The sequence below is a fragment of the Lissotriton vulgaris genome, chromosome 4_1 (assembly GCF_964263255.1).
Source record: "Lissotriton vulgaris chromosome 4_1, aLisVul1.2, whole genome shotgun sequence".
NCBI classification, from domain to species: domain Eukaryota; kingdom Metazoa; phylum Chordata; class Amphibia; order Caudata; family Salamandridae; genus Lissotriton; species Lissotriton vulgaris.
In genome coordinates, this window is record NC_141691.1 from 1,552,849,230 (window position 1) to 1,552,921,318 (window position 72,089).

Sequence of the window (72,089 nt, forward strand, 5' to 3'; positions counted from 1 at the left end):
AAGTATGCCTCCATTGCCCCTTTTAAGGAGAGCCCCTATTACGGCCTGAAATGCTTTGCTTCACATGTCCAGACCCACTTGATGTATTTCTTTGTGAGTCCCCGCAGTGGCTCTGCAAGGGTCGCCAGATGCAGGATGTATCAGCCGCAACAGTTCGCCATTCCAAGGAAGCTTAATATTTCTGTTGGGTTTTGAGGAATGGCCGCTGCCCTGATTGCCTCTACTTTAGTGAGGTCCACCTGAACTCCATCTTTCGAGAATATATAACCTAACAGCTCTACCTCCGTTGAGTAGAACTTACACTTATCTTTGTGCAGGGTTAGGCCTTTTTCCACCAACCTCGTCAACATCGCTCGCAATCTCTTGTGGTGTTCTTCCAGCGTTTGCAAGTCTCCAATCAACCCCGAGAGGGCCTCACAAATCGCATCCTGGAAGACTTTGGCTGCTGAGGTCACTCCCAAGCTCAGCCGTTTGAACCTGCGTAGCCCCACGTGGGTAGAAAACATTGTGATGTACCGGTTGGCCTCGTCTAACTGGTGGTAGCCGGAGTTAAGATCCACTTTCAAGAACCATCTCGCACCGTTGATGTCTGCTACGATCTCATCGATAGTTGGTATTATGTGTCTCTCCCTCTTGATGGTCTTGTTGGGGAGATGCATCTCCACGCACAACCTGATCATTCCTGGCTGTTTTGCTTTGGGAGCGATGACCAACGGGGACACCAATGGCATCAGCTTGACACCTTTTCGATGACTCCTGCGTTCTTGAGTTTGTTCAATTCCGCTTTTACCAATGGTCGCAAATGGAACGGTACCCTCCAGTGGCGCAGGGCCAATGGTCTGACTGTCCTGTCGATGTGCAACTTCACCTTGACTCCTTTTAAGCCCCCCAATCCTTCAAATAATGTCAGGAACTCCGCCATGATGTCTGCTGTGTGCAACTGATGAATTTGGCGCGCAAACATGACCGGCCCTAGGTCCTCAGCCGAATGGCAGCCAAGCAATGTTCCCACACTGTCTTTTATCACATGTCATGGCAATCTCGCCATGTTTGACCTCTACCTCTATCACCCCTTGTAGTGGAATCGGGGTGTCACCTCCGTATATGAAAATTCTTGCCTTTGTGGGCATTAGTTGTGGCAGAAGGTTGAATAGGTTGTAATGTGTCGCATCCAGTATGTTCACCGACCGAATGTGATTTGGCACAACAGTGGTGGTCATTTCTTCTTGTTCTTCCTGCCTGTGAAGGAAACCACCCTTACCTCATCATCTCCGTCATCTTGCATTACCTGGAATCGTTGGCATAGGGCGTCTAGTCCGTCCTCCTCTTCAGCTGCCCCTTTAACATGTTTGACTTTTTCGGGCCGTCTTCCTCGGCTTCCTGCTCCTGCTGTCGACCTCGTGCTCATGCACACTTTGGCGTAGTGGCCCATTTTCCTGCACTTTAGGCATGCTTTCCCATATGCCGGACAGCCTCATGGAGGGTGGACCTTCATCCCACAGTTGTTGCAGCCACGTTTTCCTTGGTGTGCGCTTGGTTGGCCTCGGCCTCGTCTTCCTCCTTTCTGTATGGTGTCCACACGTTACTCCTTGATCGTCACCGGGTGTACTTGGCTGATTTCAGCCGATCTTCGTGCTAGCGCGGACTCCATCGCCCCTGCTCTGACGTCCGCCAGCTCATGTGATCGCCCCAGGATTAGTATCTCATCCAGGGAGATGCCAGGTTGTCATAAAATCACTTTCCTCAGGTCAGATGACCTGCACCCCTGTATAATTTGTGCTCTTATTTCTAGTTGCTTATCTATTCCAGTGCAGGAACTCGCGAGTCTTCTCAGCTTGGCAGAGAATGAGTCCACTGTCTCCCCATTCTGCTACCTAGCCTGACGCAGCTTGAAGTGCTCGAAGTCGGGGTTAAGTTGTGGGTTGAAGTTTCGGTTGAGCGCGGCTAGGGCCGCCTCATAATATGTCCGGTCCCTCGTGTTGGGCAGGTCTTGAAACAATTTGTAAAGTTGATCACCTCGCATGTGGAGCATTGTTAACCTCTTGACCACTCCGTCCGTTTCCCTTGCTGCTTGAAAGTAGTTTTCTAAGCGACCAATACATTTCCTCCACGTGGTGCCGCTGTAGCCAGGTCTGCCAGTTGACTGAATGGGGGTAATGCTGCCAAGGTGGGGTGCTAGTGATGTTCTGCTCCTCCCCCACCTGCAGTGCCTGCTCCATCTCCTGCCTGCACTGACATTTTCTTTCTTTTGCACTGCCCTGTTCCTTGTGCTCCCTCCGATTCCTGGCTTCACCACTGGCTGTTGGGTGTAGCTGTCTCACCCAGTCCACCTTAGTCTGTGGCGTACCATGTTGTTTCTTTCCGTCCTTTTCCACTCTTTAGTTTAAAATAAAAGTAATTAATTAATATATTTATTTTTTACCACCCCTTTCACTTTCCTTTCAGGGTGCCTGTGTGTGTGTGTACACTCAACCATCTTCTCCCGTTAGCAGCGCCTTGTCTGCTCAGGGGATTTCCTCAGTGCCTCTATGCTCCAGTATGCTGTTACTTTAGCCCTCCGTTTCTTCTCTGTGCGCGTTTGCGTGCACCTCTTCACCACTCTGCTGGCCCTTGTATTGTTCCCCAGGCCTGCTAGGCCTCGCACGCTCCTCGGGGGGTGTAGCGCGGCTTCCACCTCTCAGCCCCTCCTCTAGGCCACCTGCTGCCTCTGCCGAAGCATGGAGCAATCCGGAGCCCTTCCTTCACGCTCCCTTCTTTTTTTGTGTTATAATTTTTATTAGCATTTCATAAATACGGTACAAGAAATATGTGATAACATTACATATCTTAAAATACGTACCTCCTTCACGATGAGCCGGTGGGCCGCGGCTCAGTTTTGCAGCTGCCTTGATCTTTCTTTGGCCGCATGGGTAAAGTATCCCTCCGTTACTTCTCCTTCTGCAGTCTTCTTCGCCATGGCAGCAGCTAGGCACGTCGCGGGTATGATCCCACCTCATCGCCAATGTGGTGGGGGCCAATGGGAGCTATGGGGATATATAGGTATGGTAACGGGGACCTACCTATAAAGGCATACATGACACACACCACACGCAGTTTACTCTGTGGTGACAACAAAAACCATGAGCGGTTGTCGGCTCCTTTATTTATGGCCTCCGGTCTGCGCCCGGGCCAGGAGGCTGAGGTGGATACAGTGTATTGCAGTGGCTGGATGGCTCACTACACTGCTCACATTACAAACGTTATGCACACTGTGGATGCAGACAGTTGTTTGAGGGACACAATGATGCTAATCTTACCAGGACAAAGATTTGGGAATGGGCTGCAAAACATTAGTACAGTGCCAGCCCGAGGAATGAAATTTGGAAACACCAAGTCACTGTTACTCTAAAGTGCTTAGAGGCTGGTGGCTTTTCTCTCTAATAATACCTTATAAATTCTAGAAAATCTTGATTGTTCGGGGGCAGGGTGAAAGCCTCAGGATGGGTTGTGGTACTGTGCAAAAGCTGTTTGCAGGGAGGTAGATGAGTGTGTTTAGAGCACAGTGGTTTGTATGGGATATGCCCCTGCTATATGGAGAGGGTACAATGGACACAACACTCAAATGCTGAGAACAAGAAATCTACTCCGCATCAGCGGGATTGTGACAAACTCCAGGAATGACGCAGATCAATATTTTTGCCCTAAATGCTATATCAACATTTTTCTTGCACAATCTTAAATAGATAATTGTAACAAGTGTTATGCAGTGCAGCAGGCAGCTCTCAAAGCACTGTTAGTAACAAGTATTTCTATTATCCTCTATTACTTACTGACATTGGAAGAATGAAAGACTCCATTAACCTAGCTGGGATTCAAACCTCAAATTAGCACAAAAATAGACATCAGGAAACATTAAGTATGCGTGTAGTTTGTATCTTAATAAAGCAGACTATATAAAGAGATTTTACCTTATTACGCACAAATGTGTTCTTGTTTTCTCACAAATGTGAAATAAACACTGGGTGTAAAAAAGATGTAATAATTCCTATATGTCAGACATACCAGTAAAATTCCTTCAACAAGCCTCGGCTATTTTTATGGCATTCCTTTCTTTCATCGGTGTTATAGGCCTACACATATAGTGAGAAAACTAAAACTACAAGTCCCAGAATACAGAGTGCCATTGCTTAAAGTATCAGAACTGGCTAAAGAAGTTACATGCATTTGAGTATTGTCGGTGGTGTATGACTAATAATCTGTGAGGGTTAAAAAAGTCAAGTCTATGTTGTTACAGGTTTTCTGTGTTCATTTTGAAAGTGATGTTAATAGTGTAAGAATGCTCATGAGAGGGATTTTTTAGTGCTTCCAGTGAGAGGTGACTGCTGCTCTGTGGAGGACGAAGAGTGCCGTCAGTAGTTTGAAACTACTAACCTGTGAAAAGTGTGAAGCTCACTCAGTAATATGTGAGTGGAAATAGAACATTTACAAAAGCTTATTATAAAAGTTCAAAAGGGTGCACTACAGAAATTTTAAAGTGCAGATGCATAAAGTCATTTCCCTGAAGGCACTCAGCAATAGGACAATACAGAACAATGGGCTAATTCAAAAATATTCTAAATCCCAAATGATCAGCAAAATCAGTAAGAAAAATACGGCAGTATCCCTAATAACTTCAGAAAGGTCTCATGGCTTACTCCCAAATCTGAAGGTTTTAATACTAAATCTTCTAATAGAACAGAATTAAAAGTACAGATTCATCATGGTGTAAGCAAAAGAATTACAATTTCAACAAATCAGAGCATTGAAATGAAGAGTGCCATGTAGCGGTAAAGCTGTTAGCACTAACCCACTACTGAATATTAGTTCAGCGTCCGCTGTGCTAATGTCTTCTGAATATGTCTGAATATACTAGTTGCAAAACGACAGTGAACTATTGTGAATGAATGCTAAAGCACGAGCAGGTGGAAGAACCTTGAAGGAAAGTTACGTTACTGAGCCCATTCTAGGGAGTCCTATTTGAGAACAATGTCATTCTGAAATAAAGAAACATGACTTGCTTGAAAATCTAAAGAAGAATTAATAAAGAGTGACTGTGCAGGGTGAGACATCTATTTTGAACAAGATCCATTGAGGCCTAGCTAGCATAAGCCAGGAAATTGCACTTTGAAAGTTCATATCAAAATTGTTTCAACGTCAATTGCATCTTATATGTATAAACATGTAGACTGAGGTCTAGGTCACTCATCTGCATTTTGTTAATAATGTACAATTCCATTAATGCTCAAAACCTCTAAAAACTGTAGCCTCTGTTTATTTTTTATGATCTTTAAAAAAACACCAGTTACTTTTATTTTGCACCTACAATTAAGAAATATTAATTTAGAAAATTGGAACAAGAGAAACAGGACAATTTCACAATTCAACGCTATATATAAAGGGGTTAGTATATTTCTTAACATACTTCCACCCAACCTATCAATCCACTCACAATCTTTACTAAAACCCTTTCCAGTTTCACTAACCTAATAATCTTCAGATACCCACAAGCCAAGCTGCCAAAAAGCTTTGACTTCACAAGAAATATGAGTAATGTTGGAGACATAAGCCTTAATAACCCTACTGTTATCTGGGGTGAAGGCGCAACACTCCCTCGCCTTCAAAACCCAGAAAACACTGCTTCCTTTGCAAGGATGTCTAGTGCTAGGTGGTTTTGCACAATCATCAAGCACATAGCAATTAACTCAGTGTTTATTTGTGTTAGTGCACCAGCACCAGCAGTATAGAAGCAAGCCAATACACAAGCGTAGACTATCTTCAAATTTTCACATCATTCTTAGTCACTCCAATAGATTGAATCGCAGCCCCTAATACTCCTAATACACCTGAGGATTCATGACACACTATACACAATTCACACTTCCTTTCATGCTCCATTTTCAACTTTGGATGCAAATTTGAAGATCTAAATTCCTCGTCAGTTTTAATCTGTTCTCTGATCTCCAGCTCATCTTTCCAGCCTCTCAAAATCTTCACACTCCTCTCATATTCTCTAAAAAACTCTTGCTCTTCTTCACTCAACCTATGCCATATTCTTTTTTAATGTTACAATTAGTTTGTGCAATTGTATTTAAATATTTAGTATAGGTTACCAATTTCCTACTATCTTCACAATCATAAAGGTCCTCAGTCAAAGCGCTGAAATCTGATAAGTATGGCAATAGAAACTCTTGCTTATTAAATATACTAATAAAAATGTTACATGAAAGATATATGAAATTGTCAGTTGGTAATAGGTAGTGCTTTCACCTGCAGAAAAAGGAAGGAAAGTACACACCAGGAAGTTCTTGATCCCCATAATTTCAACATATTGGTTCAACAAATGTGCATGGATGTCATCCTTAAAACTACTAACTAAATGTTCCCTATGCGTCAGCATGATATGTTAAATGTTATTGTGTACTGTGGTCAATTCAACAGTGTGGAGACATAACACACTGGAAAATAGTTGATGGATTATATAAGAAATGTACTCATGGAACAGAATGAAAACTGCAGATTCATCATGGTGTGAGCAAAGGCATTATAATTTCAACAAATCAGAGAATTGAAATGAAATGATTTATACAGTGGTAAAGCTGTAAGCACTAACCCACTATGGAATATTAGTTCACCCCCTCTATGATATTGTCATCCAGAGTGTCAGATCAAACTAGTTACAAAACAACAGTGAACTATTGTGAATTAAAGCAACAACACAAGCAGGCGGAAAAACCTTGAAGGAAAGTGACATTACTGAGCCCATCCGAGAGTCTTCCTTAAAAACAATTTAATTCAGAAATAAACAAACATGACTTGCCTAAATATGTACAGTAGAAATGATAAATAGTGAAGGTGCAGGGTGAGACATCCATTTGAGCAAGATGGCGTTAAAGCCTAGTTGAAGCCTAGTTATCATAAGCCAGGAAAATGCACTTTACCAAGTCATATCAAAATCTGTTTCAAAGGAAATAGTATCATATATGTATGCACATCTATTCAGGTGTAAATCACTATTCTGCAAATTGTTAATAATGCATAATTCCATTAATGCAAAGGAAGTCTACAGAGGCAGGACTAAGAGTCAAGGGACAGCAGTGGCAGCTCCCAGAGGTAACGCTGTGGGGCGGTCAGGCGGGGTGGGGCTGGGTGGGGGGATAGTGGAGTCCGACATACGACGATTAATTTTTTTATTTACGTTCCACTTTGCCGTCGTATCTTGGACTCCACTATTATCCCACCCAGCCCCACCCACCTCACTGCCCCACAGGGTTACCTTTGGAGCCGCCACTGTTGGACAGACAACACAAATGTGGCAGTACATTCAGCAGATGCAGCTTCCTCTAAGTTCACCACCCATGCCACCTGAATCAGCATAATAAAATGCTGGGTTTTGGAGTAACCTAGGTTTATGTGTTGACAGCTTATCAGCTCCAGACCATTTTTGGAAATTGCTGGAATTGTAGGGGAATTAGGTCTGTAAATCTCAGAATGAAAAAAAACACACAGGATGGATCAGACTTTCACTCATGAATGAAGGAAACCTGAGAGCTCTCATGGAAAATGGCTGGGGAAGCTAGGGCTACCTTGTCATGTGGCTAGTATGGACTGTGATGCTGAGAAGCCTGTGAGACATGTACCGCTACGGGGAGGAATTAGGCTAAAACAGATTACAGAGACACAACACTGCAAGAGCTCAGTCTTGCACAGTTTTTGTACGTTCTAGACTCAAGCTAGGACCATCTCATTTTCAGTCTGTACGGGGCAGTAAGTCCTATTGTCCATGGCACTCGAGGCAACACACTAAATTTCTACAGGTCTGAACTCACCAAAAACATAATTTTGAGATGAGGAGTTGGGCACATAACTTTTCAACAGGAAAAATCAAATTGGTGCAGCGGGAACCTTTCTCTGGCACATCAAGTGCACTGGGAAGAGTGGTTTAAAACACATATATGTCACTCTTATCATGCCCTACACCCACTCTAAAGGGTAGAGCTCTCAACCTGGCCCCAATTAATATATTTGAAAGCCACTGTACCTGCACTCATCCCCTCAACTGCGTTTTAAGGCTCTGTCTCACAGAAAAACATTATGCTCACAGGCCTTTAAATCAGCAGCGTCCTTTATCTGAGGAGGTAGCGGAGGTGGCCGGCTTCTAATGAGCGGGGCAGCCACTGGTTAGTGTATTCCCGCGCTGCCAAGAATGATAGACGTCCAGCTAAAGGTTGGCCAGCCAAAAAACTAATAGGCAGAGCAGATCCAGAGCCCATAAACAAGTCGAGCCCTGAAAATATTTGGCATATAAATCATGCAACAAACATAATGTAAAATTTGATAAAATCTCTTCAAAAATAAAAAAAAAATATTTCTATAACTGCTTAGGACATCAGGTTATAGCACTGCATTGAGCGGTGTTTATTTAACGTGATAGTTTTTAACATTAGCTTGAACACACGCATGCCCCCTCACCACTGTCAGGCTGACAATGCCTTTAGTAAACTAAGAGGTAAGTTGGCGATCATGTGTACTTTATATGTGGTGTAGACTTCCATTACAGACGGAGCAACATTATAGTTTATTAAATCAAACAAAATAGGTTTTGATACAGAGCACATCCTGAACGCTGCTCTGATATATGGTATTGAAGAAAAAGGATGTTCAGTAAAAAAAAAAATGCCTAGGATCACAAAATGTGGTCAAACAAGGAAGATAGGATTTATCTCGGATTTTGTGTTTTACATTGTGCAATTCAGCAAGTGGATGGGGAAGAAGGGTCACAGGAGCAGGTCCGCATCACGGATCATGTCTCTTTCTTTGCTCATTTTACATCAAAGGTTCATGCTTTGACATTCATTTTTGGGGCATGAGGTTACAGCCTGGGTGCAGCTAGAAGTCACATAAAAGCTTGGCTCGCTTTGGTCTGTGGATCTAAGAGGACCTCGAGGTGAGCAAGATCCAGGTATATGACTTGAGTCTTGCTCGAGCTTTTAGTGACTCGCTCACCTCTGCCACAGCCACAAGGCCCCTCAAGCTAACTAGCATATCGTGTGCAAGCACAAATCGCCAATGCTGTTGTGTGGCAAAATAGTGGAGGAACGAAGTACCTTTCTCTAGAGTTTAAAATAAGTTAATACATACCACAGGCACACAAACTAAATAAAAACTAGAACATGTGTTTCAGCCCAACAATTGTTGGTGCTCAGGCAGCTGTTTTTTGCTCTCGCTTAAATGGGACAAATGTCCCCCATTTATGTGAGAATAAGTCAATCTGATAATATTACTGAACACTCCCAACTTAAGGTCACAGCTAAGGTGTCTCCTTTCTGTCCTCCCCATTCTTCCTTTTCCTTTCTCTCATTCTCTCCATCTTTCTTCCTTCTTTGACCTATTTAATCCTTAGTCTTCTCTCCCCTTCTCCCGTGTTGTTCTCTCTTTTTCTACTTTTTCTGATCTTTTCCTTCTTTGACTCCACTCTTTTTTTCTCTCATTTTTTCCTTACTTCTTCCTATTTCTTTCCTTTTCTTGCTTTGTTCATTCTTTCTTTTCTTCTTTCTCCTTTTCTTTTTATCCTCTACTCCTGCTTTCCTTCATTCTGTTTTTCCTTCTTTTTTCCCCTTGTTCCTGCTTTTTTTTCTTGTTTAGTTACTACTTTGTCTTACTCCTTCTTTACTTTATTTCACCCCTCCTTCCTTTCTTCTTTTCTTTTTCTAGCCACTTTTTAAAAACTTTTTTATGTTGTTCCTTTTTACATTATTTTTTCTTCTTTCCTTCAAGAGTTCAAGCTTCTAAAACAAAGACAATACGACATAAATAGGCTTTCCTGTTTTCAGTTTATATTTTTGGTAAATTCTGGTGGTTTTTTTTCAGTTTTTCAATACCTTAAAAAAACAGTGGTTATCAGTGGTTACAAATTTTCGCGCTATTAAAAACAACAGAAACAGTGTTTTTCCAGTGTTTATGGAATTTTATTTCATTTTAATTATTGCTTGCTTTCTGCACAGGGTATATGCTTGCTTTCTGCATAGGGTATATGAGGTCCAAATCCATTTTTACTGCACCAGAATAGACTACAACGTCAAACGCATTCTTCATTAACTATGAAGAATGTAAGATGCTTTCAGCATACCATCTAGCAAGTGAAAAGGATCTCTTATAGGGAAGCACTTCCACACAGGTATCGATTTTGACAGGCCATCATATAACTTTTTCAAATACGTAGCTGATTTACTGCAAATACAAACAATATCACTCCAATCTTTATTGAACTTGGTTGGAACTTTTTTCAGCAGCATTCCAAGTGACACTGCGTTCCATATTTACCAAATGCCTGGTGTCATGTATCCACCCCTATCTTAGATGTTTGGTGACAACGTTATTTTCACAAATACCTGTCGCTACATCTTGCATTGAATGTTTAAAGCTTAGGGTGTTTGGCAATTCACTTACAATCAATACTAACTCACTAGAAAAGGGCGCTGATGGGTAAATGTGATGGTACATATTAGGAAAGAATCTTATGAAACCAGCCATTTTACCTATCAGTGAAATCAAATGTAGCCAAATATTAAATATGATTCTAATATTTCCAGATTCTCTACATTTTATAAAATAACTGAATAAGACCTAAAGCAGGCTTCTAAACACTGCATCTTTAGACGAAGCGCCACAAAACTGAGAAAAGCAGAAGGAAGAAGAGAAAATGTTCCAGTGACATCCTAAACAGTAAAACTCAAGCAGAATAATGTTAGCCCAGACTTTCTTGATGCTACCATGTAGAACAAAGTTACATTGTATTGGTCCCTTCAGGAAGAAATAAAAATGTCTCTTTCACTCATCTTGTCCTTTCTTTGAATGGCACCTAGTTTGTGGTTACATAGGTGTTTTTTCAGTGTATATATGTTTACACCAGTGATGGCTATTTTCCTTTTGGTGGGGTTTTATCAGTTATTATAGGTTTAAACCTAAAACCAAGTAGCCAAGACATAAATATCATCTGAATTTTATTACAGTTTCATCCTCTACTGCTCTTCATCTAATTTTGTGTACAATTAACTAGCTTGATATGCCCACACAATATAGCTCAGAATACAGACGTCTGCTATGTAGATGTGGTCAATCAATTATTGGGCCGTTTATGCGGAAAGTTGTCCATGCACTGGGTAACCCCCTTACATTTGAAATTGTTATCTTGTTTTTTACTAGCATCCCATTCTAGAGTATGGACTGAGGTCTAGGTCTGTTTATTATGACTCCAAAGTCCAGAACCCATTCTGTGACCTAGAGGGGCTGCAACACACATGCCCTCTTATCTGACATAAGACTACTGCCCATTATCTGGGTTTTTGACATGAAGCAGAAGCAGCCAGGGCAGCATACCGATTTCTGGGAACTGAAACAACTGGACAGACCATTTTCTCAATTTCAGAGAGAGTGTGGCCTATTGGACCATTCTTATACAGTTCAGCTTTAATGTGCCACCAGACTCTTGTGCTGACATTTGTGTGTGTGCGCTACATTTTTACAAAACAGTGAAAATTCATTGCCTGCATTGCTGAAGCTGAAGGGAGGAGAACCAGACACTGAAATGACAGAGGATGTGGACAGGGCTACCCTATAGATTCCATTATCAAGAGATCACGGATTAAAGCTGCCATTTGGTGGTTTGTAGGAGCTAGGGGGTGAGTGAGCAGATTCTGTTGCTCAGCATGAGATAGTGTTCGGGCAGAGCCTGCCCTTTTATTTTTGCATGATTGTTATGTTATTATGACCTCTGGCAGGATACTCACCTCCAAAATAATATCCTAGAGAGGAACTACAGGCTACTTCTAGAAAACTAATAACAGCCGGGCGTAGTGTTAAAATCAATTATGCACATGTTTTATGCATTCTCCTTCTTGAAGCCACCATTATCACTTACCTGTGAACATCATCACCTTACACAAATGCTGTGTCTGAAAGAGAACCATCTCAAACCAGTTCCAGAATTTGAGACAGTGGATCCATATCCCTTGTCTAGAAAATGTGTATAAAGGTGAGATCTAGGCCATCCCACTGGGCTCCAGGTCCAAGTTCTTCTTGACCAATGAAAGGAGTGCTCTTGAGGTTACTCCATGAGCTGCTACAATCCAGCACCGATCTGGATCAGTCTGACAGTCAGTCTCCCAGATGCAAGGGGGAATCACATCAAGTCTGCACAACTTATTGAAGATGTTGAGTGTCAGCCAAAAAGTCTCCTTGCCTGTTCTGAGAGAAAGGGAGAGAGCCTCCTGGAGAAGAGACTTTACATAAAGAGAAGCACAGATGTGGTCCCTGTGAGTGAAACACCCAGAAGAAGCTAATTTGTGTTCAGGACTGTGTCCAGCACCCACCTACACTGAGAGGACCTATCAAGCCTTTCGACATGGTTCATATGGTGAACTGTGTGATGCGATAACTGTTCCAAATTATTTCGTGCCACCTGGCATCAGGGCCGGACTGGCTACCGGGCGTTATGGAATGCTGCTGACCTGAGGGCAGATTTCGTTGATGGGGACCTGCATGTACTGAACGAAATTTGTTTTGCTTTAATTATTTCGAAGTACATGCAGGTCTCCATGAACAAAATCAGCCCCCACTGCAGTGAACTCTGCCCCCAGCTCGGCAGAATTCCAAAACGCCCGGTAGTCAGTCCGGCCCTGCCTGGCATCGCTGCTTTGACCCAAGCAGTCTGCCGCCACTGCTGATGAGATGCATTTCCCCTACTGTAGCCAGAGGATGCCCCAACTGAGTCAACTGCTAAAGAATGTTGGCTGTAGACTCAAGCTGCCATACCGCATCTAAAGAGACATGATCCGTGATGCGGGCCTGATCCAGTGACCCATCTTTGCATGCCAGAGATACTTCTGTGTGGCTGCCAAGGGCACATCACCATTACAGTTGTACAGTGCTGGGCCTCACATGCACAGGTAAACACACAACCATATTTGAGAAAACTGTTAAGCTAGAACTGTGTGTTGAATGGTGGACTAAGTGTCAATACGCATTCTATCACAAGATACAAATTGAACAGATTTTTGGGTGCCCCCGTCGGGCACACATCCACAAAAAGTAGTGCACTCACAGGTGGGCTCTCACTCTAAGTTCCCCTGCATTATTAAGTCCCTGTACAGGGCCAACTGGACATACCAAGCATCAGGCTTTTCCGGGGAGGAGGGTGTTGGGGGGTCGGTTTTGCCGTGGTGTGGCCAGTTTTGTTACTGGGTGCAGGTTTTGCAGTGGTGCTGTAATATCGGTCCCCAGTAACAAAAGCAGCACTGCTTCACACTTGCTTCCCCCCCACCATGTGGGCTGGTCTGACAAAATTGCCAGGGCTGCTTTGGGTTCCCAGTCCGACCCTGCCCCTGTAGATGGGTGGGATCTACAGGCGCAGTGCTAGACTGCTGTGGAATGGCAGGAACTACACCTCCCACATTAGGCACAGGAACAAAACAGATTGGATCTAGATCCTAGTATTGGAGAACCCTGTAACTGTGTCCCATTTCGTGTGTAGTATTAAGTTTGGATGTGCTATTAAAGTACTCCTTTCTTTCAAATAGGCACAGGGCAGGACAATACATTATTGGGTGTGTTAGTTGACTGTTGAGTTCAAAGCTCTTGGCCTACAGCACTACCCTCTGGAGAAGCCTTCAGCTGCTTGTCCTCGCTGCCATGAGGGCAAAAGAGGTACAGAATAGACACCATGACTCCAGGTGCAAATAGCCGAAACCCAGTGCCTCTACTGTTCACTTGGCGCTTTTTTCTAAGGCTCATCTTGGGAGTCCAACTTTCTTACTTCAAGCCAGTTCATTAGAAACGCTCTGCCCCATTTGTTCTAACCTATATTGTTATATCCTGATCATCTCTTTCCCTGCTGCTCAGCCTGTGTGTGTGTGATGTCATTGGAATGTTCCTGTGTGCATGGTTTGAATGTGTGGTCAGTTTGATTGAGTGGGCTGAGCAGCTGGATGCTGCTCCCGGTGGGGCCTCCTTCATGCCTTCTCCCTTACTCCTTCTTCCTTCCTTCCACCTATTTTAACTAATAAATACCATCTTAAGTATACCAACGTCTACAGGATTAATTTACCTAAAGAAGTACTTTTTTTATGATTGCAACAATGGCGACGAGACGGAAAGAACTGCGTGTGCAGGAACTGGATTTGAAAAATGAACCTACAAAGATAGAAAGTAAACCTTTTAAAAGAAGACCATCAACGCTTTTGATGCCCCACCGGTGTCATGTCACATCTGACAGCCTACAGGAAACATCTATAAAGGTATGTTTCAAGCGTTGGTCTGTATGGAGTGTATTGAATTTTAAATTGGCAGAGTCATTGGCAAGAGCGTCAAAATTTCAGTTTATGACTGTGGTCAGAGAGAAACGATGGAAAACGTAAATATATTTCCTCAAGATATTCAGAGCCCAATTCAAGAGGATTGTGACTGTTGAACAGATGAGCGGTGTTCGTATAAACTGTCTGCAAGCATGGTGTGCAGAGTACGATGTTTTTTTTTCCACTCTAAGACTTCATTATAAAAATTCCGTTTTCATTAAAATTAGTAGTTATTTGGAGCAGCGTTTAGGAGGAAACTGTGTGCCAATGAGATCAACTTGACAGGTGTCAGCGCGCCCAACTTGCGGAGCTGGGGCAATCCTTTTCACATAAATCTCTGACACTCACCGTCCTGTTTGGAGATGGCGGTTGAGCTGTCAGTTGGTCTGCAGCGATCCTTTCTCTTCCTCTGCTTCACGCTGTGTGATGACGTCTACAGAAGGTTCTGAGGAGTTGGCGATGTGAAGCTCTCCTCGCGCTCTGCTTCTGACGTCACCCGATGAGTCACCGCTGATGAGTCACTGCCTTTGTTGAAGCGCATTTTCGCCATAAGCCATCGGGCGAAGACGTGACTGATGTTTGTTGCGTGCTGTCGTTCTTAATCAAGCGCTTCCTGATGTGAAGGACACTGATGAGTTCTTAATGCGCTGAAGTGATCCTGGATAAAACGTTTCCATTTCTACAGCGTTTCTGCCTTAATGCTTGGCTTTTGTGGGTTTCTGCCATCGTTTTCTTCATCGTGTCACAGCGACTGGCACGCTATGTTGTTTTTAAACCCTGCAGTCCCTGAGATGTTTTCTTTTATATTTCAAGAGACAAGGTACTGTTTTTCTATTCAGGTCTCGCAAATTCACAACATCTGATATGACAACGGTGACTACTTTTATTATTTTAGTTTCTTATTTTCAATCAGTCTCTACTTATATATAAATTGATATACATGTTTTGTTTTAAGTGATTTATAGAATTGTTATGCACTGAAATTGAGGTATTGGTTTACATGTGTTCTGAGTGATTTACTTATTTGCTCATACTACTTGGAATTGCTATGTGTTGAAATAGATGAATTAATTTATTTATACTGTTTTCTCTAAAGGTTGATTGTAAGGGTCAGGTTTACTATGCTGAATTCTGCCAAGGTTTGAATTTATTGATGTTAATGAACCACATTTGTGCTCATTTAATTTGAGGTGTTCATTAAGTGTTGAGATTTATTGTACTGATTTTTGATGAACCACTTATTTAACAGTGCTCTATTTTAGATAGAGGAGTTCACGTTTTACTGCGTCTACATTTATTGCTTGAACTTTGAGGAGTTCAATGTTAGTGTGTATTTTCTTGAACTTTGAGGAGTTCAATGTTGGTGTGTATTTACTTAAACTCTGAGGAGTTCAATGCCAGTGGGTATTTTGTTGATCTTTGAGGAGTTCAATGCTAGTTTGTATTTTTGAATTTGTTGCGGAGCCACATTAGTGCTCATAGTTTGAGGTGCTCCATTTGTTTACCAAATCATATGAGGATGAGTCCTCAGTTCTGTTTATTCTTGTTTTATTTATCTGAACCACGCAAGTGCTCTATTCTACTAGAGGTGTTCAGTTATTGAGAGTCGTTAGGTAGCCATGTACCCTTGCACTAGGTGTTATGCGTTCTGTTCTTTATACTTTATTTAAGTGGTTTTGGACAGCGTGGTAACTCCTACGTCCTAAATTTGTTATTCTATTGGGACGCTATTTTGTTTAGTTTGATTCCCTTGCATGGCTTTTGGTAATATTTTGTCTTTTTCTTTGAGATGGGGGATGGTTGTATGTGATTTCTCTCTCCGTTTGGTGCCAGAAGATATTATTCCTGGTTTGGTGCGAAAAGATATGTGATTTCTCTCTCCGTTTGGTGCCAGAAGATATTATTCCTGGTTTGGTGCGAAAAGATATTTTTCCTCTCTATGTATCTTTCATGATGATTCATTGCTATTTCATGATATTATTTACAGTTATTCATTTTCTATGTTGACTGTTTATTTCATGATATTATTTACAGTTATTCATTTCCTATGTTGACTGTTTATTTGTAATCCTGATTTTGTCATCATCAGGACTTACTGTATTTAGTTTCATCCTCTCTCTTTTGTTTTCATTGTTTTAAAAGAGGGAGATGTGTTATATCCTGATCATCTCTTTCCCTGCTGCTCAGCCTGTGTGTGTGTGATGTCATTGGAATGTTCCTGTGTGCATGGTTTGAATGTGTGGTCAGTTTGATTGAGTGGGCTGAGCAGCTGGATGCTGCTCCCGGTGGGGCCTCCTTCATGCCTTCTCCCTTACTCCTTCTTCCTTCCTTCCACCTATTTTAACTAATAAATACCATCTTAAGTATACCAACGTCTACAGGATTAATTTACCTAAAGAAGTACTTTTTTTATGATTGCAACATATATCTAATCACCTTTCCTTCAGTAAAGCCTTGAAAAGATTGCTCATTTTGAAATCTGCATCGCTCATGCTAATTTTCTTCAGAAGGCTATCAGTGCCAAAACACCTTCATGTAGTAGTGTGCTCAAGGAATCCTATAAACTAAGGGGCATATTTAACTAACTTCTCAAGCAGCACAGTGCAGGACGGCAAGCCATCTTGATGAGCTGTGCTGCGACGCATGAAAGGGTAGGAATGCTGCATATTTAACATGATATGATGCATTAAAGTCCTTTCCTTGCACTGGCACCCTTTTTACTGCATAGTGCCAACGCAGGCACCATTGCGCCATGGTGCAAGGGTGCCTGAGTTGTAGGCAGGAGTGTTTTGTGCAGGAAGGAGCACCTTCTTGGAGAAAAACAATCCTCAGAGTCATTTTCCTCTTTCTATGTCTACTTGGAAAGAGGAAAGAACAAGGAGAAATAAAGATATTTCTCCTCGCTGCGCCTACCCCGGGAAGGTGTTGCATTTTGACGCATTCCCAGGTTTAAGAGCATTGGTAAATCTGGGGTGCACCAAAATCCATTGGTGGATGTGTGGAAACACCCACTCTCCACCCATTGAACACCTTCCTGGGGCAGAGTAATGCAATGCAGAGATTTTCACTGCACTGTGCTGCGTTGCATTACTCCAGCTTTATCAAGCCATGCAGGGCCACATGTGCCCTTGTGCTCCTCTTGCATGGTGCAAGGGAGCTGCAACACATTGATAAATAGGCCCCTAAATATAATAGTGCCCATTGATAAATTCTGTTATGGTGTATGGGGTAATTTGAGCTGTGTAAAGGGATGGAATATATGGTATTCAATATGGCATGACTGCGTCATACAAACAATAAATATAAAGTGTGCCTGTGTAAACACTGCAGCAGCTTTAGTGCGAACTTTCCTCACACACAGAACAGTCACAGCATAGTTAGGACCAGTGAAAATGTGCAAGTCATACAAAGAATAGCTGCCACATGTTAGCAACAGCGAAAGGGTGTTTTACACACAAAGAGCAGGTACAACATTGACAGGATTAGTGCAAACATTTCCTCAAAAGCAAACTAGGTATAGCAAAGGCAACAGCAGTGCCAGATTTCCTCACATACGGCACAGTTACGTCATAGTGTGCAGCAAGGCAAGCTTCCAATACAACGCAGCAATTATAATTCTGGTCAAAAAAAGCAACCATGGCAGCTGGGGTCTCTGTGGCTGCCTATTGAATCCAACAGTGTATGAAGATAGGTGTGGTTTGCATCAGTCTGCTACACAATGGGGCTAGATCAATTTTCAGAGTGGGGGTTTCTGGCCTTTCACGCCATGAGAGTAATCAATACTAGTGTCTCTGTGCAGTTGACAGGACAGCAACTATTTCTGCCTCTACAGGAGGTTTCGATGAAGAAGTGGTTGAAAAATGGGGTCAACAAGTTCAGATCATAGAACATTTTCTTAATATATTGCTTCAGAAAATCTTTCAGTGAATGCACTGCTTAGAACCTGTGTGTAATAGAATTGAGGGGATGCTGTAGCACCTGCTGCACCTCCAACGTCCAACACCGATACTGTTACATGGCCCTTCTGTAAGGATAGCATGTGTCAAAGAAAGAGAGGGAGCAGTGGCTTAGGTTTGAATTCTTACTGTCTACAGTGAATAAAATGTTGTTGAAATACCTTATAATGCTCAATCTCCAACTCTATAAAAGTTAGGTCTATTTAAACCCATACAAAATCATACAAACTCCTACTTATGGATTGTAAGAATATTCAGTTAAGCACAGATTAAATGTTTGCCAACTGGGTCGTTAAATTGATTCCCAGACGAATCTCGGTGGCCTCCTGGTTGAGGCAAGAGGCAGCATATGCATCCTCCATCTGGTTGCCCCTTAGAAACGGGTCCTGCAAAATCTAGCAGAGCCCTGGCATGTCTTCAGCTCTTTACCCATGGCCTATTGAAAGCTACGTCCACCTTGGGGGTGGATCACATTTTGAATGCGGATGAATGATAGGAGCATTTAGCGTGTATTCACAAGTGGGATTCTTTAAAGATAATATCCAAGACAGGAAATATTCCTTTATATGGTGGTAAAAAACAGTATAGAAATAAAGGATGTAATATGGCTAGATGTTAAATAAAGGAAGGCACCTTGGGTCTTTGAGAGAGGTTGTCTAGGTTCCTCAGGTACAGCTCAATATGGAAGCTGTAATCATATGAGTCAAAACCTAAGAATCAGAAGAGGCTTATGTCTGCACTACCTGTTAACTTATGACAAGCAATCACAGCTTGAGGAGGGGCTCTCACCAGGTGAAACTTGAAAGTGGAACAACTCAAGGGCCATCAAGGTCTGGTACAGATGAGTTCACTCTTTTATGGGAAGTATCCAGATATTGCGATTTTTGGGGGCTCTCTCCTTGAGACGTCCTCCTCTAAAAATAATTTATGGCATGCTAGGACACGTCAGAGGCGAAGATGGCAGACCCATTTAAACCTGCAGGAAGGGGGTCAGTAGGGTAGTGGGCAAGACTTCCCTGGCTGCCTTCTCATCCCTAGGGTTGCCAGAGGCAGAAACAGGCAAATGAACGGCAGTGATTCAAAATAAGGGTTTCTGTTGAAGATCATGAAAGCAAGCGTCTGCTGACAGATCAGAACACTGATTGCCCAAACAGATGTTAGTGACAATAGGACAGAGGTATGGTCTCCTACCAAAGCACCCCAGGAGCATCACCTCAACAAGTGAAATTGGATTCATCCCCCCTCTATAAGGAATCGGATCTTTCCCTCTTCTTGGCCTCTTCACGTTCCTGTTTTTCTGAACCCTAACGGGAGTAAAATACTTATTAGGACTATTATGATATTGTGGCTTAGCTAGAAGGAACAAAACATCAAAACGAAACTACTACAAGTCACCAAAAGAGGCCATCTGGTTGTGGTAGGTCCATGAGAGTTTCTATGCTGAAGCCTTTTGCCTGCTAGATTTTCTTTTTTATGAAATGTGAGTCATGTCCTGCTATATGTGAGTCAAAAAGATGTAATGCATATTCATGCATGTAATATTTGATTTACTGTGGTGTTGGTTTAGGAATTCTCTTCTGCCACTGTGGTTAACATCCTGAAACATAGAAGTGATGGAAATCCACCAGTGTAGTTCCACAAAAAGGTGCTTATTTAACTTGATAAAATGACCAGACCACCTCCTTCACAGGAAGGGCCAGCATTTTAGGGGCAGCATCAATGCTACCCCAGGCTAGTAGGCAAACCTATTGACCAATGACAGCTATCGAATATCCATAGATCACATCCAGACGAATGGGTTCCAAGTTCTGTACTGGATCATTCAAGAGAAGTCCAATGAATATCTCTGCATTGCCAAATTCACAGAAACAGTTGCAATAACCTGCTGACCTATGATTTGTAATCCTTACATAAATGAAAAGTGAGCTTGCCTCTGAACCATAAAATTGTATCTTTCTCCTTTAAATAATACTGTCCTAAAATTATTCAGCAACTTGCTGACACGACGTCCACTGCTGATGTCTGGCTGCATAATCTCAACGTTTTATCCAGTTCCCCACATGAAGTTCCCCTGTTTTCGAACTGTTTGCTGTGTCTGAGAAACCCTTAGTTTAAGTGACCTTCTGAATAGCAGTCCCCACCGACCGTCCCCCCCTTCTAGCACCATCACAGCTGGCTCTGATTGGCCCTGGTTGGTGTGAGAAGATGTTTTAGGGGGTGTAGTCTGGCTGCAGCCTAAGGGGAGATGCCTGCCAGCTCCAAAGTAGCATCAATAGATGCTTGCACTTGGAGTATCATATTCTTTGAGACGTGACCATGAACACTGGAGCAAGTGTGAACAGGAAAGTGATTGCAAACACCCGAGCGAATGCAGAGAAGGATTGATTGTGAACACTTTTGGGATCTTTTTCCATTTCCCAGTAAGTGATCTCAAACACCCCTTTGTGTGAAAGAGTTGTGATAATGAAAGATGGATGCAGCCCACAGAAAAACAGAAAGTTAGTCTGCCCCTCTGTTCTTTTACTGAGAGATCCATGAGTGGGTAACACAAAGATACACAAAGATTCTCACCGCAGTAGCCTCCTCTGAAGAGAATGGTGACAGTGATAGCCCGGAAAGGCCCCTCATTCCTCAGGGTAGGGAAGTGTCAGTGAAACCTGCCCGACTTGAATGGTCGGTGCTTAGGCATTAAACATTGTCTTTGTAGTGATGAGCCGTGGACCTCTGTCCAACTATGAGTGACTCTGATTATATCCACTGCATGTGGAATTTTATGACCATCACTGGTGGACAGGAAGTTCAGGTGCCTCAGGTTTGAGTCTGTGTCATTGTTAAAAGGTTTACACATTTGTATTTACAATGTTGTTGGTTAGGTACAATTCCACGTATATCATCTAGATTTAAAGAACTAGTTTAGTGTGAAAGCCCAACTTAAACCATACAGGACCATGCTGTCCACGTTCGTGGAAAAAATATTTTCAGGAGAACTAATTTGAAATGTCAGCAATGTTACATTTAAAGTACTGTGGGTCTAAGAAAGCAAACACCTAGCCAGATCAAGGCATTATATAATGCCTGAAATGTTATTATCATCACATTGAGCAAATTTAAAAAGAATTGAGGATAAAAAAAATTGTGTTTGCAGAGCAAAATAATAAACCAGCTCTTATACAATAAGGAAGTTACATTATAATGAAACTATGAAGGAACCAAACTGCTATCACTCTAATGGACTGCGGCTGGATAGAAGTGAAGGCTTGTACAGTGTACAATGTTTTAGAATATCATGAACTTGCAATGATAGATAAAGTATTCTGTCCACGATAACATGAGTATTCAGAAATAACTGCAAATATGAATTTCCGCATGATTGAAAAATGGGATAATGAAGGAAAGTAGTGATTTATCTTTTAATGCACTGATAATTCGAAAATTAGTGTTATTTACAAGTGTTATGTGTAAGTGCTTGAATGATAAATTAGCTCGTTCCTGTGAGAAGAGTTACTTTTTCAATTGATGATTGTGTGATGCTTTTATGTAAACGCAAGAGAATCAGCTCAGTGAGGGCTGCATTCATCTTATTACAGTTCATTAATAAGGTTCAAAGACAATTCTGACCAAGTAGGCTAAATCTACAGCCACCAAGAGAAATGCCCCAAACCATCTCTCCTGAGATTCTTATGTTTTACTAGCAGGCACCTTCTGAATTGCATTGGTCTTACCCACCCTGGCAGTGTCTGTAAAAACCATTGTTACAAACACACCAACTTAAATTCGGCAGCTACAACTACAAAGTTGACGTTTTTTTACCTCATTCTAAAAATCCAGAAAAATGAAAGCAATCCCCCTGGCAGGCCCATCATTGCAGCTATAGATGGGTTATTTGAAACCTTATTAATGAACTATAATAAGATGAATGCATGCACTCTCTGAGATATTATGAGTTTTGAGGAGATTTGTTTTGAACCTTATTAAAGAACAGTAATAAGATGAATACATGCCTACTCTGAGCCATTATGAATTTGAAGATGTTTCGACTACGAATCTAATGAAAATAGTAATGAATTTGGATAGATTGTTGGTTATTATTATGATTGATTTGATTATATTATATGATGTTTATTTATGTGAGATATGGCTAGAATGGTGCTTTCAATTGCTAGAGAGGTTGCGTTTTGTCCAGTGGGGCGAATTGATTTTAAGGAATGAAACATAATGCGATTGAAGAGTGTCTCCCCTGAGTTAATTTTGGAATTGTAAATAGGCTACATTTAATGTGTAATGATGAACTTTAATACAAATGATACTATGTACTTGCATATGATGTCCCTTCAAAATGGTGGCTAGAATGACGAGAACAGACAATGCTTTTTCTATGTTTGTTTTCTATACAAATGGGAGAAGAGTGGCCCAGCTTCGTGAAAAAGGATTGAACGCCAAAATGTGTTGACCCTTTGGGCCTCATTAAAATGTTTGGCGGACGTATGTCGCCCGACACCGTTGTGGTCTCGGGACCAACCGACGTCCGATCGGTGGTCCTGACACCTCTATTACAATGCGACCACACATGTGCAGTTGCATACTCCCATTTCTCTGTGGGAGCTTGGGCTGCAGCCTTAAACCAGCCGTAGCACAAGCTCCCATAGAGAAATGGGAGTATCTGTTAATCCCTGCACTGTGTGGCAGGCACCTCGCGATGCATGCCACATGGTGCAGGGATTAACAGGGGGCACTATTGGTGTCCCCTCGGCCCCCAACCAGAGTAGGGTCCCCTGCTAAAGGCCCCAAAGTAACTTTTCGACAGGATTTCCATGTTTGAAAGTCCAACATGGAAAGCCTGTTGGAAACCGACATCGTAATCCAGACGGTGGACACGCGCCTTAGGGATGACGGTGAGGCCTCCGACTGACTGATGGGCTTCTTGAGCCCATCGGAATCCAGCCAGAATGACCGGCCGATTTCAGTTTCAACAGTCTGCATTGTAATGTTGTATATACAACAGGAGTATGAACCCTTCAACCACGTTGGGATTGGGGTGGAAAGTAGCAAAATATATATAGTATCCCAACAGGTATAAGTAATAGAACAATTAAACATGATGTTCAAAGAGCATTATCTACAGGGAAAAAGGAAACTCAATACATCCGTAGAAGGTGCTTGGGGCTTTATGTTTATCACATATAAAAGAAATAGGGTTTAGTACAGTTATATCAGCACTGTAGGTAAACAAATGATACAACCCAAATTGTACTTGGTGCGTGAAAAGTGCATGGTGTCAAAAATATATATACAGTGGTTTATATACAACAATATGGCTTTAATTGGTTTCCACGTAACTTGTTCAAGATGTAACTTAGTTGATGATAAATTGTGCCATATCATGGGTTGCGCCTGTTATTAGACTGAGAGGTTGATGGCGTTTCGATTCGCGTGACTAGGGATCATCATCAGGACTGGGTTGTATGAGGAAGGACAGTGCTGGACAGGAATGGGCGAACTGGGGGACGGAGTGTCTCTACCAGTTGGAGGAGGCGGCAAAAGTATGGCACACCTGAAGTCATCTTGATTGGAATAAAGTGTTAACACTTAAAACATTTAATTTGCAAAGGAACAAAATGAGGGGGTTCATTTTGCCATAGAAATTATGATTAGTGCTGAAGAAAGAAAAATTAGGGCACATTTTGAGTGACTTCTCAAATCCTCTTATATTTCATTAAAAAAATTCTGATATGCAGTCTCCCAAGATGGCCACCAGAGACAAAAGAGCCCAAATGTAGCCCAAATATCAGCCAGATGTAGCCCAACTATAGCCCAATGACAGAATGTCCCAGAGTGTTCTAAAGAACAACTAGAACGCTAAGAGTCTTACTTATGACAAAAGTATGGCAAGCCTGAAGTCATCTTGATTGGAATAAAGTGGTAACACTTAATACATTTAATTTGTAAAGGAACAAAATGAGGGGTTTAATTTTGCCATAGAAATATAGAAATTTTTTATATATATATATATATATATATATATATATTACACACAAACCTTCTTGGCAGAAGGATTAACGGGACGAACTCTCGTATTCAAGAAGTTTTACTCTTTTTTATTCAATTTTTAGCGTTCAGATAGCAAAATGCAGCAAAGACAAACACTGATCTATATATATTCACTGAAAAAAACCATAGGTTTCACACCAGTTATAGTTAGGAATTAGCATTTAAAAAACCTATTAAATTCACTGAAAAAACCATAGGTTTCACACCAGTTATAGTTAGGTGGAAATTTTACTCGCATAAAACCATTGAAATTCCCACGTTATAGTCAGTTGGACTCACTATAACTTGCGCGTGCAATGCACTGCTGATGACGTCACATATTACATCACTCATGACATGGTCAGTGGCATCACTCATGACATCACTGATGACATCTCAAACTATATATATATATATATTGAGTATATATATATATATATATATATATACTCAATCTCAATTTCGTCTGAAAAGAAAGAACAATACCCACACTCCGAAAGTATTTGTTCTAAGTTTAATAAATTGTAGAGTTCAAAATATTAGATATTTCTCTGTGAAAATACCCTCAGTGACCTCATGTCCATATAATTTAATTTTATTTAAATGTACGCAATCATAAAAAATACATACATGCAATTCAATTAACCACGTCATAATAATAAAATCTAAAATTATAACCATTATGTCACGTGCTGTGAAACGTGAAATGAAAGTGCAGGCATTCCTCACAACAAAAGCTCATATTTATATTTATGAAAAGTTATACAGTGATACGTCACAAACTCCACGATCAGATCAAAGAGTCATTAATATATAGTAAAACTGTCAAGATGCACGCTAACGGTTATTAAAAATTCAACATTCACGTTGCTTTATAAATATCACCGGTCTACCTTGTAAGAACTGTTACTGATAAAAAATGGTTGACAGTAAAACAAATAGGTATGGCATTCAACATCAACACATTTAAAATGTTGACCTACTTATTTTGTGCCCTAGGGAGATTAACAATGGTTTTAGGAATAGCGCCATTGGAACACTATGGAAGACAGCTGGTAGATTATATTTCTGACAACATTCTTTTTTTTTTAAACATAGGAGGCCAGTAACAAGACCATTTTTAAATCTTACCAGGAAGTACCTATTATAAGAACTTGGTACCAAGCTATGGTTCCTTAAAGGATTAAAGTCACTTACAGACAGCTTTTACTTGCATTCTATTTATCGTTAAATATACCGCCCCTAATTCAAATAATATGCTTTTACCTATGTAGTAAATCATTAAGTCATAGCTCTCCTGTCATATGGAAATATCATGATAATTCATGTCTCCTTCATCCCATTATTTTACAAATCGTTGTCTTGTTAGTGTTATTCAGAAATGTAAAAAAAAAGTTGTTAACCTTTATTCTTGTTTAACTGGTTATTTTAAGGTGATAAAATCTCACAGGAAAACACGGAGAGAAAGGGATTGGGAGACAAAGATATGTGGTGGAGGAGGGGTTTGGATTTTTGGAATGGAGATTTACAAATACTAGGAAGAAGACATTGACACTGGTTGACGTACTGCATGCCACTCATTTGTGTTTTCTTCTTCACATTTATCTGCATAATCCAATGGTCCTTTATGTGGGAAGGTCTAGGGCATGTCATGTGCAAAGTTTCAAAACCTGATGACTGTCAACTTTGTACACTCTTTCCAAAGGAGTGGCCGATTTGCAAATAATAAGCACTAAAAGGGACCCTGAATTGTAGTGAGACATTTCCTGTTGAAAATAGATGGAATAATGAAACTAAGGGGAGAGAATGGCTTGCATACCATGACTGAAACATAAAATAAAATGCACACAACTGTAAGGGCTATTTGATGGCCCAGGTAATTTCACAAACTGCGAAAATTAGACACTGATACACACAAAAACATAACGAATATGTAAAATCTACCTGTTTTCAATGCCCCTTAGGCATCTTGATTTTGTGGACATGAATAGCAGCAATTAAGGCCCCATGGATAGTGAGTGTTTGCCAAATGGTACCTCACTGGAAATGTATTTTCCCATTTTAACCAGTTGGCTTTGTTAATGCCACTTTTGTGTAAGTCACCCACAGGCATGCCATAGCATATAGGGTGCTTCGAAATCAAATACCCAGTGTTAGCCTTTGCAAGGCTTTCAGCACCGCATGAGAGGGACTCCATTTGGAATGAGAAACATCCATTTCACACTTTAGGCCAGACCCAAGCGTTGAAATGATAAGTAAACATGTTTTTAGCAACATTTGCCACTAGATGAGTCAACTAGTACCTTGTTAAAAAGTAAGGCGTAGCTGCTTAGGGGTTGATTAGGAAGGCGGGCGGATAGCCATCGCCGGCCCGGCAGTGGCAATTCACCCACCAACGCAACCTGATTTACCCCAGCCATATTATAAGGGTGGGGGTAATTCGGCGCACGCAAAGTGCGTCTGCCGCTTTTCCGTCGGTCGGCAATCGTTCCGATTGCAGGCCGGGCAGACCTGGGCCACAATATGTATATCCATATTAGGATGTTAAGCTTTTAAGGCCTTTCCATGGCGGTGATGTCGCAGTGGAAAGGCTGGCGAGGATTTACATTGGGGGCCCGTTGGGGACCCCCGGGGTCTTGGGGGGTGGGAGGCAACACTTGGGGGGTACCACTGGTACCGCCCTACATTGCCATGCACAAGGTGGCAGGCACCACGCGGGCAATGCACAACATGGCATCTTCACCATTGCGGCAAGTGCTGCAGCTAGCAGCACCCACCGCAATGTTGAAGATGCCTGGTGCAATCACCGCGCTGGCGGTCGCAGCCGCATCATGATTGGGGTGGCAGAATCGCCACATGGCTGGCGGGCGGTCCCGTTACCGCAACCGCCTGCCATCCTAATCACCCCCATAGTGTTTAATTTTTAAAAACATATAAGCTGTACCCACTAGTATGTTTGAAGAGGATGCATTGGCTATTGTGATGTATGATTACCAGTGAGGATGGAGTGGTTGACAATTTGGTGCAACCATGCCGTACTGTAAACCCATGAATTACTAATTTTGTCTCAGAAAAAGAATGGACTGAGTTATATCTGCAGACAGAACTCATTTAGCAGTCTTGTGTCCACAGAGGTGGTAGCATGGCTCTCTAGTTCTGTATCAGCAGATGGGAAGGCTCTGAGCTTGGGGTGCTCACAGCCGCTGAAGCCCTGCAGGGTATCTGCTGGCTCATGGATGCATTGCATGCAATCCAGGTGCCGGACTGAGAATTTGGAGGAGAGAGTACTATTGAATAAAAGATCAGAGACCCCAGATGGACCAAGGGCAGGATAATGGGCATGTGATCTCCCTTTTAGCACCTGCCGTACAAAAACAATGCCATTTCCCTGTCTCAGTGGACGTATGTAAGATCATATTAATTCGTAACCTCCCCCGGGGGCCCCAGGCAATTTCCCCAACTCCTTAGTTGAAGCCATCTCTCAACTAGCCTCCTCCACTTCCAACTTCCTGTTATTAGGTGATCTCAATTTCCACTTCCTTGACCCAACGGATCGTGTGGCCGCGGACATTAGACATGACCTCACAGCCTTAGAGGTAGGTCTGATGAACAACGAGCCCACCCACGAGAAGGGCCATTTATTGGATCCTATCTTCTCCAATATTCCAACGATGACCACCGAGCCTCCGGTGACCCTTCCATGGACTGACCATTTCCTCGTCCCCTTTTTCTGGGAAACCCCCAGGTCTAATTACTCTATGCCTAAAACCCAGGTTACTGATCGCCAATGGCATAAATTGCCACTGGATATTTGGGCCCGTTCTCTGACCGAGTCCACTCCTAAGCTTTCCTCGGACCCAAATTTGGCAGATAAACAATTCAGTGACTGGATTACGTCGTCTCTGGACACTCTGCTTCCAAAAATCACCACTTTCAAGCAACCAAAAAAGATATCCCCTGCTCCGTGGTACACTCCGGAACTTAAAATCTTACGGCAAGAATGTAAAAAGACCGAACGTTCATGGAGACGTGAGAAAACAGGAGCGAATAAAAAAATCTACTCCATTTCTCTTCTCAATTATAAAACCGCTATCCGGATTACCAAAAGCGTGTTCTTCCGGGAGAGAATAGAGAGAGCAGGTGGCTCCGGGAAGGAATCATTCGCTATCCTGAAAGAACTTTCAAAACCACCAGTACAAGATCATGGACCCCCCTCTGACCCTATAGCCGATCAAGAGAGATGCCAACAACTGGCTAACTTTTTTCAGGACAAAATACAATTAATCCTGGATTCAATTCCCCCCTTGCACCCGAGGGAAGAAACCGTTTCTCCTCATTCGACTTCTCTCACCGGCCTATCCACATGGGGCCAGGTCACCTCAGATGAAGTGCAAACAACGCTTAACTCTATGAAAAGTGGCTCCCCTAGAGACCCTGCTCCTCTTCGGATGCTTAAAGAGGTAGCCCCTTCCATCATCCCCGCCCTCACCCAGTTGATTAATACGTCACTTCAACAGGGAGTTGTGCCCCAGAGTTGGAAGAAGGCAGTGGTAAAGGCCTTATTAAAGAAACCCACTCTGGACCCTGATAACCTGGCAAATTATCGGCCCATTTCCTTACTCCCAGGAGTAAGCAAAATTGCGGAAAAACTCATCAATAAGAAACTCTCAGAGTATTTAGAAGCCAACAACAAGCTAAAAAACTCCCAGACGGGCTTTCGACCAGGACAGGGCACGGACATCGCCCTCCTGGCGGCGGTAGAGGAAGCCAGAACGCTGCTAGATGGTGGAGGATCAGTGGCAGTGATCCTCCTCGACCTTAGTGCAGCGTTCGACACCGTGGACCACCAGCTCCTCATCGAAAGGCTGGCAAAAGTTGGTCTAGAAGGCACAGCCATATCCTGGCTCTCATCCTTCTTGACACAACGATCCTATCAGATCTGGGAGAAAGACGCCCGCTCCTCCGAAATGCCCCTCCAATGTGGTGTGCCTCAGGGCTCCTCCCTGAGCCCTACATTATTTAACATATATATGTCCACATTGGAGGAAGTCATTACCCCTTTCGGAGTGAGTGTCATCAACTACGCTGATGACACCCAATTAGTGGTGTCGTTGTCCCACCCTCAACAACAGAAAGCCGATCTCCTTAACTGCCTCACGCAGGTCCATCACTGGATGAATACATCAGCGCTAAAATTAAACGGGGCAAAAACCGAGGTCCTTGTACTCGGCCCAAAAGGAACCTCATTTCCGTTGGACATGTGGCCAACATGTCTAGGTCCCCCCCCAGACCCAAAGACAGAGGTAAAAAGCTTGGGTGTCTGGATCGACTCGGAGCTCTCTTTCGCCCCACAAGCAAAAAAGGTCGTAGGGACCTGTTTCGGTCTGCTTAAATCCTTGAGGAAAGTCCTGCCCCTTCTTCCTCCGAAATCGCAAAAACTTTTAGTCCAGGGTCTTATTATATCTAGACTGGACTATAGTAATGCGATCTATTTGGGTGCACCGGAAGCAACATTGACTAAATTGCAGAGGATCCAGAACACCGCTGCTCGGATCATTACCAACACCCCGGCCAGATCTTCGGCCAAGCCTGCCCTCAAACTCCTGCATTGGCTCCCCATAAGGGAGAGAATTAAATTTAAAGCCCTGTGTTTGGTGCACAAAACCCTGAATAACCAAGGCCCTCCAATTCTCCGAAACTTCATTACCCCTTACATAGCCACAAGAACCCTTCGCTCTAATGTAGAAAACCTTATCAATGCCCCAAGGTTTAGGAAAGCACGATCAGGAGGAAGACGGTTCGCGGTTCATGCGGCCCGTCTTTGGAACTCCCTCCCACGAGATCTTCGTCTGGAACCCCACTACCTCCGTTTCAGGAAACGATTAAAAACACATCTTTTCCCCTAGCCCTTATGCTCCTCCCGTTAACTCAGTCCTCAGTCATGTCTCTTAGGTTCCTCAGCGCTGGGATACTTCCGGGTGACTATGCGCTTTATAAAAATAAATAATAATAATAATAATAATAATAATAAGATGGTCGTACTCCCAGTTTGTACTGCCAGAGCTTCCCTGTAAAGGATGTGTTGCGAAGTTTTTGATTTCTGTTTTGCTCAGCAATTATCTCCCGCTTTAGACATAATCTCAGGATGATTATGCCTCTTTTGCTACCCGGCCTCAAGGTAGTTTTGGTCCATTGCTTTGCACCTCTTGTAAAGATCTTCCTCTTCCATCAGAAACTATCCATATTGTCAAGGGTGCTTTTTGCCCTTTTTGACTTTACCTCTTAAGAGGGTCCCTCTTAATAGAGCCCTGACATGCTTTATATGTATGTTATGTGCAGGATAACCCTGCCTCTTGGTAGAAGCCACCCTTTCTTCTAATAACTGCGAAAGAGACTGAAGAGAACGGTAATGGATTTTCTTTTTTTGATATGCCACATACATAACTTTTGAGCAAGTTACAACTTTCCTGCTTTTTATCAAAGCAGTTTAATCCTCGTAGCTATAATCCCTTACCCTGCCTGAATCCCTACAAGTAATCAGTAATTAGTTTCTATCGCTCCTTCGCTCAACCCTGGAAATGTGAAAATCTGTGATAGAACTGAGGTATCCTGAGAACAAAAATCTTTTTGAGGTCAAGCCTGACTGTTTGACAGATGGCAGATGGCCACTGATCAAAGCTAAGTTTAGTCAGAGTCCTCGCCACTTGTCAACATCTTCTATCCCAGAATCCCACACTGATGAAAGGACAGATCCCACAAATAGGTATCAAAATGGAACCAACTCCAATAAATTCCTTTGAAGTACTTAGATCCCACAGTCCACCAGGAGATGTACTCTCTTGGAGGGAGATGAATGGGGTATGTGTGTTGGTTTGATTATGAAGGAATGTGGTTATTGCATTGCCAAACAAAAGGTAGAAATGTGAACATGGATTTACAAGGTTTTACTCTGCCATCTTGGTGAGATAGGCAACAAGATGTGGGATTCATTTTACAGTAAGTCAAAGTAAGGGAGGAGAATGTGTGGGAATTCACTGATTAATCCTTTAGGGAATTCAGCTAATCACTCGTTTATATATGTATGCATTTGGTATTTCTATAGCATGATATAGCCAAAAGGCAGATGAAAGCTGGTCAAGGCAAGAATAAAGTCAGCGAGTAATTGGAGGAGGAGCAGGGTTTTATACACTACTCCCACCAATTTCAAGTCAGAGTCCGGGTTGAATTCCTTTTTCCTTTGTCTGTCTGAATGGAGCGTTATTCCTACTCCTCCCTGAAGCTCTGTTTTTGAAAATGAGAGAGCGCAAAATTTGTGTTAGAAATTGTAGGGGTGCATCATATTCACAAGTAATCCGCACCCGCATATATAGAGGTCTATAATCATGTTTGAAAATGCACGGAGCTATGAAACCATGTATCAGAATTTGCATAGCTGTAACATAAATCGTTTTCCTTTTAAATACAGTCATGTTATTTTAGAAAATGTATTGCAGTGTAATACTAATTCAGTTAAAGGATGCTCAAATGGGCATTGATGTATTTGAAGCTTGTTTAGAAATTTACTATTGTATTCCATGTAACGACATAGAAGTGTTAGTTAGAAATGTATTCTTTGTTTCTGCTATAATGATGTAGGCTTACTGAACGAAAATGTTTTGCCAATGTTAGGGGGTGACATCTCGAAACGTGCAGAGGCCCAGGTGGGGAGGAAGGCCGTGCAGGCCAAACTAGGAATGTTTCTCATCACATTAAATCATTTAAATACTTTTCCTAGAAGGTTGTTTTAGAGAAATTATTTGCAAGTAGCATGGGGTTGCGAATCGATTTATGTGCTTTCTTTTGCAGGTGCAAGGTTAACTAGAGATAGGAGAGAAGGGCCCATTGTATATGAGCGTTAGGATGTTAGTTCTAGACATGGAGGAGTGGCTGCGGAATATTAGGGAACAAACTTCAAGAGGAGACGACACTGGGACCTAAGGCCGTTTTTCAACGAACAAGGATGAAGATGTCGTAACGAAGATACTTTGAAAATTGATGCTTAGAGGGGGGCGTCCCTCATGGCGTGTCACCCTCATTGTGGATTTTGTATTAGGGACAGCACCCCGGTAGGAGAGCAGAGCAGAAGCGCACGAGGGCGAAGAAAGATGCTGGGTAGGCAGAGAGCTTTTGCCATGCGAGAGAGAGAGGGGTTCATAGACTAAGTCTGAACTGAGTGAGCGAACTTCTTTGGAAGTCACCACGGCTGACACCTTTGTTAGGAGGGAACCTGCGTGTAGGGATGTCACTTAGTATAGAGTAGGGACAGATTATTTGGATGTATTTCTTCTTTTCTTCCATGTCTACCAAGACCCAGATTATAGCAATTCTTGCAAGCCTAGTGGTCTTGGAAATCATACTGGTGTTGATTCTTAGTAGACTGAGACTTTTCCGTGGGATTATGTTTGTATTAGTACCTGTATATCTCCTGAATCTTTTACTGAGGTGTTTATATACACAACTGCTTTTGGCTTTATAATAAATCTTTAAACGTGACTTTTTGTCAGTGGTTCTTTGGGGAAAGCAATGAAGATGGTTTGATCTGAAATTATGATGACAAGATAGATTGCCTTCTACACTCTATGACAGGTAAAAAGGTCTAGTCGACCTGTGGCGGGATTCTAGAAATCTTATTCCGATTCTAGAGAAAATTCCCACCTTTCCAGTTGGTAGCAGAGGATGGTTTATCTTCTGGAGTGAAGGTAATCCAGATAGGCTAAGATTTCCCCAAGGCCCATAGAGATCTGGAGATGTTGTTGTTGTTGTTAAAGCTTTATTCGACATTTTTGTCATGAAGCCAATACAAAATAAAACACATGTGTTACACACATTAAAAATTAATTACAATACATAAAACTTTACAGTTATTCATAGTGTGCAAATATGCGGGTAGGTACAAGGTACAATTGTGCAATAGTACATCGATCATATGTTTGAGTAAGGAGGGAGATGTACATGCCGGGGTTTTTTTGTTAGACCAAGACAATTATTAAGAACAATTATATACAGTTGTAGATAAATAATTAAAAAGCCAGAAGATAAAATCAAAGTTTTTTCCTAAGTTAACATTCCAAATTTCTTTCTTATTATACTAACACCGTGGAGGTACCTACTCAAACCAAATACTATTAACCTACTATTCGAGGATCTAAGTATGCGCTCTGCCTCTTTGTATGAACGTGTCCCCAGGTTTTTACAAAGGGGTATAATCCATTTTTTTCGAGGTGATACATATAACGGGCAAAAGAAGAGGATGTGAGCCTCGTCTTCTTTCAAATGCAAGTCACAAGAGGTGCAGTATCGATCTGTATTTGCACCTCCCCACCTACCAGTGTTTGCATTAATTTGTAGGACCTCTGGAGATGTGCGTCCATAGAGCAGCGGACGAAGGATGGCGATCCACGGAAGATGATGGAGAGTGACGGTGCGGCAGAAAGCAGCAGGTCGTAAGAGTGTGAGTATAAAGAGGGTCATGCGTGTTAGATTGCGGTGTGTACTATGTTGTTGAATTGTGTTGTCTTGCGGAGTTGAGTGCCTGTAGTGTGAAAGGAGAACAGGTTGTGAGCACGCGCAACCGGTGAAAATCTTAGACTCAAGGAGACTTTAAGTGGTTCGGGTGTATCGAACACATACAGTAATTGTCGACCATTGAAAGGGGATCATGAGGTACCATTGATCGCCCGCAGGACCGAGATAGGGGGAATGAATGTGTGAATGCGTGGGTAACGGACGCTGGTCGGAAGTTACCGTGTGTATGAAACCTATCAGAGAGGTGATTGTTTGGTCATAAAGCGGACAGACATTTGCCAGTCGCTGACAATTACAGTCAGACTGTGGACGTACAGTCAGAGAAGTGGTTGCTTGGTCGGAAGTGATCATTTCAAATTGTATGATTGGGACGCATGCATGACCGAGGGACGAGCGGAGAAAGGAGGGGAACTGCTGCGAAACGGAGGCGAGTGACGTCAGAAAGAGCCGCGCTGGGATAGGACGGTTAGTGTGGAGCCGCGCTGAGATAGGGCGGTTAGCGAGTAGCGAGTGACATCAGAAAAGAGCCGCGCTGGGATAGGACGGTTGGAGTGAAGCCGCGCTGGGATTGGTGGTTTGTCATTGTACAGTAAAACAAGCGTAGTAAACAAGGAATTGTTGTGGATTTCATCATGAAATGTCTAAAAAGTTTGCGAAGTTGTTTTTCGGGAGAAAAGAGGTTAGAACCTCGGGGTGGGGAAGAGGCTCCACCCGAGGATACGCCAGCACATTACATGTCTACGAATGTTGGGTTACATACTATATTGTGGCTTGAGAACTGGTGTAAGATGACTGAAGGGAACGAGGAATTGACTTTCCCTAGGTACGGGACATTCAGGTTAGAGGTGTTGTACCAACTAAAAGCAATCATGTCTTCTTTGCGACCCTTGCCTAGGCCAACACAGTTCGAAGCATTGAACGCATGGATCAGGGCAGCCCACGAAAAAAAACAGGGATAGGAGACAGGAAAGAGTGAATAGATCAGTTAGGGCAGTGCAGGACGCGAGGTGGGATGCACTGGCCAAGAGGTGGAGAGTGCAGACCATAGAGGGAGACAGGTTGTACCCACTGCTGGTCAATGAAAGGGAGGTGCAGAAAAAGAGTACAGAGGATGATGACAGTGAAACAGAAGACAGTCTGATAGAAAGGCTGTTGTCGGACAGACCACCCCCATATAATCCAGAAATAAAAGGGACCTCACCACCACCAACAGGAAGAGAGACATCGACAGTGGAGGGTGGAGTCCTAAGAGAGAGTGATTTGGGCCCGGTAAGAAACAGGGCTAGCTCAATGGAAGGCGAGGGGGTACCTCAACGGACCCCAGAAGCGAGAGTAGTGGGAAGATTCACTGTACAGCAGGTACACTGTGAAGAGGGGGCAAGCGCTCAGAGACTACCAGACGCTCTTACAGTACCTGTTACCATAGGTCCCATAGTATCATTATACAATCCAAAACAGACTCAAGGTGAGAGTCTGCCACAATTAGATAGAGAAAGGAACGTTAGCGGAAATAGAAGTAATGTGCCGCACGACTGGAACCAATGGTCTAGACCTGTAGAAAGGAGCACTCCTCTGGCAGCATCGGCAGATTCCTCTAGGGAACACGGGGGTTTAAGAGGACCGATAGATTTGAGAGGACCACGGCCCCGGTCGATTAGAGAACTGAGGCCATATTTGAGGACTTGGGAGACAATCGCGGATACCCAGAGTGACAGGACAAGAGACGATGGGAGACATTGGGGTTCAGAGAATAGAGAGATATCCCATTGCAGGTCTAATGAAAGCAGACAGGAAGGGGACCGCGGGAGTGAGGAAAATAGGGGTACGTTTACCCCTGGAGCTGCAGAAAGAAGACAAGAGTGGAATTGTGAAAGATGGGAGAGAGGAAGTGTTCCCCATAACACCCCTGAGGAAGACAGACGAGTGAGTCAGGAATGTAAAGGGAAGAACCCGAGCGAAACCTCTAGTCAAGGCACATTGAGAGCGGTGATAAAGGCAAGGAGAATAGATGTGCTAAGACTGAAGTCAGAGGTAAAAGAGATACTGGAAGGTACAATTCCCTTGGAGAGAATAGAACTTTACGAACCATATGAATTGCTGTTCGTAGCGAAGGATGTTACTCGTCGAGCTAGAGCAGCGCACGAGAAACTAACGGAATTAGCGAACAAATATTCAGTGGATTTGACCAGGACAAAGGCGTTACAGGGTGGCCATAGGCTGCAGTATACAGATCAGGATCTAGACGAGAAGAGAGTGATCGGATTGAAAACCAAAATCAGAGAACTAGTAGTTGGTATCCGAACATGGATACAATTGGATAAGTGGGAGGAAAGGTGGTCCAAAAAGAAGAGTGTTAGGCGGAGCACTATAGAGACTTCTCCAGGAACAGGACTGATGCATGCGGAAGCTTACCCTTTGAGGGAAGTAGCTCATGGAGGATATGTGCATGTACCTTGGAGTAGGGGAGATTTGGCTACCTTTACGAACACTTTTCCAAAATTGAGAGAAAGCCCAGTAGAATGGTACAAGCAAGTAGAGAGGTTTGTCAAAATTTCAAAGGTACTGTGGGTTGATCTGAACACATTGTTTGACATTGTGGTTCCGGGAGATCTGTGGGTAGCATGCAAGGTTAGTGTCGAGTGGCCCACAGAGGAGCCAGAAAGAGAGGCACTCACGAATGGACCTTCACCAAGAGTAATGGTAAAGTACGAGCAAGTGATTACGTGGTTGAAAACCAAGGTGCCAATACAAGACATAGATTGGGTGAAAATAGACCGAACTAGACAGGAACCAAAAGAGACAGTTCATGAATACTATGAGAGACTGTTACAGATATTCAAGCAGTGCAGTGGCCTGGATGTGATGGATCCAAAGGACATGGGACAGTTTGTGTCCAATTTTGTTTTGGGACTGAGGCCAGAGATCTGTCTAATGATACAGCAACATTTGATCTGTTGGCAGAACAAACCTCTAGACGAGATCCTGAGGTACGCCAGATACTGCAGTGATGAGATAGACTCTACGACTAAGAAGCTCAAGGATAAGCTGATGCTAGTCCAAATGCAACCGGGAGGACAGGGTCAGTCTGGAAATAGGACATTGGGGAGAAGATCGAGTAGTCAGAAAAGGGACAGCGAGGATGGCCAGAGGCCAAGGGTAGATCTGGCAACTCTGAAAAAGACAACAAGGTGCCATCAGTGACACGAGATCGGGCACTGGAGGCGTGAGTGTCCCCATAATCCAGAAAATCAGGGACAAGAGGAAGAAGAGGAGAGTCAGGCTCCCCAAGCTCCGAGATCAACAGTGGTCAAGCTCAAGGTGGCAAAAGGGGGGACTTCCGCTCCTAGAGCTCCCGTTCCCCAGCCACCGAAGATCGGAGCAGGGAACAAGATATATCAACAGATGCCTCTTCTGATAGACGGAGACGAGTATTATGCCTTTAACCCAGTGACAGGAAGGTGTCTGTATGGAGAGGAAGAGTGTACCTTAGGGGCAGCATTGGAGGTAGATCAGAGAGGACCCTTTGTAGAGGCGGATGTAGCTGGACACCCCACTACCTTTATGGTGGACACGGGTGCGACTCGTTCTACTGTATGGTCCGCAGTGGTCCCTAACTTGCCTCTTTCCGGACCGACCATCCAAGTAGTGGGAGTAGCAAATAGGAAAATGACAAACCCACTGACTGAGCCAGTTCCAGTAAAAATAGGAAACTTCAGGGACAATCATCAATTTGTGGTATGTGATTCTAGTCCCGTGTGTCTGTTAGGAAGAGACCTGTTGTGTAAGCTTAATTGTACCATCTATTGCACACCCAAGGGAGTGGAGTTAGAGACGAATGATGATGATGCTACCTTTAAGGTGGCAAACACCCGTCTGTGCATAGAATTGTATCCTGCACTAACCGTGGAGGAACTCCCCTGGGATCTGAGAGAGACGGTTAGACAGGAGGTTTGGGACTTTACAGGAGAGGGATTGGACTGATCAAAGGTGTAGAGCCAGTCAGGATACAAGTGAGGCCTAATGCAGAATTTCCTAGAACACCCCAGTACAAGCTGACTCCAGAAACGATTGCGGGAATAAAACCTGTGATTGAATCCATGATTAGACAAGGAATCCTAAAAGAGATAATAGGCAGTCCGTGTAACTCTCCGATCATGGGCTTGCAGAAGCCTAGCGGGAAGTTCAGGATTGTACAGGATTTACGAAAAGTGAACGACATCGTCGTTCCATGCTGTCCAGTGGTACCGAATCCATCAGTAATATTGTTTCAAATTCCAGCACAGGCTGAATGGTTCACAGTGTTTGACCTATGTCAGGCATTTTTCTCAATACCGTTGCATGAGGAGAGCCAATTTCTCTTCGCTTTTAAGCTGGAAAACTGTGTGTTAACATGGTGTCGTATCCCACAGGGGTATACAGAAAGTCCATCGATCTTTAATCAGATCTTGAAAAGAAATCTTGAAAGTCTAGTACTGTCCCAAGAACTCAGTTCTCGTACAGTACATAGACGACCTCCTTGTTGCGTCAGAGACAGAAGATGCCTGTAGAATAGACACCATTGCTTTGTTGAACCATCTGGCAGAGAATGGTCACAAGGTATCTCCCAGCAAGCTACAATACTGTCTTCCAGAAGTACAGTATTTGGGACACAGAATAGAGAAGGGAATAAGGAAAGTGTCCCCAGACAGAATAGAGGCAATAATGAAAATGATGGTGCCTACCACACAAAGAGAGGTTAGAATGTTCCTGGGAATGGTTGGCTACTGTCGCCAGTGGATTGCAAATTTCTCACTAAAAGCGAAACCCTTACAGAAACTGACGCTCAAGGACGTGAGTGATCCGGTACCATGGGACACAGACTGCATGATGGCTTTCCTATCGTTGAGAGAGGACTTATGTCGTGCTCCAGCTCTGGGAATGCCTGATTACACCAAATTGTTTTCATTGTTCTGCTGCGAGCGAGAGGGTTGCGCGTTAGCAGTTTTGACCCAAGATCACGGAGAGGCCCTTAGACCAGTTGCATATTTCTCGGCTACTTTAGACCCAGTAGCCGCAGCGTTGCCCGGATGTCTCAAATCCGTAGCTGCAACAGGTGTCAGCATTGAGCGATGTGAGAGCATTGTGATGGGGCATCCATTGGTGGTACACGTTCCACATTCAGTAGAATTGTTAATGACAAGGACCAAAACGCAGCACCTGACTAACAACAGGCTCACACGATACGAACAGGTTATACTCGCTGCAGAGAATGTGATCCTAAAGAGGTGCTCAGTTTTGAACCCTGCTACATTGATGCCATTGCCAAATGTTTTAGATGATGATTGTGAAGACCATGACTGCCTTGAAGTGACTGAACTGTGCATCAAACCGAGACCAGATATTGTCGATGAGCATTTGGAAGATCCAGATGAAATTCTCTTTGTAGATGGCTCATGTATAAGGGACAATGCTGGACAGCTAAGAGCGGCTTTTGCCGTTTGCACGATTCATGGAATAATCGAAGCTGCCTGTTTAGAAGGAGTACACTCCGCTCAGGTGGCTGAGATAGTTGCGTTGACGCGTGCCTGTTTGGCAGCCAACAAGATTCGAGTCACCATATACACCGACAGCAGATATGGGTTCGGTGCGGTTCATGACTTCGGTCAGTTGTGGTCTCAAAGGGGTTACATGACATCATCAGGTTCCCCTATCAGGAATGGGGAATTTGTCAGGTTACTACTGGAGGCTCTGCAGGGGCCAGCAGAAATCGCTGTAGTGAAATGCACGCCACATAGCAAAGGTGCTGATTTTGTGTCACTAGGAAACAGATATGCAGACGAGGTGGCACGTTATTGTGCCGAGCAATCTTACTCCTTCACTGATCAGGTTATCGAGGGAATGCATAGAGGGACCGAGCTAAACATGGTACTTGAAGTGGCAGACACTTGGGATGAATTGAGAAAAATGCAAGAGCAGGCGTCAGATTTCGAGAAAAGAGTGTGGGTGACTTCTGGCTGTACCAAAGGGGATCTGGACTTGTGGATTTCGGCAGATGGGAGAGATGTGTTGCCAAATGAATTAGTGAGCCCGATGGCTCGACAGATACATGGCTCTGTGCATTTGGGAAGAGATGCAATGATACAAGTGTTCAGGCAGACTTGGTATAATCCTAAATTCAGAACGGCTGCAGAAGCGGTGTGTCAGAGGTGTGTTACATGTCAACAGATGAATGTTGGAAAAAGGACACCAGTTACGTTAAGTCATGTGGGGAGGTCCGGAGGACCTTTCAACAGAATGCAACTGGTTTTCATTGAGATGCCAAAGTGTAACAGCCTTAGATATGTCTTGGTAATTGTGTGTGTGTTCTCTAGATGGGTCGAGGCATATCCCACTCGTAGGTGCGATACACTCACGGTAGCCAAATTATTGTTGAGGGAATTAGTGCCAAGATTCGGGTTCCCGACCTCTTTGGAATCGGACAGTGGAACACATTTCAACAGTGAAGTTGTGAAGATGCTCTGCTCTGCACGAACATTGACCAGAGATTACATTGTAGCTATCGGCCAGAGGCTTCTGGCATAGTGGAGCAGATAAATGGGACACTCAAAGCAAGAATGGCAAAAGTGTGTTCATCCACGTCCCTGAAATGGCCAGATGCTTTACCGTTGGTGTTAATGAGCATACGTAGTACACCAGACAGGAGAACAGGACTTTCACCTCATGAGGTGCTGATGGGAAGAGCTATGAGGTTGCCGTCCGTTCCCTCAGCGGCCTTGCTGAATATCACAGATGATCTGATTCTTGATTATTGCAAAGGATTATCTGACAGTTAAAACAGTCACCCACGCTCTAGTCACGAGCCGACTGGACTACGGAAACACCCTCTACGCAGGTACCACCGCCAAACTCCAGAAGAAACTACAACGAATCCAAAACGCCTCAGCCAGGCTCATATTAGACATCCCACGCAACGAACACATCTCTGGCCACCTTAAAGACCTCCACTGGCTACCCGTCAATAAGAGGATTACTTTCCGTCTGCTTACCCACGCACACAAATCACTCTACGACATCGGACCAGATTGCCTCAACTCTCGACTGTCCTTCTACACCCCCTCCCGCCAACTTCGCTCTTCCAGCCAAGCATTCGCCACTGTCCCTCGCATCAACAAAACCACCATGGGAGGCAGATCCTTCTCATACCTGGCTGCCAAAACATGGAACTCACTCCCCGCTTACCTTCGCCTCACCCAGAATCACCTAGCGTTCAGAAAACAACTTAAAACGTGGATATTTGACAAATAATCCCCCTCCCCTCCCCAAGCGCCTTGAAACCCTCTGGGTATGTAGTGCGCTATATAAATTTTATGACTTGACTTGACTTGACGTCATCCATTCTGTGTCTCTTCAGGTGCAGACGGCCGAAATCCCGACTTCTAGAGACCTTTGTCACGACCTGTGTCCCGGAGACTGGGTTCTAGTGCGGAAGCACGTGAGGAAGAGTTGCCTGGACGTCCGTTGGCGAGGGCCGTTCCAAGTCATCTTGGTGACGAACACTGCTGTGAAGTGTGGTGGACTGCCAAATTGGATCCACGCTTCCCACACTCGAAGAGTCCCAGCGCCCCTGGAGGAAACAGCTCCTCTTGTTGAAGAAAATCCAGCAGTGGAGGAAGATCCACTAGAGGGGAACAGCCAAGCTGTGAGGGTGTCTGAAGAAGCTGGTAACCCATCTGACCGAGCCCAGGGAGATCACGACGGCAGTGACACTGAATCTGCCTCTGAATGGGAAAGCTGCTGTGAAGGCGATCTCAACCCTGAAAAGGCTGAAGGTATTGATGAGCAGGTTGTGCCGACGAGGAGCAGAGGAGTGAAAGGCGCAGAGTCAAGTTGGCCTGAAAGACGGAAAAAGCTGAATGTGAGGCTGACCGCTGAAAGAGATCTTGCACCTGTATCTGAAGAATCAGACCCGGAAGGAGAAAGCCAAGAGTCAGAGGAAAAGGGTCCGAGGAGATCGAGGAGGGTGAGAGTACCTTGCAGAAGATACGCCACTCCGAAGTGGACCTACCCTTTGACAAATGCCAGGTGTACTGAGATCCGGGAGGGTGAGGTCGGTGCTTGTGACCGATACGACTCCGAATGTTAAGTTGGAAGTGATACTGTTGGTACCCGGACTGGAAATTGAAGGTTTACTAACAATCACTGTTCCTAATCCCCCTCTCCTAAGCAAGATAAATGATTTGATCCTAAATAGACTGGTTTTTCCTACATTTGGCCCTGAAATACCTGCCTATGAATCAATAGTCCTTCACATGGAACTCTTGGATTACGTACTCTGTGCACTTGGAGAAAATCTTATCATTGATGCGCAGTAAAGACTTTGTAAATAGCTGCTAAAAGTTACTTAGAGCCGAGTGGAAGAAGAAGAAATTCAGGGACATCCCTTAGAGGACGGAGAAGGGTTAGGGTCCCCTGAATAAGGAATGGACAATGAAGAATTGAAAGGGGTTTCTCTGCTTCTAGGTGTGGTTCGAGAAAAATTCATAAAGCCAAGCAAGAGACTTTTCATTGCTGAGACTTTGTGTTGCTGCTAGAACCGAATCATACTGTCTGAGACCATGGAGGCTGGGAACCCGACTCGTAGGGCAAAATGTATTATAGGTACACTATTAGGGTTAGTGATTTTCTTTATATTTGTAGTAGTCTTAGTTTCTTATTTAGCACCACAAGAGCAGGAAGCGGAGGTTAAGGGAACCCCTACACCTACCACTCCTAGCCACAAAGATGTAAACACAGGAGCCGAGAAAGCTTTGCTAGCTGAAGAGAGCCGTAGATTACATGCTGATTTGTCCAAAGGAAACTTTGGGAAGAATGCGTATGCTAAATTGTTGTATGAGTACAATGATGCGATGGATGCGAAAGATTGTTATGTGTGTATGCAATTGCCAGCTTCAGTAGACGAGGGTATTAGATACCATCACCTGCAATTAACGTATGGAATTTCATGTAGTTTGCTGCTTAGCATATTTTATGGGAGATCTCATTTTGAATATTTCTTTTCAAATTATGATGCTGTGTTACCAGAAGTCCCAAATTATAAGCACCTGAACAAGTGGGATTATTACAAATCAGAGGATAGACTTAGATACTTTTTCATTCCAACGAAAGCCATAGATACCTCATACGCGCACCGACACAACTTGACCTGCTCCTTGACCGAGGTAGAGAAGAAGTTCATAGAACAGGTTGAAGATAGATATCAGAAACAGAAGCAGTTACAGACGTCAGGTCAGGGCAAGGTAGATTGGACGGATGAGGAGCTTGGACATAAGTCAAAGGGAAGCTATGGTCCAATAGCCTTGGATGTGGTACAGAAGGGAAAGCTGTGTTTGCATAAGCCAAAGACGTATTATGAAAATGTGTATGTGGGCGAGACAACTTGTGAACACACTTTCAAAATAGAATACTACACCAAAGATTTCCTGAAGAGCGTGGTGCAAGTGATCCCTAGGGTGTATTTTGTTTGTGGAAGAAATGCGTACGTGAGGTTACAGGATAAGTGGTATGGGACATGTTACCTGGCGATTATCTTTCCTAAGATATATCACACTGAGGATTTTGATCAAGTAGAGGGTGGAAAATTGACAAGGGTGAAGAGAGGAGAAAGTGCTGGTGCAATAGTGGGAGATGTGTTTGGAGCTGCGATACCAATGTTGGGAGTGATTCTAAATGACGTGAAGATACGGAGATTAGCAACAGTGGTGGACGAATCATCGATGAGTACGGCAAAATCACTGGTGTTGATCCATGGTGAGATGTTGTCGATACGGGCGATGGTTTTACAAAACCGCCTTGCCTTAGACGTCCTATTAGCAAAAGAGGGCGGAGTCTGTAAACTTTTGAAAGTTCAGGAATGTTGCACGTATATTCCGGACAATTCTAAAGATTTGAAGAAATATATACGCAACATTACTGCCATACACTATGGGATTAACGATTTGACGCAAGAGAATACATGGGAGAAGGTTGGCAAGGAGTTTGGAAGCGTTGGAGGTTGGTTTGCGAACCTGGGAAGGAGTTTTCTTGAATACATATTGGAGCCCCTCATCATCATAGTGGCCTGTGTGATTGGAATATGGGGTTTGTTGAGATTGTACAAATGCTATAGGTCCAATAGCTTGGCTAGATCAGTGAGAGTACAGGCACAGAGAATGGAGGAGTTGCAGGACAATCAATACAGAAATTTGAGAGCATTGGAAATGCTGCGGCGAGGGAACATCGCCACAAGTGCTGTTTAGACCGGTCCCTACCCTAAGGAATGTGGGTTGGTGGTGATGACACAGGTCATCAAAGGGGGGACTGAGAGAGCGCAAAATTTGTGTTAGAAAATGTAGGGGTGCATCATATTCACAAGTAATCCGCACCCGCATATATAGAGGTCTATAATCATGTTTGAAAATGACACGGAGCTATGAAACCATGTATCAGAATTTGCATAGCTGTAACGTAAAGCGCTTTCCTTTTAAATACTAATGTCATGTTATTTTAGAAAATGTATTGCAGTGTAATACTAATTCAGTTAAAGGATGCTCAAATGGGCATTGATGTATTTGAAGCTTGTTTAGAAATTTACTATTGTATTCCATGTAACAACATAGAAGTGTTTAGTTAGAAATGTATTCTTTGTTTCTGCTATAATGATGTAGGCTTAATGAACGAAAATGTTTTGCCAATGTAAGGGGTGACATCTCGAAACGTGCAGAGGCCCAGGTGGGGAGGAAGGCCGTGCAGGCCAAACTAGGAATGTTTCTCATCACATTAAATCATGGAAATACTTTTCCTAGAAGGTTGTTTTAGAGAAATTAATTGCAAGTAGCATGGGGTTGCGAATCGATTTATGTGCTTTCTTTTGCAGGTGCAAGGTTAACTAGAGATAGGAGAGAAGGGCCCATTGTATATGAGCGTTAGGATGTTAGTTCTAGATATGGAAAAGTGGCTGCGGAATTTTAGGGAAGCAACTTCAAGAGGAGATGACTCTGGGACCCAAGGCCGTTTTTCAACGAACAAGGATGAAGATGTCGTAACGAAGATACTTTGAAAATTGATGCTTAGAGGGGGGCGTCCCTCGGGCGTGTCACCCTCATTGTGGATTTTGTATTAGGGACAGCACCCTGGTAGGAGAGCAGAGCAGAAGCGCACAAGGGCGAAGAAAGATGCTGGGTAGGCAGAGAGCTTTTGCCATGCGAGAGAGAGAGGGGTTCATAGACTAAGTCTGAACTGAGTGAGCGAACTTCTTTGGAAGTCACCACGGCTGACACCTTTGTTAGGAGGGAACCTGCGTGTAGGGATGTCACTTAGTATAGAGTAGGGACAGATTGTTTGGATGTATTTCTTCTTTTCTTCCATGTCTATCAAGACCCAGATTATAGCAATTCTTGCAAGCCTAGTGGTCTTGGAAATCATACTGGTGTTGATTCTTAGTAGACTGATACTTTTCCGTAGGATTATGTTTGTATTAGTACCTGTATATCTCCTGAATCTTTTACTGAGGTGTTTATATACACAACTGCTTTTGGCTTTATAATAAATCTTTAAAGGTGACTTTTTGTTAGTGGTTCTTTGGGGAAAGCAATGAAGATGGTTTGATCTGAAATTATGATGACAAGATAGATTGCCTTCTACACTCTATGACAGATAAAAAGGTCTAGTCGACCTGTGGCGGGATTCTAGAAATCTTATTCCGATTCTATCGAAAATTCCCACCTTTCCAAAAATGTATTATCAGAGTCAGGGAAGCTGACTTCTTATTTACTCACAATGAGAACACGGTTGAGGATCTCTTTCAAAGAAGAAGCAGCAAGACAAGTTGGCTGTAGACCTTTGGCTGTGGTCCTAATTGGAAATCGAGAAAATCCCTTTTTGCACTGAAACTTCAAGTTTTGAAAGTTTGGAAATGTGTTTTCACAGCCACTTTACAAATATGGACATTCGCTGCACATAAATAACTGTTTTAAAGCCAAGCTTTGTTTCATAGCCAAAACCGAATGTGCCAATGCTTCTTTGTGGTCGTTTTTAAGAAGCATAACCAGAGAATTGGTGGGTTTAATTTTTCAATCCCATTGACGGCATTGATTGCAAAAAATATCCAAATTATGTATTTTTTATATCCTGGTCTAAAAATCTCAGTTACGCCATTTGAAATATTAAAGTTGCTTTTGTTTTAACTTGGTGTGTGAGTGTTATTCTGTCAGTACTTTCTCGTAATGTTGCTTGGGTGATGCTATATTTGTATCACACACACTTTTCATCAGGAAAGTCCTTGCTCCTTGTACCTATCTACCAATATTTCTCTCTGAATGCCTTACCTAATCTTGCTTTTACTTTTCGGTGCTATATTGGTATGACTTTACTGAAGCTTAGCAACAGCTGTCATCAAGGCTGTGACTTGCTGAGGATATGTAATTTACTCTTCTTCCTAAAGAGAGTCGTGTGTATCAATCAGGAAATATTTTGTATTTGCAAGGGAAATACCAGGATTGTGGTAATGCAGACTATTTGACTATTGCCTATCTCTCAATGAGGAGTATTTTGCATCTCATACACACTGTTTTTAAAAACACTGGTCTGCTGTCTTACAAACTGTGCCTTACTCTTTGTGACTATCTAAAGAGGCCTTAGATGTCTCTCAGGAAATGGGACAGAAACCCAGGGACAAAAACACTCCTCTGATATTTTATGAGAGTGTAGCGACCATCTCCTGCCCACCTTTCAGGGAGTGGTAACTGGCTGTGGTTTTGGTACAATTTAAGGCTGATTCAGAGCTGTTTGAGACACTACCATATTTGTATAGTCTTTAATTCTGTAACAGGAAATCTATTGGTAATGTTATCACCCTAGGAGATGGTGCGTGTATTGCTAGCAGTAATTTTCCCCCAGTGGTAATACAGAGAGGATTTTTTCAGCTGGAAGTATTATTCCCACCATTCCTTTGAAACTTAGCTAATCTGAACAATTTATTAAAAACCCTTGGTCCAAGCTTCTATAACAATTTAATTATATTTTTGGATCAATTATAAATTTTCACAGGAATTTCGTAATACTGAAATAAAGTTTATTATTGAAATCTTAATAAAGTACAGGGGATTAATAATACTTGGGAAATTGTTTGAGAATATAACTCAACTCTAAAGATTGGTCCTCCTATGGTGTATTAATTTTGAAAAAAGAAATGAAATTTAGATGCACACATTAATTCCAGTAATCATTCTAGTAATCATGCCAGTAATTATTAATTTTCAATGTTTATAGTAAATTCACACCCAATGAACAGCTTGATATTTCCATGCTCTTAATTTCAATACAAAGTGTTTACCCACTGATATCGTCTTCAGAATCATTGTCACTTTTCAAGGTTTGTTTTCTTTTGAATTAATTTAGATTCCTGCTAGAAACCCATAACAAGTCTTGATAGATAGATATGTGTCAATGTCGCTAGTCCATCATAATAATGATCTCTGATAAGATGTCTACCTGCATGTGACCTGGAGGAACAGATCAAAGAAATGATGGTGCTCTGGGTTGATCACCTCCCTTTATATTGGTGCCCTTCGCAGGTAGTGTGCCTCAGGCTCCTGCACCGTAAGCCAACAGGTTGACTGGGGATGGCGAGCCCCACAGGTCTGCCTGCAAGAGCATCTGTGAAGCTTTTAGGCTATGTTCTCTCCTCTGTTGTACTGCCTCTGAACCTGCAACCACATGTTATGTCTCACTCAGTCACTCAGTATCTTTTAAATTTATTGTTTCAATGAAAATTCACATATCAAGCATGTCCTATTTCATTTAATTATACACTTTGTGCCAGCTAGCCTTGATTCCTCCTGTATATCTAACAAAATATCTGCATTTCACAAGCGTGTGTTTCACCTGTATTTATTTGTAGTGTTGTGTATTTGACAAATCAAACTCCCTCTAGGGCTTCCCAAAAGTTGTAATTCTTGCCGGGCTCCAGACATGGGCGTCCGCAGACATTTTTCCACGGGGGGGCGGCAAACCTGGCAAATGAAGAGGCGTGGCTAATGTTAATCAATAGGGGCGGGCTAAAATGGCAGACAATCAGGATCGGGTAATACTCAGGCCAAGCTGAGAAAAACAAGCATTTGCATAGCCAACAGGTCTCGCCTTTGGGGCCTTACAAGTATTTAGTTATGTAGCAGTCCCAAAGGTGAGACCTATTGGCTATGCCAATGCTTGTTGTTATATCTGGGCATATTGAGAGGCTAGGGGACTGGGTCTCGATGTCGAGTTGGGAGCACAGCAATGACCTACTCAATTTGAATGCATAGGAAATACAACCGAAGGCGTGAAATGAAAGGTTCCCTACCAGGAATATCAGGAAGGTAGAAAGTTAGGCTGGTTAGAAAGGTAAGGAGAGGTAGAGGCAGGCATGGTGGTGAGGGGAGAAACAGATGCATGCTAGGAGAGCGCTTAGAGGGAGGGAGGCGAAATGGGAAATGGCACTGAAAGGTGGGTTGGATAAAGACCGTAGTGAGGCAAACAGAAGGGTTGCGAGGGGTGAAGGGTAGACAAAGAAGTGAGGTGTGGAAGAAAAAGATTCAGGTGCAGAGATAGGTAAATTAAACATGGAGAGGGGAGAATAACGCAGTCGTAGTCAGAGACAGGTAGAGACAGCTGAGGAAGAGGGAATAATAAAGACTGAGGCAGACAGGTGAGGTAGAGGGGTGCGTTAATATAAAGGAAGTGCAGAGATGTGTCAGAGAGCTTTTACTGAAGAGGAAAAGAAGTAGAGGTATTGAGAAAAGAGTAAGGTACTAAAAGAAGTAAGGGGGTGAACAGAGGTAGAAAGAATGGAAGGGGAGAGAACACGTAGAAGATGAATTTCAGGGTAAAGTGAGCGATCAGGCAGTGCGTGTGAGGAGTGGGATGCAGAGGGATATGTGGCATTGAGCGCAAGGTGTGGTGTACAGAGGAATATTTGGCAGTGAGAGCGAGGTGTGGGCTACAGAGGGGGATGTACGACGTTACAACGCGTACTTTTACAACGCGTGCCGTTACTACGCAACTTTTACAATGCAAGTCATTACAACGACTTGCGTTGGGGGGCACTGGATAGAAAATATTTTAATTTACTATTCCAACTCCAGTCCCCGTGGATAGTAGGGAAGGAGTTGGGTAGTAATTTAAACTATTTACTATCCTGGAGTGCCCCCCAGCGCAAGTCGTTTTAACGACTTGCGTTGTAAAAGTTGCGTGGTAACAGTACCGTGTTGTAAAACCTTCGTTGTAAAGGTTGTTCCCCACAGAGGGATATGTGGCAGTGAGCGCGAGGTGTGGGGTACAGAGGGATATGTGGCAGTCAGCGCGGGGAGTGGGGTACAGAGGGATATGTGGCAGTGCGCGAGGTGTGGGGAACAGAGGGATATGTTATGGCAGTGAGTGCAAGGTGTGGGGTACAGAGGGATATGTTGTGGCAGTGAGCGTGAGGTGTGGGGTACAGAGGGATATCTTGTGGCAGTGAGCGCGAGGTGTGGGGTACAGAGGGATATCTTGTGGCAGTGAGCGCAAGGTGTGGGGTACAGAGGGATATGTTGTGGCAGTGAGCGTGAGGTGTGGGGTACAGAGGGATATCTTGTGGCAGTAAGCGCGAGATGTGGGGTACAGAGGGATATCTTGTGGCAGTGAGCGTGAGGTGTGGGGTACAGAGGGATATGTTATGGCAGTGAGCGCAAGGTGTGGGGTACAGAGGGATATGTTGTGGCATTAAGCGCAAGGAGTTGGGTACAGAGGGATATGTTGTGGCAGTGAACGCGAGGTGTGGGGTACAGAGGGATATCTTTTAGCAGTGAGTGCGAGGTGTGGGGTACAGAGGGATATCTTGTGGGAGTGAGCGTGAGGTATGGGGTACAGAGGGATATCTTGTGGCAGTGAGCGCGAGGTGGGATACAGAGGGATATAAGGCAGTGAGGGCAAGGTGTGCAGTACAGAGGGATATGTAGTGGCAGTGAGTACAAGGTGTGGGGTACAGAGGGATATAAGGCAGTGAGTGCAAAGTGTGGGGTACAGAGGGATATAAGGCAGTGAGCGCAAGGTGTGGGGTACAGAGGGATATAAGGCATTGAGCGCGAGGTGTGGGGTACAGAGGGATATAAGGCAGTGAGCACGGGAAGTGGGGGCAGTGAAACACAGGGTCGGGACGTCCTGCCAGACATGACAGGGTGCATACTGGTAGATAGATGTTATTGACATGAGTCTGTGTATGTTTTAGTGGGATCTGAAATCCGGGCTATGCTGCAACCTCAATTTATGACTTGGGAGTATAATTTTTATTTATAAAGTTTTATATAGCGCTAACAAGAACCCAAAGGTTATCAGAGCGCTTTACAAAAGGTTATCAGAGCGCTTTACAAAAGGGTGGAAGGAAGGTCAAAAACCCAATATCTACATCAAGTAAGAATACACAACATGAATAATCGCATGATTCACAGACAAATGACACAAAGGAGAGTGACACAAAAAACAAATTCAAGCTTTTGCACTAGGTATCCTGTGGTGGGAGAGCCTCAGGAAGTGCTAACACTTTCCTCCTAAAACCATACAAGTATAATATGGGTCTGGTAGCTTAGTTGACTAATGTGTCCACTGTGGGGGCCTAAGTTTGACATGGCCACAGGTTCAAACCCCGGTGGGTCCACTCAGCCTATCATCCTTCTGAGATCCATAAAATTAGTATCATTGAGTTGGATAACAATAAACATCTGTTATTCAGTGCCAAGATACCCTTCTGGGTGAAGGTGCGCTTTACAAATACACGTTATGTTATAAATAGGATTCGCTGCCCATCTGGAGGGAACAGGTGTTATATGGCTACCAATTTAGTTTAGTCCCCTAACACCTCACAACTGTACTACCTCTGTACCAGTAGGCAGCTCTATCTAAGTAAACCTCTGCTTCTTTCGTCTACCTCTTTCCCCTGTCCTGTTTCAACTGCCTGGTCTCATCCCAGGCTCAAAACTTTACAGCGTGGTTGGCCCAATGGCTGCAGTCAGTAACTGAAAGCATAACAGAAACAAGAAGACATTGCACTGAACTTGCAGAGAAAATTATAACTAACAGCTGATTACAACGATATTTTCGATGCCCTTCTTTCACACCGCATCCTCCATCACACTGCCAGGCAGTTCAACCAAAGTGAAGAGAAGAGTGACACCAAAACGCTTTTTATAATGTACTTTGGCCCCTCAAAAGGGTGCCCTATATAAATACTACAGTACAATACTGTATGCTGATTAGGCTCTTGTTAATTCGCCAGTCAGATACAGCAGCCATTATATCAAAAGAAAGTAACATGAGTCGACGACGGGTGTTTTGCTGCTGCTCTGAACAGATTTAGATCAAGCCTCGAGTCGTCAATAGCGAAGAGCAATGAATTTAACTCTGTAGTCTCCCCCACTTACAAGCCACATTTTACATGGCCTGCTCCTCCTCCTTGCATTTGCTGCAACAGGTGGGTCAGCTTTGGAAGTAATCATACCATTCATGACAGTAGACAGTACAATCATGCTTAAGCTCAGGTGTCCACTTAACCAAATAACTTATTCAAAGCTTTTTGAAAAAGGATGAGAAATAGCATTCAAAGTCGACTTCTAAATGATTTATAGTATGGTTGAGCTCAACCATCTTACTGAGCCATAATGCATCGATTCCCCCAGAACTTAATTCAGAAGACTTCTTGCTCTCAAGCTACACAGTGTTAAAAGGAGGTCTTGGTATCCAGACCTAACCACTCTTGCTTGTGGCGCGCAGCTCAAACCGGCCATTGTCATTCTGTTTGTGACAATCAGCCACAGACAGAATGACAATAGGCAGGAGGGGCTGCGAGGAGGAGTGCGAGGCGCCCCATCAGGGAGTTTAGGCCTCTGGCAGGGAACAGCTCTGCTCCCTGCAGGGCCCGGAATTATGGATAAAAGACATCTGTAAAAGCATGGGCAGGCGCAGGAGGGGTGCTCCAGGGGGGGGCAAGCGCCCCTCCTTGCCCCCCCCTGCGGACGCCCATGGCTCCAGATGTCCCGCAATTAAGAGATACCAGGAAATTCCATTTTTAAACGCCTCCAAGTTCTGCAAGCCTCACAAAATGTTGGAGTCCTACAGTTGTGGAAAATCAATACAGTTTAGTGAACATTATCTACGTCATCTTGCCTTTCTCCGATGCCACACTTTCCGTCATGCACATCTGCCATATTTTAGCCGTCACGATCAGAATCACCCTCACGTAAGACCCCCCCCCCCCACACCGGTCATTCCCACTCTCACCTGCCTTGCGCATAGGCAGCAGCCATTTTGAGCATCATGGTCTCCCGGCCCCTCGCTGATAGCCAGCGCGTCTCTCTCTCTCTCTCTCTCTCTCTCTCTCTCCTAACCTCGCAAACATCCCCCGCACGTTGACAACCCCCGCTCTCTCATGCCTTGGGTCATAAACCCCTCTTCAGCGCAGCTCCGCCACAGAATCCCATCCTGTTCCCAGCGCGACACCTCCCTTCATTCCTTTCATGATCTCAGATCCTTTTGATGCAAACCCCCTTTTCCTGTGTCCCCGTTTGTCTTCCTTATTCCCAGGCCACCACCTGGCCCTGCGGATACTGTTTATTACCCCGTACAGTAGGAAGCTTCCCCTCCCCATCAAAAGACCCTCGAGCCGATCAAAGCCCCCACCCTATGAGATCCGATCAACCCCATGCATTCCGTGAATCGGCGGAATGCCCTGCTGCGCGACAATCATCACCTGTTGTGACCGGGGTGGGGAATTCAACTGTAAATGTATGTGGGAACGGGCCTGTAGGGGAGATTCCGAGGATGTTCTTTCAAATATCAAAATGTGGCGAGAATGTGTTACGTGCAATAAAGGTCATAAACCCTAGTATAAGAGGCCAGGCCTCAGAAATGTGGTTAGAGCACCTCGTGATGATACTTGCTGTCTGAATTGATGTGTTCTCCTCCGGAGAGAATAAAATCCTCGTTTCCTGCCTTCCAGTCTCCAGCGCCTGCTTCTTCGTTGATTAATATTGGTGGGTCATAGAGGCGACACCGCCGGGCAACATAAAAGGGTCTTTGGTTACTGGTTGTCTTTGAACCCCTTTTTACAATTGGCGCCCCCCCGTGGGGCCCATCAGCGACTCGTGGATCCAGTGGGAGAGGTCCTGACGACAGAGTGAACGACTGCAACGATCGGAAGGTACCCTGTCCGATAGACCCTCGTCTGACAGCCGATCATCCGAACTTCACTGGTTCCGAACAGACCTCTCCCGAGTGATCTGCGGTCCTGACTGGGAACCATCAGGAGTGCCACGTGGATTACGAAGAGAAGAGGACGATCGGGCGCTGGATTCGGAAGACAAGAAACTGTCCATGCGGTCCGGGTAAGGTCGTGCAAACACGACGAATTGCGAAAGTGATTGATAATTGAAAGTGATTGATAATTGATGAGAAAATACTAGTATTACTTTTTGTTAATTTATTTGGAGATTCGCTGTCTGCAAACGGAGAAACAACAGGCCCTCCCTTTATAAACAGCGAAGGATAGGTACGCATCCGTCGGACCTATCTTTCTCCCCCATTGAACAATTGCCCCTCCCCCATTGATTAACTGTTATAGATTGTTTTCTGGAGATTCTCTGTCTGCAAACAGGGAAGAATAGGTCCCCTCTTTGCAGATAGTGAAAGGGTAGGTGACGCGGACCTTTGCGAGCCTACTTATTCTCCCCATTGACCATATTGATTTTTTATTTTTGACCTAACGTTGATTGCTCAAGATTGGTTCATGAGGTATTCACTACCTGCAAACAACGTAGAATAGAAATATTCTGTCTAGTCTTTGCAAGCAGTGATAAGATAGGTAGTGCTGACTATTATCCCATTGTGATCCGTCATGCCTGTCTTCTCCCCCCTGGTTAGTAGCCTGTTTAGCCCGGACCGCTTATTAGAGATGAACCATCCGGCTCCGCTGGAAGGCACCCCTAATAAGGACATGTTTATGAAGCATGGATTGATCGCTATAGCCTATAGTGAGCTGTGGCATAATTATACGAAAAAGGATCGAGAAAGTCAGTGGCCACTGAGAGGATCCTTCGATCTTGACAAAATAGAAACGGTAGAAATAGCCCTTCGTAGGAATGAAACAACACCTATTATGCTCGATAGTCTCGGTATGTGGCGCAAAGAAGCCACACGACGAAGGGAAAACGACGAATTCAGAAAAGGTGAAGGGACACGGCGGACAACCCTCCAAACGTCTAGTAGGCAAAGGGAAGGGCCAGCGATGGCACAGCTCCGAGGAGTAGACATGAAAAGGGAACGGTATAAAGGGATGTGTCGACAGGACAACCCCGGGACGCGACGACCCGAAAGTAATCCCCCGACACTATTGTAATGATGCTTGTTCTCCCCCCAATAACTTTCGGAGTCGGATGGTGGTGCCAACTTCTTTATTCCAGTACCTACATACAAGGAGCGCAAAGCATGTCCTACGCCCAGCCTGCTCGCGCTCTGAATGCCTCGCTCCGCCTGCCGCGCCTCTACGTCACGTACGTCACGTAGCCACGTGACGTACCATGCTAGCGCGCTCACTACATATCTCCCTTTTTTCCAAAGTGTTATGTGAACAAGTCCTGACTCATATCATAGTCTCTGAACCTCACTGGTGGGACCACCGCCCTGCCGCTTCTCGTCAGTCTTACCGGGGAACTGGCAGGCGTAGCTTCTTCGCTCTGTCCACTCTCTAGCGCAGCCGCACTAGGCACGCCCCGACTGCTGTCTTCCTCCGGCTGACACTCTGCACTTGCCTCTTGATCCTCGTTACTACTTTCTCCTAAGTCCGGGCCTTCACCTCCATAGTCACTGGAGTGGTCACTGTTGCTCTCACTCTCTTTCCTGTTGCCTCCACTCCTCCAGTTGAGTATTTTATTACACCTGGCCATGCGATCCTGCGACCACACATTTCCATCGCTCAGTAAAGCCGCCCGGCCCTTGATTTCCACAACTCTCAGGGGCCTGCTGTACTTACTTTCCCCTTTTTTCTGCAGTGTGGGCAGTCTTACTCTCACCCATTCCCCCTTTTCGAGGGTAGTGTCTTTTACATTCCTCCTCGCATCGTAGTGTTTGGTATACACTGCTTGTGCCTTCTTCAGGTTGGCTTGCACCACTGCCGGTGACCACTCACTCTTGATAACTCTGTCCTTCCATATCCTGTTGTCTTGGGTGAACGGCTCCCGGCCCCTTAATATCTGGAAAGGGCTATAGCCAGTGTTCGTGGGAGTTATCCGATACGCCCACACCATGTGCCATATCTCTGCCTCCCAGTCTTTGTTGTCTGCAATAGCCGCTTGTATCGAGCCCATCACCACTCTATTGAAGCGCTCCACCAACCCATTCCCAGCCGGGTGATATATGGATGTGTGTTTAGACGCTATTCCATTTCTTTGCATGAATTGATTCCATTTATCAGATCGGAATTGGGGCCCATTGTCACTAAGAACACCCTTGGGGATGCCCTCTCTCACAAAGGTTTCTGCCATGAAGCTCACTATTTTCTCCGTGTCCATTGTTTCTTCGATCTTTACTTCCGGCCATTTCGAATAACGATCTACCATTACACAAATGTATTTCTGTATACCTTGTGCATTCAGCACTGGCCCTAAAATGTCAATGGACAGTTCCTCCCATGGGTTTTGTGGAGGATCAATCTTTCCCAGGGCAGGGCGCAATGGTTTCAGCGTTTTGTCGGCACCCTGGCACCTCAGGCACTCTCTCACATGTCTTTCCGCTCTTATGTCCATTCCTGGCCACCAATAATTTTGCTTGGCCCTTAGTTTTAACTTTCCCACTCCCAGGTGGCCTTCGTGTAACATGTCCATCAATCTGGGTATCATCGTTGACGGGGGTATGACTCTTTCCCCTCTGTATATAAATGTTCCCTGGTCATCCATTGATAGTTCCTCTCTCACCTCGAAGTAGGGGACAAGGTCACGCTCCAGTTTGCATTTGTCCGGCCAGCCTCTCACAATGTAGCCCTTCACTTTCTCCAGATTCGGGTCTCCTTCATATGCCGTTCTCCATTCCTGTTTGCTGATGGATACTTCGAGGTCCCCGGTGAGTGCGACCCACTCTTCCTTCGCCTCGGGGCATTCTGTACCGGGCTCCATCGCTGCCGCCCTACTCAGGTAGTCTGCCACCTTGTTCCTGTTCCCTGGAATGTGTTCAACATCATAGCGGAACTCCATTAATTTGAGTGACATTTTCGAGATCCTCGGTGTCGCTTCCGCATGTCCACTAGATGTGAGCACTTTGAGCAGGGGCTTGTGATCGGTCCTCAACCTGAACCTTGTGCCCCACAGGAACTGGCGGAACCGGGACATGGCCCACACCACCGCCAACATTTCTTTTTCAATCACACTATATCTCTTTTCAGTGTCGTTCAGGGTGCGGGACGCGAAGCATATGGTTTCAACTCTCCCTTGGCCTCGGTCTTGCATGAGGACTGCCCCCAGACCTTTATCACTCGCATCTGTGGTGAGTATGGTGCTTCCTTGGGGGTCGAACCCTTGCAGTGGAATTGCCCCTGCCACTTCTCTCTTTATCATTTCAAATTCCCGTTGAGCTTCTTCTGACCAACAGAATTCGCTGCTCTCTCGGGTTGACAGCCTCATGTGGTGAGTTTTCGAGGCGAAATGTTCAATGAACTTCCCATAGTATTCCGCCATTCCCAGGAATGACCTGACTTCCTCCTTGGTAGCTGGTGATGGTGCGTCGCAGATCGCCTTTACATTTTCACTCTTGGGGGTCACTCCTTGAGCACTGATTTCGTGGCCCAAGTACGTTACCTTCTCCATCCCTATCTGGCATTTTGCCCATTCTGCTGTGAGGCCCTTACCTTCCAGGATGCCCAACACCGCCTCCAGCTTCCTGTCGTGGTCCACTTTGTCCTGGCCCATCACCAATATATCGTCCTGGAAGTATTGCACTCCCTTGATGTCCTGGAACAACTGGTGCATGAGCTTTTGAAACACCGCAGCCGCCGAGGCTAGCCCGAACGGCATGCGGCGGAATCAGTAGCATCCGAAAGGAGTTATAAAGGATGTTAAGCTGCGGCTCTCTGGGTGTAACGCTATCTGGTGATATGCTGATGTCAAGTCTATGGTGGAGTACCACTGAATACCCCTTGTGCTGGCCAGCATCTCCTCTATCCGGGGAAGGGGAAACTTCTCCACCACTATATTTTTGTTCAACTCACGTAGGTCCACGCATAAACGGACCTTGCCATTCGGTTTCTTCACCACCACCAACGGTGATAGCCATTCGGCACATGCTATCGGCTCGATAATCCCTCTTTTCTCCAGCTGTTGTAGTTCTTCCTTCACATCGTCCCTTACTGCCAGCGGGATGTTTCTCACCTTGTGTGCCACCGGTACAGCTCCTTTTTTGAGTATGATCTTGTGTGCAAATTTGTCGAGTCTGCCCACTGAGCCTCCGAAGACCGTTGGAAACTTCTTCCTCCATTTGTTCGTGTCTAGCGCTTCCTCCGGCTCCATCAATAATATCTGTTCCTTGCCTCCCGGGTCCAGCTTGATGCCCAGGTCTCCTTGGTCTAGCCACCCTAGGACGGAGGGACCTTTCTCGGAGACATACAGTTTGCACCTGGCCTCTCTGCCCCTGAATTCGAAGTTCAACTTCCTGCACCCGGCCATGGGGATTCGATCACCATTGTAGGTCACGGGACATATGTCCAGCTTGTCCAGCTCGGGGCCCAGTCGCGGAGCAAACTTCTCTTCCCACACGCTCCGGGGGATGATGGTATAGGGCGACCCTGTGTCCGCCACCACTTGGACTTCGACACCTCCGATCTTCATTTCCATGACGGGTTTCATCGTTCTTCCTCCGCCCTTGCCACAGCCTCGGTCGTTTATGCTTAAGATTTCGTCGTAGATGCAGAGGACTGTGATCACTTCCTCCTCTGCTGCTTCTTCTGGCTCCTCCGATGCTTGGGCCACGTACTTCACTGCATTCTTGGCTGCCTTCTTCCTGCACGCCTTTTCAAAATGGCCGACTATTCCGCAGAACGTGCATTTGGCGCGAAGCGCGGGGCACTTCCGGTCGTGCGCCTCGTGCGTCCAACTGCCGCATCGGTAGCAAGGCCGTTTGCTACTTCCTGCCTGTTTGCCAGGGTTGCCTGGGCTGTGCCGCCATTTGTCGGGACCCTTTTCTGGCTGTTTCCGTGCCTGATTATCCTTGCGGTGTTCTTCCTCGTCTACTTTGTTCACTGTTCCCCTGGGTACAATCTCTTTCTTCGTAGCCGCTGCACACCTTCGTGCCAGTTCAGCCCTTTTTACTATCACCAACACGTCCTTGAGCGAGGTGTCCCCCGCGGCCCATAGTTTGTCCTGCACGCTCGAGCACGTGGTGTGCATCACCACTTGGTCTTTTATGAATTCACTTTCCCAGTTGGCATAATTGCACGGGACCGCCAGTTTCTTCAACGCCGCCACATCCTCTTCCACCGTTTCCCCGGGTAGTTGCTTCCTTTGCTGGAAGTTAAACCTGTCTACTGAGACGCACACTGAGGGTTTGAAGTGTTCTTCTAGGTCTTCCAGCGCATGGGCATACTCGTCATCATCCTCTGTCTCTCTCTTCTTCGGTACCAAGCTTTTGTAGATCCTTAGGCCTTCTGGGCCCAGGTTTAGCAGCAGGATGCGTTTCTTTCTCGGCGGCTTGAACTTCTCCTCGCTCTCGTCTTCCATCACTTCTATGAAATTGTCTATGTATTCCTTCCAGTCCTCCCATTTCATGAGCGGTTCCCCTGGTCGGGAAAGGAACTGGACTGGCGCTATCGCGTAGCCCGCTTGTACATTCATCTTCTCCGCCCGGGATGTGGGCAGTGTACCTTCCAGGCTTCTCGGGCTCCCTGGTGCACCGTTTCGTTCTTCCTTCTTGAGCAAGGGCGGAGGGCTGTTCCTTTCAGCCCTTTCCTGTTCGGGTGGAGTAGCCAGTGCGTACCCCGGTGGGCCGTGACCGTGACTGGCTTCCTACCTCGGTTGTTCAGGGTACTTCGACCGTCGCTATTTGTGCTCTCGGTGCTTTGTTCTCCTTGCTGATGGTTGCGTTGCGCTCCTTGCCGTGCCCTATGAGGGTGGGGTCGCTGTGCGTACCCTCGGGCCTTCCTCGTCTCTCCTGCGCCACCCTCCGTTCCGCCGTGCTTCTCGTAGTCTGCGTGGTGGGGGTCGTGGGTCGGTATCCCACCCTCGTCGCCACTGTAATGATGCTTGTTCTCCCCCCAATAACTTTCGGAGTCGGATGGTGGTGCCAACTTCTTTATTCCAGTACCTACATACAAGGAGCGCAAAGCATGTCCTACGCCCAGCCTGCTCGCGCTCTGAATGCCTCGCTCCGCCTGCCGCGCCTCTACGTCACGTACGTCACGTAGCCACGTGACGTACCATGCTAGCGCGCTCACTACAACTATGCACAGGACGAACAGATTTAAAACAAAACCAATGTGCTTTCTGTAGACGTCTCGGGCACTGGAAAGCCCAATGCCCGACTCTGCAGAGCATAGGTAAGAACGAAGGGTCGACAGAAAGAACAGGCCGGCAGAAAGGGAAAAGGCGCGAGATAAAAACCAATCAGACTAGTGCAGACGGAACAGATAGAACCACCCCGTTTGATTATGCTCGATGGCATAGGTTTCGTCAGACCAATTTTAACGACATGTTAGAGTTCTGGGACTGATTGCTCTCTGTTGCTCCCCCCCACTCTGAAAAACAAACACAATTACAGGCCAGTGTAAACAACCCCCGTTAGAGAAAGGACTCAAGGAAGCCAAAAACGTCTATTATATAACTTAGGATTTAATTATGGTAAAGAAAACACACAACCAACGGTAAATAGAATAACTAGTAGAACTCTCTCTAAAACAAACTGTACTAATAGGAGAAATACAAAACATATTATGCTCACTCCGGAAGTCCTCGAAATGTAACAGTTCGATGGTCCCGCCCACCTGAAACACATAGCACGTGTGGGGCGGGGCCTGCCAGCAGCCATGGACCAAAAGAGATCACCGGCGAGAAGGTACCGGAGGCTCCACAAAGCAGGCAATGAAATGGTCTTCCCATACTACCCTTCCAGGGATGGCGTCCCCCGGGCCGCGAGTAGGGAGGGGGCGGATGCAAATGACCCCCTCCCTCGTATCTCCTGGTCCGGCCATCACGAATTCCTCCATCGAACGGATGCAGGGTGGGCGGGGAGGGAGAGGCGACACGGACGAGCCCTCTCCCGCCTCCGCAGGTAGGAGGCCTCCCTGCCCTGGTCCGGCGCCGATGTCCTCCAGCCGGGCGACAGCCATATACCTGCGCTGCACAGAACTTACAATGTCCGGCTGGTATATTTTCGCAGCACAGGACATACAATGTCCGGCGGGCATACCTGAATAGCACCGGACGTACAATGGTCCCCCAAGAGTCGGAATCAGGGGTGTAGGGTGGTCATCATGTGCACCCCTGATTCGAAGGGACGGCGTAGGATGCGCCGGGAGAGGGAGGCGGCACGGACGAGCCTCCCTCACCTCCCTCACCTCCCCAGATGAAGGCTCCACTGCTGCACCCTGGCGCCCCGAACCAAAATGTCCTGCTCCAACAGCATGATGTTCTGTCATTTTCGCCACAAGAAGTTTCTTCCACTCCTGAAAGATACGACGGAGGGCGGCTGCCGCAGGGTCTCAAAATGGCGTCTGGGCCCTCGGAAGGCGGGTCTAGGCCTCTGGAGCAACTTTGTCCGAAATTGCAACTCGGGCATTTGCCCACCTGGGCGCAAGCCCCCACCATCGACAAACATCCCCTCGCCTTTGAAGATTCTACCAAAGTCCCAAGAGCCCTCAGCCCCTTCAGACTTCCGGTGGGGAACAGCTGCATTGATCACAAATGAAATAACCACGGCACAGCAACAAGATGGCGGTGCTCTCGTGTCTGCATCAGCTTCCGTCTGAACCACCCAGGAACATTATGGGCTAACGAACTCGAGTAAGTTCCGGCTGAACATCAACATGACCCGGTAAGAAAGACTCTACCCCCCTCCCTCTCTTGATTGACGGCCCACACCACCAGCCCCTCTGTTAGCACAGTTTTTTTGAACTGCCGAAAGGGACCCTGGTCCAACCGCCAAACCGTCAGAGACATTTTTGCCCCTGATGCTACTTCCGGACTAAACCGGCTTCGCCCAAAAATGGCGCCGGTATCAATAGGAACTAACAGATGCCTCGTGGTTTTCCTTAGCCACTGAAACTTGATGTACTAAGATTTATATACGAACCTTTGCGCACTTGATGAAAAAGGGAGGAGGGTTCACTTGACGAACATTTGACAGGGGTCCCGTAAAAATGTTGATTTCAATGAACGATTTATTTTGATATTTATTTTAACTGGTACATAACGTCGTTTATGATGCACACCCATGGTATACATCTAGGAAATGTGATTACAATGAGCTTGACTGTGTTTCCATTTATGGACTGAAATGCCCCTGATCCCTCATCACGCAATGAAACGTTTTTTAGTTACTTGCAAATAATTAATTAGGCCTTTTTAACATGTTCTTGTGCCGCAAAATAACCTCCTTACTGTATGTGCTTCCATCGTCGACATGTCCGACCAGAATATGATTGCGCTCTCACATTTTACGTACTGAACGATTATGCAAATAAAGGTTTTCCAAACTATGAATAGGCATCACATGCTTTTGTAAATGTGGGGATTGGTGGGAGGGCTTTTCCTGTGCACAACCGTTCTGCTCCTTTTTTTAGAAATGGTTTTTCGACCCTGAATTGATGATCGAATCAAAAGGTATGATACGCTGCCTCCAAAATATGCAACTAAGATGTGTGAACTAACGTATGAAGAAGGACCTCGACTTCTGAGAATGGGTAAAGTAATGCGGTGTGATTGTTAAAATGTTATAAAGGTATGGTGGTCGAAAATACTAAGGGACAGGGTTGACCGAAGAACTGATATGCCTTAGAACATCACAGCTTTGGGAATGATTTAAGGATCCCGATGGCCAGATACATCTACAAAACCGGGTACCTCGCGCTAGGCACCTCTGATTCCTCTTTTTAACGTTTCCCTACACACGATCCATAATGTCATCCTCGAACCCCCCATGAACCACCTATCACACTGTCCGCCCCCTTGACTCCAGAAACCAAGACCCTAGGGATTATATCCCGAGGATATAAGTACGAGTATGCGGTAAGTAAAGGACTTTCGTGCCCGTACATTTGATGTGCTCGAATGTTGTCCCCCTCCCTTTTCCTCCTTTTTTCCCTCTGCAGGTTACATTGGAGTCCCGATTAGGGTATCGTAAGGGATCTGGAGCCGCGTCACGTCCGATGCATGAAAACGGACTAACGCTGCAAGACGACACAAAAAGACGCCCTACCCAATGCGCGACCTTTTTGTACCTGACCTAATGCTCTTCCGTCCCAAAACTGCATGCTTTCTACATCCTAACACAGACCCGAAACGACTAACGTTGGGTAACGCACTGAATAGCCCAAACAATACACAGTCATTCTCCATGTCACACGTGTACTGTTTGGCCTATTGTTACTCTCTCTCTCTCTCTCTCTCTTTCTCTCTCTCTCTCTCTCTCTCTCTCTCTCTCTCTCTTTCACCCCTCCACACTTTCCCTCTTCCTAGCGACGGGCACCTAATTGGCGAACCTGGTGCACCTCCTGATTGGCCCCAAATACCACAAGTATTTGCACAAATTCGTCCTAAATAAAACTGTATCGATACCACGTTACTACCTCTCCTTTTCTGCTAAATATGGATGAAATTTAAATCGGCCATAAGGAAAGGGACAGGTAAGACGACTAAGGTTCCCTAAATCTGACCCACAGTCAGGGAGCTATTTGTCAGTGGCTTCTATGATAAAAATGTGTCTGTGGTAATGCGACCTTCCCCATTCCAAATTGTCTCCATACCCCAAGCAGTAAGAAATGATCGAGACACCCCCGTCTTCCCAAAATGCCCCCAGTTTGGTATCAGCTGCCCTGAACGAGAATCTGAAAAACGCCCCTTGCTCCAATTCGCCGTGTTCCTATCGTTTCCCATAAGATCCCACCCGCCCCAAGGATAAGTTTAATAATGATCGCAAGCCCCCCCCGAGTTTTTGTAGTAACCAGGTTGCGAGAATTTATATAGAAAGTTAGAAAGATGTGTGCAAAGTTAAAATTAGATCGAAAACCGAAAGGACTTGTTGCAGTAAACCTTGTTGAAAATAGGATGTTTTGATGTAATGGAGAGTCGTTTAGCCTATGTTCATCCCTCAGAAGGATGCCTATCAGACTATGGTGAATAGCACGTTGCACTTTTTCGTAAGATAACAAAGTCCTGAAGACCGGCCTAGCCTTGCAAGACTCGTACTAGGGAAATGGGTCTCTACCAGAAGAACTGACATCTACTGTAATAGACGAATGCAATGAATGGGTACCAGACCTCATACCACGACAAATAAATGTGATAACCAACAAAACGCCAAAGAATTAGCCACAAAGGGAAGTTGTAGGAAATCCAGCAAACCCATCATCAATTGTTTATACGTTGACTGCAAATTTCAAATGTAGCGGGTGTTTACCCCAGTTGCTTGGTGTTGGGAGAGAAATAGATTTATGTAACTACCTTCTTCTGCAAAATCTCTAAAGACTGTCTTTTCAAACTCATTTAAGGGTACCACTGTCGGAGGAGAAAAGAGACCGGATGTGGGAGCACGCGGCCTGACTGCGGATCATGGAACCTCAGCAACGGAGGCCAAGGCGAGAACACAGCAGTAAAGAGTCGCAGGATGAGGCACTGTTTCAGACAAAGCTAAGGAAAGGGCTGACCTGAAGCCCCTGCCCTATGATCGACGTGTGCCAAAAAGTCCCCGCTCTCTGAACCTGGTTATGGACCCGCCTGTCTCAAATTCTCCGTCCCCCTGATCTGTTCCCGACTTGGCCCTGCTCCATCCCCTCCTCCTCCGACCTACCATAAGGACTGTTCACACACACACCTCTCCACCTGAACTTCCAAGTTCCTCCAAATCCTACTGAGCTATCCAGAGAAGGGTATTCCCTGCGTCAAAAGGGAGGGAGCTCCGACTAAGTAGACCACGAACTATGTTAATCTCAGAACGGTGACCTAGAACTCCACCAAGGGTCGCCCCTAAAGAGAAGATGAACGAAGTATGTGGTTCTACCCGCTGCTGAACGCCTCGATGATGATGGAAGCAACAGGAAATACCCACCACAGAGACTCAAGAAACAAACAGACCCCACAACTCAACGACAATCGCACTTTTCATCACAATCCTTCCTCTGCCTCCTAATAACTATGCTCTGGGTCACGGAAGAAAATGCACCTGCTCCAAAACCGTAACGCATTTCTCCTATGAGGTCTGGCGAAACAAAACAAAATGTACCCCTGCCCGCAGACCTCCAACGGCTCAATCCACATGAACATTCCTGTTGACAGAACGAATTGTAATCCGGGTGCTTAACAGTGCCAACAGAAGACGACAAAGACACTGTGAACTCTGATTTTTATTTTTATTATATCTCATTTCTCTCCCAACCACCATTGGACTGACTATGCTCTCGCCGAGTACAAAAAGGACTTACTTATATGATAACTTACCAGTTCCTATTCCAAATGACTATAAGTATCTATGGTCTGTACCCAACGCCCTCGCTACATAATTCTAGTCTGATATTACAGTACTATGACTTTTTCTGCAACCAACTTAACGATGAACCCGCCTACTAGATGATGAGATTTTTCAATGTGATGTTTATAATGTGATGTTTATGTACAGTTCTTTTGCCTAAGTCCCCTCTCCCTTATTTATGACCGCTGCAATAGGTATAGATAGGAAATAGGCCAGCAAGATGTCTTGGAAATGTTAAAGGGAGGACTGTGGAAAATCAATACAGTTTAGTGAACATTATCTACGCCATCTTGCCTTTCTCCGATGCCACACTTTCCGTCATGCACATCTGCCATATTTTAGCCGTCACGATCAGAATCACCCTCACGTAAGACCCCCCCCCCACACCGGTCATTCCCACTCTCACCTGCCTTGCGCATAGGCAGCAGCCATTTTGAGCATCATGGTCTCCCGGCCCCTCGCTGATAGCCAGCGCGTCTCTCTCTCTCTCTCTCTCTCTCTCTCTCCTAACCTCGCAAACATCCCCCGCACGTTGACAACCCCCGCTCTCTCATGCCTTGGGTCATAAACCCCTCTTCAGCGCAGCTCCGACACAGAATCCCATCCTGTTCCCAGCGCGACACCTCCCTTCATTCCTTTCATGATCTCAGATCCTTTTGATGCAAACCCCCTTTTCCTGTGTCCCCGTTTGTCTTCCTTATTCCCAGGCCACCACCTGGCCCTGCGGATACTGTTTATTACCCCGTACAGTAGGAAGCTTCCCCTCCCCATCAAAAGACCCTCGAGCCGATCAAAGCCCCCACCCTATGAGATCCGATCAACCCCATGCATTCCGTGAATCGGCGGAATGCCCTGCTGCGCGACAATCATCACCTGTTGTGACCGGGGTGGGGAATTCAACTGTAAATGTATGTGGGAACGGGCCTGTAGGGGAGATTCCGAGGATGTTCTTTCAAATATCAAAATGTGGCGAGAATGTGTTACGTGCAATAAAGGTCATAAACCCTAGTATAAGAGGCCAGGCCTCAGAAATGTGGTTAGAGCACCTCGTGATGATACTTGCTGTCTGAATTGATGTGTTCTCCTCCGGAGAGAATAAAATCCTCGTTTCCTGCCTTCCAGTCTCCAGCGCCTGCTTCTTCGTTGATTAATATTGGTGGGTCATAGAGGCGACACCGCCGGGCAACATAAAAGGGTCTTTGGTTACTGGTTGTCTTTGAACCCCTTTTTACACAGTGGGGTCTCCAATGTAAGCTTGTCCTTTCAGCCCATCCTCCGGTTGGAAATTTTCCATATTATTACTAGCTAGTGTGTTTGACATTGACATGCCAAAGGAAGAATCCCTATCCACACAACGCCCCAGTATAACTCCTCTACCATGATACACATCTATTCTCACTGTTGAGTCGGTCTGGACAGCAAATGCCCAATCATTAACCATTACCAACTGGGAGGTCCAGTAATATTTCCACGGGTTACGGAGAGCAATACTTCCCTTAATGCCAATCTGGTGTGCTACCTTTCCGAGTAAGGCTCTCGTTAAATTATCCACTTTGGCAAAGTATGAATCTGGACTTTAGAAAGGGGTGCACTGAAGCACACAAAGGAATCTGGGAAAACAATCATCTTATTAGAATGCTTCCCCTCCCAGAAGTAAAATTTGGTGCCTCCACAAGTGTGCCATCTGCCTTAAAGCTGGCAAAACATATCATCCCATTTTCCTTTAGACAATCCTCCTTGTCATAAGTTATTTATGCCGAGATATACAAACCCTTTCTGTATAAACCTAAGTGGGCATGGCCAGACTTCCGGTGGAGCTCATGAATGATTTAAACCAGGTTATGTGTCAGCTTCAGTATTTGTCAAAGCGTTTAATGAGCCTCAGCATTCTAGGAATTGAATATTTAGGTTCTGCCAGATAGAGCAAGATGTTGTAAGTGTAAGTGTACTTGAGAATACATCCTTTCCCACATCGGAGGCCTCTGAACAGTGCAGGGCCCTGAGACCTCTTTTGGTGATTTGTTGCGCTATATAAAAGCCTTTGACATTTGACATCCCTCCAAATCCAGTTTGCCAATTGCTCAAGTGCTCAAGTGCCAGCACTAAGCCTGGGCAGATTTTGCGGAACTCCGCTAAGTGACCCAAAAACTCTGCTGCGCTACGTGGAGTTCTGCATGTTCTGCATTAGGTCACCCCGTTTGCACTGATTTTTAGCACAAGTGTTTGTCCTGCGCTGGAAAATTAGCGCAAATGGCACCATGCTCGGCTCAAGAGGGCTCTGCTTCTTTCTGCTACTCCAGTTGATGTTCTAATCGAGAGGCAGCTTCCTCAACGCAAATGAAGGTTTCTCAATGCGAGCATTAGTGACCATCCGCGCCCGCCCGCATTAAGAAATCTTGCTGGGAGGTGGTCTGGAGTAAGATTTCCCTTGCTCGCTCTAACCAACTTAACGTTGGCGCAGGAGGTAAAAATTTGCTCCGCTTTGTGGGAAAAACTCTGCAAACTCCGCAAGCAGGCGGAATTTTACGCCTAGGCCTCGCCAGTGCAAACAACATTGAGAAAATGGGTCAGCCCTGCCTTGCCCCCAAAGAGAATTCCTTTTATAGATGACTTTGTTAACCCTAACTCTTTCTTTGGGTTCCTTAAGTGTTATTCAGGATACAGATCATGGGGCAAATCTATTTTTCTAAGAATAGCAAGTAGGAAGGCTCATTCCAATGAGTTAAATGGTTTTTCAGAATCTAATGAGAGTATCACTACATGTACCCTGATAATATGAGTAATATGTGCTTTCTGCAAGCACCTAAACAGTCTCCTAAGATTATATCTAGGGCAGCGATAAGACATACATCCTAATTGGTCCAAGTTAATTATCTTATCTATGATAGAATATAAGTGACTTGCTTTAAAAAAAAAACATTTTTAACTTCCTATGTTTGGTACAGAGATCGGCCTATATGATGCGCATTCATCAGGTAGCTTTCCCCTATTTATAAATCAGCACTATATGGCTAGGCTCCTGTCTAAAGAGTACTTCCCCTCTTTTTGCAATCTTTATAACATCTGGTGAGTAGGTTTCTCAAGCTTACTAATCAGACAGTTAATAAAATCCACAAGGACTTCATTGTGGGCCTGTGCTTTACAGACCTTGAGATCCCTAATAATTTCCCCAACTTCATCCAGTATTATTTTGTCTTCTACAGTATCTCTATCTTGTGTGAGAATCTGTGTTATGATGGAGATATCTTTCCATTCCTTCTGCATCCTCTGGTGCCAGGCCAAGTCCAGATTTATGCAGCAAAAATTCAAGTAAGCATTTAAAGTGAACTGCATTTACCATAATGCTAAGGGGTGAACTGTGCTGGGAGGTGAAGTAGTGTGCTCCCATCCCACTTCATTTTGAAAAGGCTCCCTTGAGTCACTGAGCCGACAAGCTTTTGGAGATGCACCTGTATACCAGAGAGAGGTACTGAGACCTGAGAGGGTTGTGGCAGCTCTCTCAGCAACCCCAGATGAAATTCGTTTTCATCTCTACTGATGACAGATAGTATTCAGAAACATATGTGGCTAGCGATACACAGCACTAGCCTGCACCAACCTTGGTGAAACACTCCAACAAAAATTCAAATAAGCATTTAAAGTGAACTGCATTTATCATAATGCTAATGGGTGAACTGTGCTGGGAGGTGAATCAGTCTGCTCCCCCCCCACTCATTTTGCAAATGCTAGTGCTAGTTCCTCTCCTGATGTCACTAACTCCCACGTGAACAGTAGCTGAAGTGGGTGGGATCTATTGGGAACAACATTCCCAATCTTTTTTTAACGTCACAATAACAGTTCCCCTAACTTTTGTTAAAAAGCAACCTTCCCTGGGTGGTTAATGATGACCTTCAAGGAAGGGAGGGGGTCTTATGTACTGTGATGGATAGGAAGACGAAAACGTCTAAAGAAACGACAAGCCTTCTCTGCAAGATGCCTGCTATCTGAAAGAAATGTCAATATGAGTAAATGGCTAATCTGCAAGTCTAAAAGCTGATTTGAATTTAGTATAGGCTTTAATTGACAGAGCTGTTTGATGATTCCTGGTGACAAAGATGTATTCTTTTTAATTGGGTGTTAGCAGCTGAGTTCTTTAGTGCTTCCTTATAAAGAAACTTTGAAACAGACTTGCGCTAGGCTAGGTACAGTTTGATCGCATATTATTAAAAATATATATTTTGAAAGCATTTTTTTATCTGAAAAAATAAGAGACAGATTTGTACACTGACGGGAGCCCGTTTCTCGCCAGGGCAACGGGGTAAATGACTCCATCACCCTGATGGAGATGGCACCTGCCAGATTTAGAAATGACCGCCAAGCAGGAGGTTATTCCTAAAGCAAATCCTTTTTATAAGCCCGACAAACTCATGACCCGCTGCCTAATACCCTTCGGATGTCTTGTGAATTTTCAATTATAGGGAAGTTTCAAACACATGCAGTGGAATTCTGTCCAACCGATACTTTTTTCATATTCAACAATAAAATCTATTTACAACAGCAAGGAACTGAAATGGAAGCAAAATGGGTGCCATCATATGCCTGCATTGTGATGGGGGAAGACTGCCAGTGAAATGAGAGATTTGAAAACTTTAATAGCAACATACATTTTTTCAAGGACATTCCACTGATGTGGCAATGTTCATAATCTTCACTGACAGACTATATCAAGGAACTATCTAACAACAAATCGGAAATAACAGTGACATCATCCATCTCCAAATGGGAAATCGAATACCTCGATTTGAACATGTACGTAGAATACAATAAACTACAAAGCAAAATACCTTGGAAAACTAGAGTTTCAAATTCAATGTTACATGCTATCAGCTGTCATCCCAAAACCAGTGTCTCCTTTACAAATAGGAGAATTCCGAGGAGCAAGAAGAAATTGTAGCAAAAGGGAGCATTATTTGCTACAATCACCACTAGTGTAAAGATTAATTTTAGGAGCATGTGTGTAGTGTTTTTACATGAGTGCAGTGTTTTCATACTAGTGTGGCACATTGAATAATAAACAATATCCAATACATTCATTCATTGCAGACTTGGCCTTTCCATCTCTCCCTATTTCAGCGCTGAGAAAGCTGTCAAAAGGACGAAACACATGTTGGCTACATCATGATCAATCATACGTAAAACGGGGGCAATTTCAGTTTTTTACTGTCTCTTACCACCAGGGTTTGGCTGGCAGTGAATGACAGTAAAAAAACGGCTATACATCTACCTATCCAAATTGGACGAACAGACATTTTGCCAATTCGCAAAGTAGTCACCGCCGTAGCCAAACCTGTGGTCCGCCAACATTTATATCGGGGGCAGACCACTGTGTCGCTGGGGAGGGGGTTCCCTCTCTGCGAACATCTAAATCAGGCCCTAAAGTTCTACACATTTCTCAGCAGTCTACATTATACTGTGTGGAATACAATATTTAAAAAAATGACTTGCCTATTCACAGTGCTTTTAGTTGCAGGCTGAGACCTCCTGGTGCTATTGATATAAATGTCACTATTCCCCCACTGCGCCAACCAGGATTCCATTCTGTGAATGTTTGGTTATCCACAAAGACATCAGCAGTGATCATATTAACCAATCGAGCTCTCATATGGAAAAAAGAACACTTTTTCCAGCGGTTGCTTTAACTTGCATTTAATATTTAATTTAAGGAGCACATGCTATATTTTATATTTGTTTACTGGAATGTGAAAGGCCAACAAAACAGTTATACAAGATTGCATTCTTTTTAGCCATGTCCCAGATCTTGACTCCACGCTGACTGACCCCCCCCTGCCATAGCACTCAAAATCACAGTTCTCATACTTTATTTATGCAGTTCAACCACTGTGCATGGATGATTTAAGCTGATGCACAAATCTCTGACTCTCTTCTCTATGGGCTAACCAAGGAAGTAGATTGCCTGCTTGTAGTATTTCCACAAATGAGAGGCAGCTTTAGATTTTTATGACCAATTTATTCTCTTAGAAGAGAGGAACAGCACACCATGTCCCTTGACAATCATCCCAGGTCACTCCAGCCAGCAACTGACTGGAATCTAGAACCATTACTAAGCTAAGCCTTAACAAAAATTCCAAAAATAACACTAAAGTTAAAGAGGAATTACAAAACTAATAAACAACGCCCCACAATAAATTGAATATAGCACATCTTCCCTCTTAACCAAAACAACATTGTAGTGTCCCCACTACAATAATACACAGACACGGGGATATGCATTCAACCCTTTATTCCTGCGTCCACTCAGTTCCCCGTCCCTACTCTAACTAACTCCTTCCTGTCCTGTCCCCACCTCTTCCCTTCTGCCCACCTTGCTCCGCCCACCCGAGCTACTGGACTGCAAACCTTTACATCTCCCCCTTTCTTAATGAAATAACAAATGAAATAGAGATTAGTCCATCTCTACAATCAGTCTCTTAGGAGGCTGCACGTGACGTCGGGGTCTCGATGGTGTGGACACAATGCATTCAGTTGGTGGTTCCTTTGCCGATGAATGTCCAGTGTCGGGTGCGACAGATTCAGGATCATCTCGACCCTCAGGCATGAGGGTTCTGGTTGTGCTTTCATTGTCTTCAGGAGGACATTTCTTGAAGTGAGAGGCGTTGCGTGTGATTCGCCGATTTTCCGATTCTGCGGTCACCATGGTGCCCTTTTGCTGTACAATTGTGAGAGGCTCGTCCCTGAAGCGACAGTCAGTCTTTTGGCGCTGTTCTTGTTTGACAAGGACTCTGTCGCCTTCCTTCAGGGAGGGGGACCGGGCTCTTCGCTTGTGGTCCGCATATTCCTTAATTTTGTCCTTGTGGCGTTGATCTGCTGCGGCCATTTCTCTGTACTGTTGGTCCGAGAGGGGCTTTCTCAGTGCTCCGTCCCATGTTGGGATCCGATTCCTCTTTGTCCTCCCGAGCATGAGAGTGGCAGGGCACTGGCCCGTTGTAGAGTGTGGAGTGGTTCTATAAGCGCACAGGACCTCGTTCAGCGCTGATCTCAGATCTTTCTTCTCAGCGGTGGCTTGCTGGAATGTTCTCTTAATGGTGGACATGAATCTCTCCACAGTGCCGTTGGCCTGGGGCCTGAGGGGCGTGACTTTCCGATGTTGAAAGTCCATGTGCTTCGCAAAGTCGCTGAATTCATGACCGTTGAACGGGGGCCCATTGTCTGTCTTGATGACCTTGGGGACGCCCCATGTCGCAAAGATTTCTTCAAGTACCTTGAGGGTGCAGGGGGCACTGGTGGATGATATGAACTGGGCCACTGGAAATCGGGAGTACTCATCCATGATGACAACTACGTACTTTCCTGATTGTAGGGGCCCATAAAAGTCCATGGCAACTTCCTGACACACCCCATCGGGCAATGGGGTCATCTGTAGAGGTGCAGGTGGGTTACT